Source organism: Lactuca serriola, chromosome 7 (assembly GCF_051521515.1).
Source record: "Lactuca serriola cultivar US96UC23 chromosome 7, Lser_US96UC23_V15, whole genome shotgun sequence".
NCBI lineage: Eukaryota > Viridiplantae > Streptophyta > Magnoliopsida > Asterales > Asteraceae > Lactuca > Lactuca serriola.
In genome coordinates, this window is record NC_136414.1 from 165935200 (window position 1) to 166007288 (window position 72089).

General features: G+C 37.9%; 5 protein-coding genes and 1 pseudogene across 5 annotated transcripts; 4 read left to right on the forward strand and 2 right to left on the reverse strand.

Moving 5' to 3' along the window:
- The first annotated feature begins 18656 nt into the window (after nucleotides 1-18656).
- LOC145063126 (uncharacterized) lies at nucleotides 18657-20233 on the forward strand. The gene is made up of 2 exons (XM_079010720.1): nucleotides 18657-19074; nucleotides 19635-20233. The coding sequence occupies exons 1-2, from the start codon at nucleotides 18798-18800 to the stop codon at nucleotides 20015-20017; spliced, it is 660 nt and encodes a 219-aa protein (XP_078866846.1). The 5' UTR covers nucleotides 18657-18797; the 3' UTR covers nucleotides 20018-20233.
- A 176-nt stretch (nucleotides 20234-20409) lies between these two features.
- Nucleotides 20410-20952, forward strand: LOC145064519 (dirigent protein 22-like). The gene has a single exon (XM_079011956.1). It carries the CDS (start codon nucleotides 20410-20412, stop codon nucleotides 20950-20952), a length of 543 nt encoding a protein of 180 aa, XP_078868082.1.
- A 22885-nt stretch (nucleotides 20953-43837) lies between these two features.
- LOC145064520 (uncharacterized) lies at nucleotides 43838-44407 on the forward strand. The gene is made up of 2 exons (XM_079011957.1): nucleotides 43838-43970; nucleotides 44040-44407. Exons 1-2 carry the CDS (start codon nucleotides 43838-43840, stop codon nucleotides 44405-44407), a joined length of 501 nt encoding a protein of 166 aa, XP_078868083.1.
- Nucleotides 44408-59705: 15298 nt separating this feature from the next.
- On the forward strand, nucleotides 59706-61194 carry LOC145063060 (mitogen-activated protein kinase kinase kinase 18-like). Its single transcript, XM_079010655.1, has one exon. The coding sequence runs from the start codon at nucleotides 59966-59968 to the stop codon at nucleotides 61055-61057; it is 1092 nt and encodes a 363-aa protein (XP_078866781.1). The 5' UTR covers nucleotides 59706-59965; the 3' UTR covers nucleotides 61058-61194.
- A 1935-nt stretch (nucleotides 61195-63129) lies between these two features.
- LOC145064521 (secreted RxLR effector protein 161 pseudogene) lies at nucleotides 63130-63597 on the reverse strand (annotated as a pseudogene).
- Nucleotides 63598-64158: 561 nt separating this feature from the next.
- LOC145064523 (uncharacterized) lies at nucleotides 64159-66531 on the reverse strand. The gene is made up of 5 exons (XM_079011958.1): nucleotides 66180-66531; nucleotides 65977-66065; nucleotides 65636-65922; nucleotides 65388-65479; nucleotides 64159-64814 (listed from the first exon to the last, which is right to left on the reverse strand). Exons 1-5 carry the CDS (start codon nucleotides 66529-66531, stop codon nucleotides 64159-64161), a joined length of 1476 nt encoding a protein of 491 aa, XP_078868084.1.
- Nucleotides 66532-72089: the final 5558 nt, after the last annotated feature.

Consider the following 72089-nt stretch of genomic DNA (forward strand, 5'->3'; position numbering starts at 1 on the left):
GAGATCACCAAGATGTTCACGGAGAGGGCCATGTTTTATCCTGAGTTTGCTGCTTCTGAACAAGCTCAGATGACCCATTACTTGATCATGCTCAAGACATACATAAGGAAGTTTGTATCTACTCAGCTTTATAGTTCATTGTTTGAGTTGTAGGAGGACGCTAGGTAGCGTAAGATTAAGATGGAGCTCCAGACGAGGGATCAAAGACCCGCCCCGACACAGTCACAGTCTGCGCCGAATTGGTTCAGGACCGTTGATACTATATTTGGGATTCAGAGGGGCTATACTTGTTGGAAGTGCGGAAAGGTTCATGATGGAGCTTGTCGATCTTCTTCGGGATGCCACAAATATGGCAAACAGGGCTACATTACTAGGGACTGCCGATATCAGGGTCCAACATCCGACATCAAGCTTTATTATTATTGTGATCAGGTGGTCCATGTGAAGGCCTAGTGCCCCTTGCTTGCTGCCAGGCCGGCATAGGCTCCAACATCGGCTACTCTAAGGATCACGGATGGGAGTCAGGGCAGGGCGGATCCCCCAAGGGCTCGGGGTCACGCTTTCCAACTCACTGTATAGGAGGCCAGGTCGGCACCAAATGTTGTGACCGATATGTTTCTATTTATTATTTTGTTGATTATGCTTTATGTTATGTTGATGTTTATTCTCCTAATAGGTACGTTCTTAGTGAACTCTTTTCCTAATCTTGTGTTATTTGACTCGGAAGCGATTCGGTCCTTTATATCTCAAACATTCATTAAGGAGTTTGATATGCCTATTGGGGAGTTAGAGTGTCCGTTGTAGGCTTCCATCGCCAACGAACACAGGTTTTATGCATCCGCACTGTATAAGGGTTGTATATTGGAGATCTTCAGAGTGCCTTATCTAATTGATCTGATCCTTATCCCCATGGGGGATGTATGCGTGATAGTAGGTATGGACTAGCTGAGCAGGTTTGATGCAATGATTGATTGTGAGGGCCAACGAGTGATAGTTCAAACCCCAAGTGGGGGAGAACTAGTTATCTTTGGAGAAGGCACCAGGGTTGGTTCAGGGTTTTGTTTGGCATCCAGGGCTCGGCAGTATATTCAGCACGGGTGTGCATGTTATTTGGCTTATGTGGTTGATACTCGGTATAGGGAGAAGACTTCATTTTTAGAGGTTCCAGTTGTCAGGGACTTTGCTGATGTTTTCCTAGAGGAGTTACCTGATGTGCCTCTTGAGAGGCAGGTTGAGTTCATGATTGATCTTGTGCTAGGTGCGTCCCCGATTTCCAAGGTGTTGTACCACCTGGCACCATCTGACATGCATGAGTTGTCATCTTAGCTTCAGGAGCTTCTAGGCAAGCAGTTCATCAGACCTAGCAGTTCTCTGGGGGGGAGCGCCGGTACTGTTTGTCAAGAAGAAGGATGGTTCACACCGAATGTGCATTGATTATTGGGAGTTGAACAAGTTAACGGTGAAGAATCGTCATCCCCTCCCGTAGATTGATGACCTCTTTGATCAGTTGGAGAGTGCATCTTGGTTCTCAAAGATAGATCTGAGGTCTGGGTATCATCAGGTGAAAGTGAGAGAGGATCACGTGGAGAAGACCACATTCTAGAATCGTTATGGGCATTACGAGTACGTGACGATGCCATTTGGGCTCACCCATGCGCCTGCGGTGTTTATGGATTTGATGAATCGGGTATGCAGGCCGATGCTCGACCAATCTGTCATTGTGTTTATTGATGATATCTTGGTGTATTCCAAGACCAGAGAGTAGCATGAGGAGCACCTTCGAGAGCTTCTGGGGGTTTTGATGCGAGAAGAACTTTACACTAGACTTGGCAATCCGTGTCTGCATGTCATGTATTCGTGTCAGACATGAATTTACACGACACGAATTTGGTAAACACGAACACGAATTATAAAACGTGTTTGGGGTATCAAACACGAACACGACACGTAAAAAATTCGTGTGACACGTGGCACGACACGAATAGACATGTTTTTTAGCCGTGTTACACGTAAACACGAATAGACACGTTTTTAATGGCTTTTTTAAGCTATGGCTATAAACTAATGATTGACTTTTACGAAATTGATCCCTAATATATTATAAATACAAAATTTAACCCTAAAGTATATATGTGTATATACGTGTCACGTGTCAACATGAATTTGTATCGTGTCTTATACGTGTCTAAACAGGTAAATTCGTGTTTGACACGTGTAAGACACGCAACACGGATTTAAAATACGTGTCAGACACGAATAAACACAAAACACATACACGGAAAATTCGTATCGTGTTCGTGTCGTATTAATCGTGTCGTGTATCAAATTGCCAGGTCTACTTTACACCAAGTTCTCGAAGTGTGAGTTTTGGTTACGAGAGGTACAGTTCCTAGGGCACCTTGTTAATTAGGATGAGATTTTGGTCGATTCAGCTAAGATCGAGGCTGTGATGCAATGGGAGGTTTCAAAATCTCCCTCAGAGATTAGGAATTTCTTGGGTTTGGCAGGGTAGTATCGGAGATCTATGTAGGACTTCTCCAAGATTACGGTACCCCTCACTCGTCTGAAAAGGATGGGGGTGGATTTTTAATGGGGCCCTGAGCAGCAGTCGACATTTGAGACTCTTCGGCAGAGGTTATGTGAGGCCCCGGTATTGACCCTCCGGGGGGTCGAGGATTTTGTGGTATTCTATGATGCATCCATCACTGGTTTGGGGGCAGCCCTCATACAGAGAGGGCGAGTGATTACTTATGCTTTACGGTAGCTGAAGACGCATGCGATGTGATATCCCACACATGACCAATTTGGGGGCAGTGGTGTTTTCCCTTAAGATTTAGAGACATTATCTATATGGGGTCCATGGTACTGTCTACACGGATCATAGTTTGATATATTTGATGGATCATCCGAACCTGAACATGAGGCAGCGCAGGTGGATAGACGTGGTCAAGGATTATGACTCTGAGATCCTTTACCATCTGGGTAAAGTGAATGTGGTAGCGGATACTTTGAGCCGCAATTTGGCTAGATCTTCGGTTGAGGATATGTGTATGAGGATATCCGTTGATTCTCAGCTTTTGGGATTGATCAGAGAGGCTCAGATAAAGGGAGGAAAGAGAACTGGAAATAAGAAAGGATCGAGGGTGAGATTAACAGATTTGTCACGAATAGTCGTGGGTTATTGACCTGGTGTGGTCAGGTTTAGGTTCCAGTTTCTCGTGGGATCAGGCAAATTGTGTTAGAGGAGGCTCATAAGTCTCACTTTTCTATACACCCGGGAGCAACCAATATGTATCAAGATTTGAGATTGAGTTACTAGTGGCAGTGTATGAAGAGGAGATAGTATGGTATGTCGAGAGATGCTTGACCTGCAGGATGGTCAAGGTAAAGCATTAGAGGTGTAAGCTACAGTCTCTGGATGTTCCTATGTGGAAATGGGAGCAGATCACCATGGATTTTATCACTAAGTTGCTGAAGACGGCAAAGGGATTTGATGCTATATGGGTCACCGTTGATTGATTGACCAAGAGGGCCCACTTTTTGGCCATCCGGTAAAGCTTTTCGGCCGAAAGTTGGTCAATGTTTATGTATGGGAGATCGTTGCTACCCATGGGGTTCCGAGTTCCATTATTTCTAATCGAGATGTTCGGTTCACTTCCCGATTCTGGCAGAAGTTCCACGAGGAACTGGGCATGAGGTTACATTTCAGCACTGCATAACATCCGAAGACTGGTAAATAGAGTGAATGGACTATACAGACCCTTGAGGATATGTTGTGAGCATGTTTTATTGATTTTGGTGGGAGTTGGAATTCCTACCTACCTCTTGTGAAGTTCTCCTACAATAATTGTTATCACTCCAACATTGGTGCTCCGCCATTTGAGCTCTTGTATGGTCGTAGATGTCGTACCCCATTTTGTTGGGGATTGGTTGGTCATAGGATCTTGGGAAGGACCGAGTTAGTCCTTCAGACCACAGAGCTTATCCAACAGATTAGGAAGAGACTACAGAGTAAGAGATACGGGAGCATTACCCGGAGTTGACTTCGAGGACAGAGTGATTCAAGTAGGGAAGAGTTTTAACACTTGGTTCTAGGTATGAAATTATATTCGATTGTGTATGGTATTTTTATTTGAAGGCCACGATGTGGTGAAGCCTCACCACGACGTAGCAATGAGTTTTGGGTCGTGGGGTTTAATGAACCACCACAAGGTGGTGATTGTGCCATGATATGGTGGTGGCTGTTGGGGAAAGCCCTAAATTTTAAGGGTTGAGCCCTATTTAAAGATCCTTAACCACTCCTAGCCTCCCTCCCATCATCCTCCATCTCTCCAAATCGTCCCTTGCAAACCCTAGAGTCCTTGTGTGTGTTTTTAGCCTTAAAGTGTGGGTATTTGGTGTTTGTGAATGAAGAATATGATGGAAGATCTCATTAGGAATCCGAAGCAAAGAAGATCCAGGAGTTTTCTAGCATCTCAAGGAGGTATAAAGTCTTCATCTTGTCGATTCAATGGATAGATTTATGGATTTTGCCCCTTTTCTCTATGGCTTGTTGCCTTGGTGGTTGAACTTTATAAAGCTTGCAACTTTATGATTTTCCAGGCTATTTGGAGCATTTGGTAGAATTGAGTTTTGAGGCCATGCATGGAATCTTGGTCTTTTTTCCCTATTTTGACTTAATAAGAGTTTAAGACATGCATTGGACATGCATTTCTGAAAAGCACCGATTTTTAGGGTGTGTTTGGTGTTAGAGATCCTTTTGAAGCTTTTGTTCAAGTAACCTTAAGGATTGGATGATTATTTCTTAAGCCATTAAGTATTTTGGATCTTAAAGTTGAGATTTATGCATTTTGGAGGGTTCTATTGGATAAAGTTGGAAACTTTATCCATCTAGACCATATTCTGGACCAGATATGAGTTGGAGACCCTTTAGAATATAAGAAAGTGACCGAACGCATTAAGCTACTAAAAACCTTGTTACTAGGACATGATACAAGGGTACCACGACGTGACGGTTAGCTGAGTTGACTTTTCTCGAACTTTCTGACCGTTTGACTAAGTTTTACCCTAAGGGTATTTTAGGTATTTTATAATTTTGATTGAGATTGGTCATTTAGTTGGAATAGGTGACAATTAGAGTTGAGATTCAAAGTCAAGACCTCATCAGCTTTTGTCAAGATTTCGAGGTAAGTTTCCTCACTGTACTTGCGGGTCGAAGGCACCAAGACCGACCATTTGGATTTGATATCATGTTATGTGATAGTATGTTATCGTGTCGTAGTGATCTGTTAAATCGGCATCATGGTATATAATATAATGTTATGCTTAGTGATCTATAGATCTGCTTGATTGTCTGTAGACTGTTTATATGTTTATCTGTTATATGTGCACATATTTGGTTGGTGGTTAATGCTTTAATGTTTTGTGGGTAAGCCAACAGGTCGGGGGCATACCTACATGATGGTTGATTGGGCCCGTGGGTATTCCATCTAGAGGATGACAAGACCCATTATAGATTGGCATTCCAACCCGATGGTTGATGGGTCTGGGATATTCCAACCTGATGGTTGAGTGGACCCATAATATATTGGCATTCTAACCTGATGGTTGATCAGGCTTGGCGGTATTCCAACCCGATGGTTGATTGGACCCAACATGTTGTTATATGTTTATGTGTTTGTACTTTGAGGGATATCACTAAGCGTTGCCTTACAGTTTTGGGTTATATTCCAGGTACTTCGGATGACCGCGGAAAAGAGAAAGCGTGACCGTACACATCCTCTCGTTTATAACTATGATTTTGGGAGACTCTGATGTCCAAAATGTTTTGAAAATTATGTTTGTAAACAATTTGTAAATTTGGGTTGGTTTTAAAAATTTTAAATTTCTTGTGATTTTTTATAGGTGTTACAATATATATATATATATATATATATATATATATATATATATATATATATATATATATGGTTAGGTTCAAATGTTCCTAATATCTATTGTGTATTCGTAAGCACAAATATGGACCAATGGATAGAATAGAATCAATGGTCATGATCTGAGGGTCTATGATATCACAAAAGGGTAACATATACCATATAATCACACAAATTTCAGCATAAGGGCATTTTGGTCAATTAACCTATGTTAAAATAGGAAATTTTCGGATTTTAAGGGATAATTAATTCCCTTATTTAAAAAATTAATTCAAATTTAAAAATCCGATTTTATTCTGTCAGAATGACAGAATGCCAACCATAAACTAGTAAATATATTTTCGATTTTATTTTTGCAGAATATATTTCCAATGCAAATATTTTTGATAATAAACATGATTTAAGTATTCTACTTCTATTTATTATTCATATACATCTAAGTTCGAATGATGGTATATGATTTTATTCTTAATATATATATATATATATATATATATATATATATATATATATATCCGAAATTAAATACAAATTCATACATATTCTTACATAATAACAACCTTATACATTTTAACATAGGTATACATATTCTAACGGAATATCATCAAAAATGAATAAAATACTTAAAAAATAGAATTATAAATATACAATTATTGAACAAATACACTTAATCTTTTTCAGTGGTCCATATAATCTACTTGATTCAGACTATTCTTACGAAAATGTGATGTACTATCGTAAGAATGTAATGCTTCGCAAATATACTTGTTGAACTCGATTCCAAATCTTTATCTAGTATGAACAACATTGAATTCCTTCTCCATGCCATTTTGAAAGAATAAGATGCATTACTCGTTAGTGTTATCAGTTAAGCAAATATATTTGTTGTTAACAAACATTCTTAAAAATATTCTGACAGAATGCATTTATACATTCTATGTTTTAGAATATTTATACATAAAATACATTCTATTAGAATATATTATTTTTCGCCATGTTTTCTTTCTTTTCCATATTAGAATGCAAAAATCTGTTCATTCTATGCGAATATAAATATTACATAAAACATGTATTGCTAGTAATTCACAAAATGCACATCATATGGTTAGATTCTTTTTTAGGCATTTCAACAAACATTTGTTAGGCATTATTATAATACATTCTATAATACCAAAATACACTTTTGCAATGTGAAATTTGGGATTTGCAAAACATGAAAGTTGTCTAAGGAACTTACTAATATGCAAATTTTCAAAACACTAAACTTTTATGATTATTTATAAAACCATTTAATATTAATATTACAACAAAACATTGACTCAATTTACCTCAAAAAAGTAATGGAGATTTGGTGGTTGTGGTTCGAAGGATATTCAATTTTAATAATAAAGTTATTAGTTTATGATTGTAGTGGAAGAATTTGATACTAACCTATCACAAATAGTGCTTCATTACACACTTACAAGCGTCGATACAAATAACATAAAACTAATTCAAGTGACATCACATGTAGAAATGAATTTTGAAATCACTATGAATCGAATTATCAATTGTCAAATATGGACACTGAATTACAGAATTACATAATTAGTGATGTGAATCAAATAAATTAGGATATAAGATATATGAATCGTGAGAAGGGTATATACAAAGAAGATATCAATTTTTATTTAATGAAATTGTAAGAACTGAGGAAAGGAAAAGAAATTTACCTTTGTATTGGAATTGAAACCCCCAATCGATTGAACAAGGTACGATCGTCGTGATTACATGAAGAACGAAAGTCACAAAATATGGGTTAATTATTAGGTTACCTGTATTAGGTTAAGTATGCCTTCTCATGTACTTGTGATTCATGCTCAAAATATGGGCCTATATATTATATATGTAAACTGGACCAAACTTGGATGAGAGTATTTGACGAAGAAGAAAATAATGGGAACACGACGATGGTGTATTTGATGAAGAAGAAAATAATTGATGTTTGTGAGGCGAAAATTTGACGTGTGTTGATGGTGATGAGGATTCGGTGTTTTTGTAGGGTTAAGAAACTAATTCCCGTAATTTAAAAGATATTAAATGTTTTAAATATTTACCATAATTAGATGTAGCCAAGATTACTATTATACCTTTTTTATTATTTATTATTGAATTTACTTTTTTTTAATTCTGATTGGTTGTTAGAGGCACATAATACTTATTGGGAATATAAGAACCTAACTCTCTCTCTCTATGTGTGTGTGTGTGTATATATATATATATATATATATATATATATATATAGGCTTAGGTTATTTTGCTTTTACTAACTATTATGTGCCAGAATGTACAGATCTAAACCAACGGATGAAATTAATCAATAAACATAATTTGAGAGTGTATGATATTACAATGGGATAACATGTACTATATAATCACAAAATTTTTAGCAAAAGGGTATTTTGGACAATTAACTAAAATTATAAAAGGAAATTTTCGGATTTTTAGGGATAATTAATTCTCCTAATTTTAAAATTTTTAATTTTTTTTAATTAATTCAATTTTAATTCTAACGTAATTTGTAAACATAACCGATTTTATTTTGTCAGAATTTTTTTTGTTAGAATGATGCTCTTTCAGAATTTTATTCTTTTAGAATATTATTGAAGAATAACAAAATTTCTTGAATCCGAAGTTGAAAAATAACAACGTTCTAATATATTCTTATACATCCGAACTTAAATACAAATTCATACATATTACAGACTAAAAGTCTTATACATTTTCATATACTTATACATATTCTAAAAGAATATCAACAAAAATGAATAAAATTCTTAAAAAATAACAACATTATTAAAATGTGATTATGATCAAACTTTATTCATTATTCAACATTATTAAAATAACAACATTATTAGGTCTTCAACTCGTTCTTCCAGCCATTCCTATTACAAATACAACAAAAAGTAATAATGGTTAAAAACATGTTACTTGCAATTAACTATCGCTTTATATATTCTGGTAGAATACATTGAATGTGAGAGAATACATAGAATATATTCTGGCAGATCTAAGTTGTGAGAAGAATGAAATTTGAAACCCTAGATTTACCTGCACTCGCTGGCCAAAATCTCAACATTCTATTGTATATTATTCTACCAGAATAATACATTCTTTGTTTAATATTCTAACAAAATAATTCTTTGTTGAATTTGTAATCAAGATACTGAAAAAAAAAAAACAATTATTTGTCATATCATGGAGTTTAATCATTAATAAAAAATTCACAAATAACAAGGAAGACCATCCAACATAAATCATTCTTAAAGAATCATTAAACTAAAAGCACCGTTACAATGTAAAATTCTAACAGAATGTGTATATGATATAGAATGTATATATTCTTGAAACCAACAAACACCTTCTGGTTCCTAAATTGTATGAACAAACACTTTCACTTGTATGTTATGGAATATTAAGATTCTTGAATACTAGAGTGCAATAATATACATATACAATGAAAACAACCAAATCTAAAGAAAATATATGTGAAGTGATTGCTTTTGTTACCTTTGACTTTGGAGACAAACTTTATAGGTTCATATTTTCGTCGAAGACATCATGTATCTTCAGATTGTTAGGTCTTCAAAATTATTCTGCCAATTGATCGGGAAGAGGAACACGATCTGAACAGTCAATCGGATAGCACCGGTGGCGGCTAAGAAATCGCGACCAGTGGATGCTGATCTCCGATGAACATTTCATAAATAAATAAATTGAAGATTATTAACTAATTTCACCAAATTGTGAATAAATAAAATCAATAAATATTACAGATTACTTCCGATGTGAACAATCAATTCTTCTAACTAAATATTTTGTCTTAGTTTTGCACTAAATTCAGTAACCAAAAGTGTTACGCAGAAGTGTTAAATTGTATGTTTAAGAATAAAATACATGAAAAAAAGGAAAACTTATTCAGGTAAAGATAAGATGTTCTTTAAATATTATAGTTCCAATGAGTAATTGTTGCAGACATTTGGGAGTATTAGCAGTAACAGTGTCGAATCAATGAGTTGCTTGCTTCATCTCTTTTTATTCCTTTAGAGCCTGTACCCAAATTTAAACACCACCATCATCCCCAAATTATACCATTTATGCACATCCTTCAAATTCTCCTTCTTCAAGAACTGTTCACCGGAAACCAAGCACCCACCATCAGATCGCTGGATACACCTCCATCTTCCCTTCGACCACCCAAACGCGTTTAACATCAAACACTCAAAACGGGTGTTAGATGCGAGATTCGAATGCGAAAAACCCAATTTGTATAGAGCAAATACCTTGGATGCGAAAAACCCAATTTGAGTTTGGGTGTGAGATAGGTTAATGTCTCTGAAGAGTATCCCAGATAAAAGCCCTACTAACAAACCTTAGAGAATACTCTCGATGAAAAGTTGTTTCATTCATTCGGATGAAAGTATCGGAGGTGGGTATAACAGTGTAGGGCGTTGATTGAGAGGGAGGAGGATGTGTTGGTGTTTGGGTGGTTCAGTTGACAGAATGGGGGGTTTTAGGTTAGGGATGTTGGTTTGTAGGGTTTAACTAATTAAGGAGAGATTAAATGAATTATTTTTTACCATAATTAGATATACTAATTACCATTATACCATTTTTTTTAATTTATTTAATGATTTATTATTTCCTCAATTCTCATTAGTGCATACATGTACATAATAGTTGCTAAAAACATTTAAATCCAGCTCTCTCTCTATTTCTCTCTCTCTCTTTCTCTCTCTCTCCCTCTCTCTCTCTCTCTCTGATTAGTTGAGAATTATTCCCTCATTCTTAACATTTTTCGTTTTGTCAAATGAACTTACCTCTCTCTCTCTCTCTCTCTATATATATATATATATATATATATATATATATATATATATATATAGAGAGAGAGAGAGAGAGAGAGGTAAGTTCATTTGACAAAACGAAAAATGTTAAGAATGAGGGAATAATTCTCAACTAATCATTTATTTTTGTCACAAAACCCTCCATTGTACCAACAGAAAGAGGAAAAGAATATACACGTGTTTTCAAACAAAATATGTTTTTTTAAACTATGTTAATCATTACCTAAATATATACAAAAACATAGTTTTTTTTCGTTTTTTTTTAATATTAAGGAGCTATTTTTATCGAAAAACAATTTTAAATATATCAAAATTATAATTTTTTATTCTCTATAAAGAAAAATTCATATTGACATAGTTTTAAGATAAAATATTTTTTATAGTTTCAATTGTCATTATTCATAACTGAATAAAAATGTATCACATTTGTTTTACAGTACATTCGTTAGTCACTTATAAGTAAAAAATATGTTTAATTTTTTATATATATTTTAAATATAATTCATATATATAAATATATAATGTAGTAAACTTTGTTTCAATGATACTGTGAGTATAACCCCATAAACATTATTTTATTTTAGTTGTTGTATGTTATAAGTTATTTTGTGCTTTTAATTTAACCATTCTTTTGTTGTTATTATTTTCTTTTATTTCTTACACGGTGATTGCATGAAAGATGAGTCATAAAATATTCTTAGTTGAATAGGTGTTCATGTATTTGTTATTCAAATTTCCAAAACCAAATCTATTAAACCGAAAATGATCAAACCAAACTTTATTCGGGTCGGTTTCGGTTGATATTTTGGAAGTCAAAAAACTTACCAATTATAACCATACAGTTATGCCTTCATCATCTATAATAGGATGTAATTTATTTTTAACATTAGTCATATAATAGGGTCTAATTTATTTTTTTATATTAGTCATACGTCTAATTATTAGTAAATCATTATCCCTAATACACACGGCTACGACTTCTTCCTCCTTCGGCGACGACAATCTTCATCCGACAAGCCGCTGCTTCTTCGGCGTTGTAATCTTCAGCCAACAAACAATAAATGATCATCAATTCTTTTTTCCTGTGTATGTGTTTGGTTCTACGTTTGCTTATGATCTCTTCACAACATTTGATCCCTTGGGTACGATTTCATGTTAATTCTAAATATCAAACTTAACAGTGACCACTATGATTATGTCAATTCCGAATACCAAAATAAATATAATAATTCCTTAATTTTAATTAGGGATGTTATTCGTTCAGTTTAATTGGTTATTAGTTTTCGGTTCCATTTAATCGGTTTTTGACTTCCAAAATAATAACCAAAACCAACCAGAATAAAGTTTGGTTTAATTGTTCTCGAGTTAATTGGTTTGGTTTTCAGCTAAAGCTAAATAACAGACGCATGAGCAACTAGTCAATTGAGAATTTTTATGGCTCATCTAACTACAAATCCTAAACCTCTGTCTCACAAAAAGAACAAAAAACTATTTTTTATTTTTATTTTTAGCTTTTTAGCTTATTTTTTGGGTTTAAAAAAATTAGTGTTTGGATTAGCTTATAAGCTTACTTTATCAAAAAATAAACTAATTTTTATAAGTCAAGTGAAAATAATTTTTTTTTCAAATGATTAGCTTATTTGTTTAAATTTACCTATTTACCCTCAAACCTAAATAATTCTTTTTTCCTAACACTACATAATTCTCCTTTTTAGTAATTTTACAAAAATAAACTAATTCAAACATTATTTTTTAAAAAGCTTATTAGCTAATAAGTCATAAGCTAATCAAAACATTTTTTTTATGTTATAAACTCATAAGTTCTTCAGCTTATAAGTTTAAGCCCAAAAAAATAAGATTACGCAAACACCATCTAAGTATCATAATCACGAGGACAAAAATTAAATACTCTTGCATAGTTAAAATTCAATGGACAAAAAATTAAAACCTCTATGAAAATGAAGTATCAAAAATGATTTATGAACAAAAAAGTTAAAAGCGAAAACCCAAAGGTATTCAGTGTTGTTCTTTCTTTTTGAGGCTAATGGTTCAAGTCCTAACGCGGACATTTGTGGATTTAAAAGTAATTTAGGAGTGGATTAAATTTGTTGTTTAAAACAAATACTAATAATGAACATGTGCCTAAAATGAAAATTAAATTGCAGTATAAATATATAAATATAGATGAAGGCATAATTGTCAACTAAGTTTAAAAATAAATGGATTATCAAAAAAATGCTGTGCATTTATCTTCTCCCATTTGTATTTAGGTTGAAGAAATAATAAACAATGAGGAAGCCGTTTATTGCTTTACGATGCACAAACTTAAAATTGAAACGAATGCATCATACGGAAATGTTTTTTACCACCAACATCACATTATATATATATATATATATATATATATATATATATATATATATATATATATATATATATATATATATATATATATATATATATATATATATGGAAAAGTGAACATACCATTAAGGATATATAAGCTTAGGTACCCAAACACATCATAATATATCGTTTTGTTTGATATATTCATTATAATGTTCTTAAACTTCAACCCTTAACTTGATTTACTTTCAAAATTTTCCAAATTTCACTATTATCTTTCTCTTATATCACCTCTATTTGCCGAACATCTACTAGGCTATACATATTGTACTTGAAAATGAAAACTATATAAGAGAAAGATAAATGTGTAATTTATAAAAATCATGAAAGTAAATCAAGTTAGAAGTTAAATTATAAGAACATTGGACAATTAAAATGTATTATATGATACAAAACGACGTAGTATAATGAGTATGGGTACCTAAGCTTATATACCCTTAAGGGTATATTCACTTTTCCCATATATATATATATATATATATATATATATATATATATATATATATATATATATATATATATATATATATATATATATATAAAAGGTTAGATTATTTTGTTTCTTACATTTATTGTGTGCTAAAATGTACCAATAGGAATTGAGTAAATTAGATAATTATTTAATTAAATAAATATAGATATTAAATAATTTCCATAATTATATGTATATTAAATGATATCCATAATTATAATTCTTTTTTTATGGAAACTAATTAAATCCGTCATTAATGTTATCAATAACATTATTTCAGAATGAATTCGCGTCTAGGTTTTTATATATGAGTTCGTATTTTGTTTCAGGACTCACTCACTTAAAATACAATAAATTCGCATGAAATATGAAAAACGATAGTGTATTCTACTAGAATACACTCTCATTGAATACACTTTTATTTTTCTAGATATGAATTCATTCTGAAAGATTATTATTGTTAACATTAATGATGAATTTAATTAGTTTCCATAAAAATGAGTTATAAGTATGGATAAAATTTTATATATATATATATATATATATATATATATATATATATATATATAATACTAAATTCTTATTGGTGCATTCTAGCACACAATAAATATGAGAAACATTTGAACCTACCTCTCTCTCTCTCTATCTCTCTCTCTCTCTCTCTCTATATATATATATATATATATATATATATATATATATATATATATAGGGACCGATTCAAATGAGAACCAAAAAAAGTTAAGAACCGTAAGAACCTCTAACTTTAGATGTTTATAAAGGGTTTAAGGTAACCCTAAACCCTAAACCCGTTACAAACACCCTAAACCTAGTTACTTTAATAAAGACAAAATTACATAAATGGTCATGTGGTTGACAAAATCGACCAATTATGGTCCTTATGACGAATTCTTTACACAGATGGTCTCAATGGTTTCAAAATCTTATAAACACGATTCTTTTGACTAATGGTGTTAACTTTTTCAGTTAAGTCCTATGTGAAATGACATATTTACCCTTCCAACATAAGGACGATTTATGTAATTTGATCATACCACCAGGACCATTTATGTAATTTTCTCTACTATTTATTATTGTTTTTATTTAATTTAATTATATATTTAAGGATTTATATTTTTTAAAGATTTGTTTAAATATATTGTTTAATGTTATATATATATATATATATATATATATATATATATATATATATATATATATATCCTAACATTTTTTTAACGTTTTGCTCAAATTATTTTTTCTAGTCTTTTTGGTGTTTTCTTCAAGTATATTTATTAATGTTTTTTATTTTGGTGTTTTATTGGATTTTTTTCTTTTGTCGTTATGTTCGAATATATTTTTCATCATTTAGTATGTTTATATTTGTTAAAGGATCACATGACTATTGTAATTATAATTCATAATTTAATTTACTTTCAATCATGTTTTATTTTTCTTTTTTCTTTTATTAGGTTTTATAATTATTATTTTTTAATTCAAATATTTAACTATATAAGGTTGTATAATTATTATTTTTCTAAACTTTTTTTATAAATATTAATTATAAAAAAGTGTAAAATATTTGTTAAACGTAAATATGATTAATATTGATTAGGTAGACATAGACTAAGTTGAGACCGACTCACAACATTGCAATAAACGACCAGGTCGTTTCATATTGGATTTAAAGATAATGTTTTCGAGTTATTTATTTATTTATTTATTTTTTGTTTTAGACATTTTGTGTGTTTTTAAGTTATACAGATTTCGATTAGCCTTTGTATAACCAGACATCCGTTTTGAATTATGATTATCATATGTATTCCAATTAGCCTATCTATATTAATCCTATTCATGTTTAACAAACCTTTTTACATTTTTTTTACAAAAAATGTTCATAAAAAACTTTACAAAAATAATACTCATACAACATTTTATGTTTTATATAGTTAAATATATGAATTAAAAAATAATAAGTATATAACCTTATCTATATTTTAAAAAAAAAGACATGATTGTAAGTGAAGTAAGTTATGAATTATGATTATGGTGATTATAAATTCTATAAAAAATATTTAAAAAAAAAACAAAACTTAATAAAAACATTAAAAAATATATTATAACAAAAAGTAAAAGAATTAGAAAAAATTATTCCAATAGAACATCATAAAACATCAATAAATATATTTGACAAAACGTCAAAAAATAAGAAAAAAAATAAAAATTTGAACAAAACGTTAAACAATATTGGCGAAAGAAATATAAAAGAAAAACATTAAACAATATATTCAAAAAAACCTTAAAAATATCTAAATCCTAAAATATATAAATAAATTAAGTAAGAACAATAATAAATAATAAAGAAAATTACATAAATGGTCCCTATGACCGGAACAAATTACATAAATGGTCCCTATGCTGGAAGGACAAATATGTCATTTCATATGTAACTTAACTACAAAAGTTAACGACGTTAGCCTAAAAGGACCGTCTCTGTAAGATTCAGAAACCATAGGGATCGTCTGTGTAAAGAATTCGTCATAAGGACCATAATTTGTCGATTTTGTCAACCACGATGACCATTTATGTAATTTTGTCCTTTAATAAATATATTTTACTTTGATTTAACATTAAAAATCTATATTATATTACTTTAATATCTTTTTAATAATTCAAATAAATGCAAAAATAATATTTTTTTCCTTTATACTTTTTATCAATTAAATTTAATTTAATGGTATTATAGTTTATAAACTTTTTGTCAATTAAATTTTATTTAATGGTTTTAAAGTATATATAGTGATGATGACATTATCAAAATTTATAAGTCAATATTTTGGACATGTTTAATATGTTCTATTTAAAATTTTATATAGTTATTATATGATTTAGAAAATAATAAATATCACTATGATATAAAAAGTATGTTTAATGAAACTTCTTAAAAACTCTAGTTAATTTTTTTATTTTTAAAATAATATAACATTCATTTTCAATAAGGTTGCATTCAAAATAAATCAGTTGTTCATAAACCATTATTCAAAAATCAGAGTTTTAATGAAGACAATGCGGAATCTCGAATCATAAAATTTTTGACGCCTTCACAATCCGACAACTACTTGAAAAATGTTTAATCAACAAATCTAAGCACAAAGTTTAGTGAGTTCTCAAATATCTTATACATCACAACATATAACTATAGCCCTAAAGCTATCAACAATTCTGAATATCGCATACATCACACAAAATAACATCTGTGGGTTTTTAGCAATTTTAGGGACTATTAACATTCCCTGTGGGCTTACAACATGCCCTGTAGATTAACAACACACCTCACAGGTTATCAACAACCCAATTCATATATAATAACAATCAACAGATAAGACCCAAGTGGTCAGCATATACTACCACACAGGCAAGTATAGTGAAAGGACTCACCTTTCAAGTAGCAACTAAACACCACAACTCTCACCCGGCGAAGACTAATCCTACATGGCACCTAACGGCAATAAAGAGTACCTTATCAGTCTACACTTCAAAGCCCTCAAATTGACCACAAGTCAACCCATGCCAAAAGTCAATAGTCAAATTCAAAGTCAACAACATATAATGCCAACTAACCATCCACGTGACCAAACCTTGGTCACGTCTTGAGAGTCCACTCGGTCTGATTCCAACTCGTCTAGACCCAACCTATTCAACCTAGTCAAGGGAAATCATCTGAGTTGACCTTACAACGTGAGCATCCTTCTTTCACGTCGTGAGCCCCAAAAAGCTCAGCAGAAAGGGGGCCATTCAATCCTCATGTTGCAAGACCCTATGTCTCACGTCATGAGCACAATCTGAAGCTAAAAATCAAACACTTAAAGTCCTTAATACATAAGCCTTTTGCTCTAACTTTGTAGAAGGTCTTATACCTCCATAATACACTTAAAAGTCTATGCTTTATGGACATGTATGTCCAATACATGTCTAGATGTCCTTTAGGACCATAAATGTAGAAAATGCCATCCAACTTTCATGCAAAGATTTAAAACCCAGCCATTCATTAGATCTAAACTTCATGACGCCCTAACGACCCTTACAACCCATAAAGTTGTCAACTTTATGGTTTCCATTTATTCAAACTTGCTTAACAAAGAGAGAAGTGGGACAAAACTTAGATCTAGCCATATGCAACCATAAAGGTGGAAGCTTTTACACTTACAAGTGTCCAAATACAATATGAGGTGATGATAATGTTGATTTATTGCAAGCTCCACCAAAAGATAACTTCCTTATTCTTCTTCTCTTCTTCTTCAAGCCAAAAAAAGCTCCAAAAAGCTCAAGAATCAAGCAAGGAATGAAGATTAGGGTTTTCTCAGGTGAAAGGGAGTTAGAGGCTGAAAATAAACCCTAGCAATGACTTAGAGAGGCTTAAATACGAAAGAAACCTTAAAAGATCATGGGCTTGGGCTGCAGTGTTCTCACGTCGTAAGCCTCTATTCCTCACGTCATGAGATCAATCCTGAACTCAATTTACATTTTAACCCATGTCACGTCGTGACCACTCAAAAGGTCACATTGTAAGACTCCATATATTCAAAAAAATTGACATTTTAACTAATTGAAACCCTAAATCGATGCATCCAGGAAAATGCATGTTACATTTTATAAAAAAATTATTCACATTTAGACAATTTTTTTATACATTTAAACATTTAATTTGTTAAATATATTCATATATTACGATTAATCACGTAACCAAAAAATACTTCAATCTACCGCTATAAATAACTTTTTAAAAAACTAACCTACAAACTATCTACAAACTATCTTCTCTTAAAGGAAAGAAAAAAAAAACAGATTATAAAATAGTTGTTTTTCAACATAGCTTAAAGTTACAAATATTTTATACAAATAATATTTCGTATATTTTAATAACATGGTATATGTATTAGGAAACATGAGTCAAAAACAGGCCTCTTTTGGTTCGTTCGCTAGTCGGCATAACAAAAATCAACCCTTCTTGAAACGCCCTACACTTTCTCTCTTCATCATCCTTGTCGGCGATCGTTCCATCCATCTGGGTTTTCCGTACATTCTTGATCTACAACGATGATTTACCTGTTCTTCGCGGTTTTATTCATCGAAATGTTGACGATTCTGTTACTTTTGTTCAAAACCCCACTCCGAAAGCTTTTGATTATCGGGTTAGATCGTGCGAAACGGGGAAGAGCTCCATTGGTTGTAAAATCCGTCGCCGCCACCTTCTTCATCATGATGATGTACAACGTTTACACCGTAATGGAAATCCAGAGGCGCCCCGCCGACGTCAATAATCCCACCGATCAAATCATCCTCGCTTACCACATGCTCGAAGCTGCTCTCATGGGTAATTTCCTTTTCCTGTGTCGTCGTTCCATCCCTTTATGTTCTCAATTTTTCACCCCTTTGGGTGATTTTGTGGATCAATTTTGGCGTTCTTTTAGTTTCAATTGCTTTAAACTATTGTAATTCTCGAGAAAATATATTCGTATCTCACTTAATTTAGAATTAGGTTTCGAAATCAATTGGGGGTGTTTTTATTTGTGGTTTCAAAGTGATCAAATTGGGATAATAGATAAACTTTTGATCGAACTTCTCAAAATGATCAGTACCATGTTCTACAAATAATTAAAAAAGAGTGATTACATTTGCTTTCTTGAAATTCAGTTTTCTTGCAACACATTTATATCGCTTCTCCAAATATTCTGATTACTTTACACTCAAATATCATAATCAAGTTCAAAAATAGTTAAGGGAGTTTACATTTAGCCTTAAAAATTAATCTTGATTCATACATTTTACACACTGCATATCCCAAGTTTTGCATCTAAAAGTTTTTGACTTAATTTGCAAAAGACGTAAATGCCCTTCTATTTTACCTTTTACTTTATACATTCTTGAATGCAGGATTCTCGCTTTTCCTATCACTAATGATAGATCGACTCCACCATTACATTCGTGAGCTTCGAATACTGAGAAAAACAATGGAAACCACAAAGAAGCAAAATCGAGCAGCTGAAGAGTTTAAGAACAAAGGAGCAGATGAAGTCAGACATCTGAATGAAGAAATGATAAGAATGAGGGGAGAAATGAAGAAACTGGAAACGAAATATTCAGCAATGGAAAAAGAAGTGAAATCTGCAGAAGCCAATTCTCTTGCACTTAAGCATCAATCTGAAGGATTCCTTCTTGAATATGATCGCTTGTTGGCTGAAAACCAGAATCTTAGAGATCAACTTCGTGCCATTGATGATAGCTTGTCTCATGCCAATGGAAAGAAGGATACATGAGTTGGAAAAAAGGAGAATATGAATATTATTAATTATTATTATTATGCTGCTTTTTAAGCTTCTTCATGTCATATGCAACAAATTTTCTCCTCTATGTTTGGGTTTTTGTCTTGGTTTTAACAATATTATGATTATTATTATTATTAGGGTTGCATCTACCTTTTCTTTTTGTATTTACCTATTAGTGAAATAAAGATACTTTGACTCTTGTATTGATTTGCTTGTTTTAACTTTTAACTATTTCATTTATGTAAGATAAATATATAGGGGAAATCGAATTATATGTCTTCAAACTACAAATTCCAAATCTTGGCATATTCTCTTGTTTTAAATTAAACAACATAATATAAATTCTACTCATCTCATTCTACTAAACAAGCAACACAACATAAATGGCAGCCTTTATCATAGAAATGACCAAACTACCCTTCGTCATCGTCTTGGTCATATCCATTCTTACATTTTTGAAAGCCGATGAATTAGGCGAGCTCAAACGGTCCTCAATGACGCTTTACTTCCAAGACTATTTTGGTGGAAATAATGCCACCATGAAACCTGTCACGTTCTCTGGCGATGCATGGTCTTTCAAGCAATTTGGGACGATATTTTGTACTGATGATCCAATAACTGTAACAATGGACCAGGGTTCGGCTCAAGTGGGCCGAGCCCAAGGTATCTATGTGACATCTGCGTTGGATGGGTCCAACACACACGTCCTGATATCTGTTGTGTTCACTAATGATGAGTTTGGTGGTAGCACGTTGGAGGTGCAAGGGACTAGCAAGCAGTTTGAGAGGGTGAGAGAGGTGGCGGTGGTTGGTGGTACTGGAAGATTTCGGTTGGCTAGAGGTTATGTCACTTTTGAGACTGTTCATATTGATTTGTCATTATCGTACTCGATCATTGAGGGCAATTTTACTATTTGGCATTACTAAAGGAATGTGGATTTTCTTTATAAAAGTGGTCTTAAGAAGATAAAATTGTGTCGAATTGATGGAAGACACTAAGAAATTTCTTCAAATATGGTATTGGGATGTTTGTAAAATTGTGTCGAATTGATGGGCTTTTTGGACTTTCGTAATGTAGGATTAATTGGGTTGGTTGATTTTACAATTTAATATTGTTTTTTTTTTCTAGTATTGTGATAGACTTGATAAAATTTGTTGTTCAAAAAAAGGGATTGGAATATGCTAAAAGATTACCAATAAACTTCCGATTACGTGTTTTTGATCTAATAATAACGTGTTCTAGTGACCTTAATAAATCTTGATATTGATTTACAAAAAGTACATTTTTTAAAGGACAATATAAAAATGGGCAATTTTCGCTTTTGACCCACGAGAAAAATGCCAAAAGACTTCACATCCAATTTGCTAACTCTTTAATCAATTTTGTGTAGTTGCCATCTCTTTAACTCTTATGGGTCTATCTTGGACCCCGTTCTATGATTGCAATATTTCATGTTATGGTAAACAAACAAATAAATATCAATTTATAGAACTCACAGCATTGATAACACTTTTTAAACGACATGCTAACTTAAGATTAAAGCATGTAGGATTCAAACTTATGATTTATTTTATTTTGGATTGTTTTGGGTGTACATACTAGAGGTTATTAATGAGACTTATTTGTTTTACCACTTCTGGAGGCATTTAGTTACACACCATTCCAATGAGATTTTTAGGGTTTGTAGTTGTTATAAGGAATAATGATTTAAAAGAGTAGTGTAGTTTCGATTTGTACACATTTGCTCATTGAATTTTTTTTCGTACACATTTATCTCTTCAACTAATTTAAAATGTATACATTTAGTCCTTATGATCCGTTACTCTAGGTAAGCCGGAAAATATGACTTAATAGGATAATATATTTCTCGCTTTGTACACATTTAGTCTTTAATATTTTTTTGTACATTTAGTCCTTCATATTTTTTGTGTTGCAAAATAAGTTATTGTTGTTTTTGTACATATTTAATACTTATGATCGGGTTCTTTAGTTTTTTCACACAACATCTTACATGTGACAATCATTATTAAAGTGTTCGGGGTTGTAGATGCTTATGACCACCGCGGTCTTGGATGCTTGGTTGCTTATGTGTTGTGGTTTGACTTAAGTCTTATATTCTGAACATCATAACTTCCTCATACGTTCTCAGATTTTAATGATCTTTATATCCACACGTTCGTATTTGAGTCCACTACAATTTTCTTTTATATTACTCCCATTAAAATGTAATATATTTGTACTTATGATTTCATAAAAAATGGTTCATACACACAATCATAAAGAACGCATGGATATAAAGACCGTAAGTAAAAATATGTTACTTTTTAACGAGAGTAAGCTAAATGAAAGTTGTAGTAGGCTCAAATACAAACGGATGAATATAAAGATCGTTAAAATCCGAGATTGTATGAAGAAGTTACAACATTCAAAACTGAGAGAACAAAATAGATCTGATGCACAGGGACAAGGTTTGAGAACTCAAACCTTGAGTGAATGCTTAAGACCAATGTTTGCTTGCTAATAAATGTTCTAGTCAAGTCTAGAAAGATCAGTCAAGTCTTAGTAAATATATTTAACAAATGATCAAGTCATAAATGAAGAATAAGAATAAATGATCAAGGTAAAGTTAATAAATGAAGAACAAGAAAAATGTTTGAAAAGAATTTGTAATAACTTAGTAAATGACAAAAGTTGAGTGAATGATCCGTCTCATAGTATTGCTTTGAAAGCTCCTTTAAATAGGAGTAAGTGAAACATAATACAAACCACTAAACATACATAGGACCGGATAAAAGGAACAATTCTTACATTCTAATTGTCCAAGTTGACTAACATACTAAGTCCTATGAAATGTCTAATCATGCTACGAGACAAAAGTAATTAATGCAGAAAGAGACAAAACATCTTCTCCGGATCACCACACATTCCGGACATGAAGTCCATTCTGGAATGTCTTCACTCCTGAGCTTCTGATCAACTTCTCTCCACTTCGGAACTTGGCACTGACTTCAAAATAATCACCTTGAATTAGGATTGCTAGAGGTTCACTTTTAGGTTCCAACAAAAACACAGGACCTAAACCAAACCATAAGACCTAAACAACCAAACAACCGATGCGACGGTAGCTATAAGTATCAACAACCCCTAACACCTTATTAATGATTGTCCTACGTAGGATATCGTGAGAATAACCTAAGGAAACTAGTAATAAGTACTAAATGTGTTCAAAAACAAAAATTACTTATTTTGCAACAAAAAAATATATGTTGACTAAATGTATAAAAATATTAAGGAATAAATGTGTATAAAATGAGAAATATATTACATTATTAAGGCATTTTTTCTGGCTTATCTAAAGTAGTCAGTCATAATGTAGCACATGGTTCTTGGTATGTATTCTGTTATTAAATCTTCATTTATTTTTGCATTTTTGGCCTTGGACTCGGCGAGTCGAAGGACTGACTCGCCGAGTAGAAGCGGGATGAGGCGCGGGGTTTAAGCTGCGGACTCGGCGAGTCGAGTCCTGGACTCGGCAAGTAGCCGCTGTTTGGACAAAAACCCTAATCCAAGGGTTTGCACCCTATTTAAACGACCTTATGCAGCCTCCTTTCCCCCTTTATGCTCCCAAAACACTCCTCATAGCAAACCCTAGCCGTTTTTGAGAAGATCTAAGGCTTTTAGAGTGATTCTTGTGATTTTTGACCTCAAGGAAGAAGGAAGAGCATAGAAGGGTCAAGAAGGGACTGAAGGATTCGAGTTTGGTTCATCATTTGCAGTCTTTGGAAGGTATAAAGTCTGAACCTTGCTCATTCATTTGTTAGATCCCTCTTTGAGGTGATTTAGGGCTTTTATAAGCCATTTTTGGTGGCCAACCATGTTTGCAAACATGGTTGGGGGTTTGGGCTTCTGTATCGTGTCATTTTATGAGCCACAAGTCAGATCTAGGTTGCTTTTTGCACCAAGGAAGGCCCCATGAAACAAAAGAACCATTTTAGAGCCTTTTAAGCTCTAATGTCCCATGCATGCACGTAAAGTTTGTAACTTTACGTGCTAGATCGAGTTTAGGGGCCTGGATCTATCATTTGGTTAAGTGTTGTACATCAGAAATCGAAGTTCTTAGTAAGGGATGTGATAGACTCGGCGAGTCTATTCCTGGACTCGGTGAGTCCAAGGGTTTTGGTCCCATATCAGTGAGGGTCTTAAGGGCCAGTTGAGTGTGGAAGGGTTTTAGGAGTCCCGGGGAGTGACCCAACGTTCTGGACTAAGCAAAGTGTTCTGGGAATTCATGGCACTCGGTGAGTGCATGAGCGGACTCAGCGAGTCCAAGACAACCTTCATGATACTCAGCGAGTTGTTCATCAACTCGGCGAGTCGAGGACAGAACGTGTTCATAGGATAAAGAGTAACCTGACGAGTTGTTCATACAACTCGGCGAGTCAGGACAGGACATGAGTATCAGTTGATGATGAACTTGACGAGTTGTTCATACAACTCGGCGAGTCGGATGTGGATTCAGTCGATGTTCTTTTAAAAGGAAAACTCGTCGAGTCGTCGCCTAACTCGACGAGTAGAGACGGGTATGAGGTCTGATGGAAGGATAGGGACTCGGCGAGTCAGGTCAACTGGAAGTTGACTTTGACTTTGACTTGGTCAAGGGGTAAAATGGTCATTTTACCCTAAGGTTAGATGTCAGTTTCTGACTAAGTGTTTTGTGGGAATTATAGTCGGAGGATTTCCGGAGCCGCAGCGGCAGCAGTCAGAGGATTCCCGCACAGTTCAGCAGCTACGAGGTGAGTTACCTTCCAGTAGGGGTGGGTCTAAGGCCACAATGCCGGCCGACCATTGGGGAGTATTTAGAAGATAATTGTCTTTGTGATGATTTTATCTTGGCCTGGTATGCGTTTGGTTAACAGTTATATCTGTATGATATGTTACATGATAGGGATAGTTTCCCTGATAGTGGTCCTTAGGACCAAGGGGTAGGTTAGTACCCGGATATGTCTGAATGTGTGCTTATATATTGATATTGTATTACTAGTGGTAGGGGGTGGAATAGTCCCCAGTTACCGGTTGAAAGATACCGATGACGGTTACCGGTTGAAAGATACCGATGATGATTACCGGTTGAAAGATACCGATGATATTGTAGGATATGTGGTATGATGGGGGAACTCACTAATCTTTGTGCTTACGGTTTCAATTTTTGGTTGTAGGTACCTCTTCATCCAAGGGGAAGGAGCCGGCGGCGTAGCATGGCATCACACACACTCACATATGATTTCCGCACGGTGTTTTCTGGGATTGTACTCTGATATGACATTTGTTCATGGTTGTGGGTTTCAGATATGATAATTGGTTTTGAGATGATGTGTTTATACAATATTTTCTAATGAATGTTTTATGAATTAATTAATCAAAAATGAAATTTTTAGGCTTGAATTTTGGGATGTTACAAGTTGGTATCAGAGCCCTGGTTTGAGGGATTCGGACACGCCCTCGGGGGTGTCTGGACTCAAAATGAAGGGCTAAAAGATTTTTTTTTCAATAAAATGGTTTTCTAAAAATCTAAGCGAAAGGATTTTACGAAAGACAAGGTGTGTGATGCATTCGACCGGCCGGGCTCAAGTAAGTTTTCCCCAAGATACCCATACATGTTATGTTATGCTATATGGCTTGATTCAGAATTGCATGCTACAATAGGACTAAGGATCTAGGAAGATGCCTTGTGTACCTGATATATGATTCTGATAATCGCATGCTAGTTAGGGCCAAGGATCTAGGAGGATGCCTTATATGCCTATTGTATGAGCTGTATGCTAGGGCTGTTTAGTCAGCAGTAGGATGGCCTGTATAGGTTATGCCTGATTTGGTTACTCGATGCACGAATGCTGCTTGCTTTGTGCTATGGGGGTTCTGGATATTTCCAACTAACTAAGGAGCGGATATGTAACAGTACCTGCAAGTTAGTTAGGGGGGAATGGTAGGGGCTCCTGTGCAGCTGATGGAGAAGAGTAGGTCGGAGAGTGCCCTAGGGAAGCCTAGGATGAGGTTAGTGGAAAGGGGTATCGGTAAAGGGACCTGGTGAAGTTGAAGCAATCCTTGAGGAAAGCATGGGTAGATGTGGAAGGTAGTACGGGCTCGTACTACTGAAAGCAGATGACTCGTACTCAAATCAAGGAGGGCCTAGACAAAATCGGGAACCTTGGGAAGTGTGTTAGATCTCTCGAGTATATGTATGATCCTGACCTTTATGTGTGTATTTTCAGTATGGTGACCACACGACTTGGAGCAGGAGGTTCCGGATCAGGATCAGGATCGGGCTCGGGTTCGGGATCCAAGCAGGTTGATGACGGGCTACACAAGTTCATCGAGTCTGAGATCACGAGAGGCATCCTTGAGTGGACCCCTATCATCTTCGGGTCGATCAAGGAGGGGATTGTTGAGCTGATGGAGGATCGTCTCCGATCATTCAGGAGTGATATGGCATCTAGCCAGATGGGTACGTGCACACTGTCCTTTAAGGACTTTCGTGGGAGTGGTGCGCCGGATTTCCATGGGGTGAAAGACCCCATTGCTGTTAGGAGATGGATCGCAGACATTGAGTCTGCGTAGCTAACGAGCTTCTGCCCAGAGGGGTCGAAGGTGAGATATGTAGCAGGATGCTTGCAAGACAGGGCTAGAGATTGGTGGGAATCTGTTAGTGACTCATTGGGAGCCTCGACTGTCGAGGCTATGACTTGGTCGGATTTTGTGACCAGATTCAGGGCGTAGTTTGCGCCAGTTGTGGAGCTTCAGCGGCTGGCCAGGGAGTTTTTGGATATGAGGCAGACTATGGAGACTGTGGCGGAGATCACCGCCAAGTTCTGGGAGAGGGCATTGCTGGTGCCCCAGTATGCGGGTGATGAGGATATGAAGAGGACCCGCTACCATGACATGCTACGAGCTGACATTCGGGAGCATGTTAGTTTTTCGGCTTGCCCTATCTTGGATGCCATGATTGCCAGGGCTAGGGAGAGGGAGATTGATCTGGAGCACGTCCAGAAGAGGAAGGCAGTGGAGGGGCTGACGACTGGGGCTTCGAGGAAAAAGCCCAAGGGATCTGATGGTAGGCCGAAAGGCCAGGCAGGATAGGACCGCTGTGAGTAATGCGGTCGGTCACACGAGGGAGCTTGTTGCACTAGGTCGGGTTCGGGATGCTATAAGTGTGGCAAGGTGGGGCATTTTGGCAGGGATTGTACTGCCCCCGCCTATGCAGTACAGATGACAGACCTGATTTGCTTCCATTGCAATCAGAGGGGCCACAAAAGGGCCAATTGCCCGAGATTGACAACAGCGTCAGCAGCAGTGCCAGCGGCAGCACCGGTCTCAGCGACGACGTGGGTTACAGATGGCCGGAAGGTCAAGACAGAGGTTCCAGTGGTGCGGAGCCGATCATTTCAGCTGAAAGCCGAGGAGGCACGTGCTGCACCTGATGTGGTGACGGGTATGATTCTTTCCCTCTGATCTCTTTTTGTTGTGATTGTGTTATTGATATGTGCTTTGTTTAGGATCGTTCGATGTGAACGACATCCCAGTTCTGGTGTTGTTTGACTCGAGCGCTACCCGATCATTTGTGTCTCTTGCGCTTAGCAAGAGATTTTCCGAGTCTTCGGGCATGTTGGATTGCCCTCTAGAGGTAGAGATTACAGACGACCGTTCGGTGCGGGCATCAACAGTATTTCGAGATTGTGTGCTGAGGTTATTTGAGGAGCGATACTTGGTAGACTTGGTTCCCATTCCATTGCGTGGGAGCAAGGTGATTATAGGCATGGATTGGCTCAGCCCTAATGGGGCAGTGATCGACTGTGCGCAGCAGTTGGTGTGGGTCAGGACCCCAAGTGGGGGAGAGTTGGTGATTCAGGGCGAGAGGCCACAGCGAGGACCAGCTTTATGTTCAGCAGCGAGAGCTAGGTGCTACCTCCAGCAGGGTTGCACAGGTTATGTCGCGTATGTTATGGATACCCGGGAAACGGGTAGGGTGACGGTGGACGATGTACCTTTGGTGCGGGAGTTTGCGGACGTATTCCCCGAGGAGTTGCCTGGGATACCTCCGGAACGACAGGTGGAATTCAGGATCACCTAGTTCATGGTGCGGCTCCGATAGCCAAGGCACCGTATCGGTTGGCTCCTCCTGAGATGCATGAATTGTCTACACAGCTGTAGGAGCTGTTAGACAAGGGTTTCATTAGACCGAGCAGTTCACCCTGGGGAGCTCCGATTCTGTTTGTGAGAAAAAGGACGGGTTGCATCGGATGTGTATAGATTATCGGGAGCTGAACAAGGTAACGGTGAAGAACCGCTACCCATTCCCGAGGATTGATGACCTCTTTGACCAGCTACATGGAGCATCTTGGTTCTCCAAGATTGATTTGCGTTCAGGGTATCATCAGATGAGGGTCAGAGAGGAGGATGTGCAGAAGACTGCGTTTCAGACGCGTTATGGCCATTATGAGTTTGTGGTGATGCCTTTCGGGCTCACCAATGCTCCTGCCGCATTCATGGATCTCATGAACCGCGTGTGTAGACCGATGTTAGATCGGTCTATGATAGTATTTATTGATGACATCTTGGTTTACTCCAAGACGCGGGAGCAGCATGAGGAGCATCTGCGGGAGGTTTTGGAGACTTTGAGGAGGGAGAACTTGTATGCTAAGTTCTCCAAGTGTGAATTCTGGTTGCGGGAGGTGCAGTTTCTTGGGCACCTTGTCAACCAGAACGGGATTTCGGTGGATCCGGCCAAGGTAGAGGCCGTGATGAATTAGGAGGTTCCGAGGTCTCTATCTGAGATCCGGAGCTTTCTAGGATTGGCAGGCTACTATCGGAGATTCATTCAGGACTTCTCCAAGATAGCGGTTCTGCTCACCTGACTGACTAAGAAGTCGGTGGTGTATCACTGGGGGCCTGAGCAGCAGGCCGCATTTGAGATGCTGAGACAGAGATTGTGCGAGGCGCCAATCTTAGCCCTGCCTGAGGGCATGGAGGATTTTGTTGTGTACTGCGATGCATCCATCGCAAGTTTGGGAGCGATATTGATGCAGAGAGGGCATGTCATCGCCTACGCGTCGAGGCAGCTGAAGCCTCACGAGGCGAACTACCCGACGCATGATTTGGAGTTGGGGGCTGTTGTGTTCGTCCTCAAGATTTGACGTCATTACCTTTATGGGGTTTGTTGTACGATTTACACGGACCACAAGAGTTTGAGGTATCTTATGGACCAGCCAAATCTGAATATGAGGCAGCGTCGGTGGCTTGATGTGGTGAAGGATTATGATTGTGAGATCCTCTACCATCCAGGAAAGGCCAATGTCGTGGCCGATGCGTTTAGCCGCAAGGCAACACCGATCAGGGATATATGTTTGAGGATGACAGTGATGACTCCGCTTCTGGAGCGGATCCTGGAGGCTTAGCAGGAGGCCATGAAGGAGGAACATCGGAAGAGTGAGCGGATTGTGGGGCAGGTTTCCTCTTTCGACTATGATAGTCGAGGGTTATTGACTCTTCACCGTAGGGTATGGGTCCCTTATCATAGGGGATTACGCCAGGTCCTGATGGAGGAGGCGCATAAATCCCGATTCTCCATCCATCCCGGGGCGACGAAGATGTATAGGGATCTTCGTTTGGACTACTGGTGGCTATGCATGAAGCGGGATGTGGCTTGGTATGTGGAGCGGTGCTTGACCTGCAGGAAGGTCAAGACCGAGCATCAGAGACCACACGGCAAGATGCAGCCGTTGGATATTCCGCTGTGGAAATGGGAGGACATTACGATGGATTTTATCACGAAGCTTCCCAGGACCGCGCGGGGGATGGATTCAATATGGGTCATCGTGGATCGATTGACCAAGAGCGCCCACTTTATTCCGATTCAGGAGAGCATCTCGGCTGAGAAATTGGCCGATATCTATATCAGGGAGGTGGTGGCGCGGCACGGAGTGCCAGTTTCGGTGATTTCAGACAGAGACATGCGGTTTACTTCCAGGTTTTGGAAGAGGTTTCATGACGAGCTGGGTACTCGTCTGCATTTTAGCACCGCTTTTCACCCGCAGACGGATGACCAGAGTGAGCGGACCATCCAGACTCTGGAGGATATGCTGCAGGCATGCGTTTTAGATTTCATAGGTAGTTGGGATACCTACCTCCCGTTGGCGGAGTTCTCGTATAATAACAACTATCATGCGAGTATCGATTGTCCTCCCTTTGAGATGTTGTATGGGAGGAGGTGAAACCCCGATATGTTGGGGCGAGGTTGGCTAGAGAGTCATGGGGAGCACCGAAGTAGTGCTCGCGGCGACAGAGAAGATTCAGTAGGTCCGGAGCAGGCTTTAGACTGCTCAGAGTCGGCAGAAAAATGTTACGCCGATAAGCGTCGATCAGACCTGGAATTCCAGGTCGGGGATATGGTTCTCCTGAAGGTGTCGCCATGGAAGGGCGTCATCCGATTCAGGAAGCGAGACAAGTTGGTCCCAAGGTATATCAGACCGTTTAGGGCTGTAGCCCGGGTGGGCAAGGTGGCGTATCGGCTGGATCTACCACCCGAACTCAGTTAGATCCACAACACCTTCCATGTCTCTCATCTGCGGAAGTGCCTAGTGGACGATACAGCGGAGGTACCCTTGGAGGACATTCAGGTTGATGGCAGCCTGAATTACATCGAGCGGCTTGTAGCGATCCTTGACCGGAAGTCGACGGATCTGAGGAACAAAAGAGTAGAACTCGTGAAGGTGCAATGGCAGCACCGGAAGGGGTCGGAGTGGACTTTACGTGCTAGATCGAGTTTAGGGGCCTGGATCTATCATTTGGTTAAGTGTTGTACATCACAAATCGAAGTTCTTAGTAAGGGATGTGATAGACTCGGCGAGTCCAAGGGTTTTGGTCCCATATCAGTGAGGGTCTTAAGGGCCAGTTGAGTGTGGAAGGGTTTTAGGAGTCCCGGGGAGTGACCCAACGTTCTGGACTAAGCAAAGTGTTCTGGGAATTCATGGCACTCGGCGAGTCCAAGACAATCTTCATGATACTCGGCGAGTTGTTCATCAACTCGGCGAGTCGAGGACAGAACGTGTTCATAGGATAAAGAGTAACCCGACGAGTTGTTCATACAACTCGGCGAGTCAGGACAGGACATGAGTATCAGTTGATGATGAACTCGACGAGTTGTTCATACAACTCGGCGAGTCGGATGTGGATTAATTCGACGTTCTTTTAAAAGGAAAACTCGTCGAGTCGTCGCCTAACTCGACGAGTAGAGACGGGTATGAGGTCTGATGGAAGGATTGGGACTCGGCGAGTTGGCGAGTTAACTCGGCGAGTCAGGTCAACTGGAAGTTAACTTTAACTTTGACTTGGTCAAGGGGTAAAATGGTCATTTTACCCTAAGGGTAGATGTTAGTTTCTGACTAAGTGTTTTGTGGGAATTATAGCCGGAGGATTTCCGGAGCCGCAACGGCAGCAGTCAGAGGATTCCCGCACAGTTCAGTAGCTACGACGTGAGTTACCTTCCAGTAGGGGTGGGTCTAAGGCTACAATGCCGACCGATCATTGGGGAGTATTTAGAAGATAATTGTCTTTGTGATGATTTATCTTGGCCTGGTATGCGTTTGGTTATAAGTTATATCTGTATGATATGTTACATGATAGGGATAGTTTCCCTGATAGTGGTCCTTAGGACCAAGGGGTAGGTTAGTACCCGGATATGTCTGAATGTGTGCTTATAACTTGATATTGTATTGCTAGTGGTAGGGGGTGGAATAGTCCCCAGTTACCGGTTGAAAGATACCGATGACGGTTACCGGTTGAAAGATACCGATGACGATTACCGGTTGAAAGATACCGATGATGATTACCAGTTGAAAGATACCGATGATATTGTAGGATATGTGGTATGATGGGGGAACTCACTAAGCTTTGAGCTTAAGGTTTCAGTTTTTGGTTTCAGGTACCTCTTCATCCAAGGGGAAGGAGCCGTCGGCGTAGCATGGCATCACACACACTCACATATGATTTCCGCACGGTGTTTTCTGGGATTGTACTCTGATATGAAATTTGTTCATGGTCGTGGGTTTCAGATATGATAATTGGTTTTGAGATAACGTGTTTATACAATATTTTCTAATGAATGTTTTATGAATTAATTAATCAAAAATGAAATTTTTGGGCTTGAATTTTGGGATGTTACACATAAGTACCAAAGGTGTACAATTTAAACAAGTTGAAGGGTAATTATGGACAAAAAAAAATTACACTACAAGAATATGAATCTACAGAGACGAAAGCTATCGAGACGAAAAATGTCATAGCTATAGAGGATCATATAGGGCGACAAGTCGTCACTATAGAGTTGACAAATTAAGTTTGACTTCCGAACCTAAAGCGATGATAAATCGACTCTATAGGTTGAGTTGGAACAAAAAAGTATTTCATGGGTATCCGAAAAGCTCTAGGGATGACATATCATCCTAAACATAAATTGATGCTCCTATCACAGAGGATGATAATTTCATTGATGATGATGAAGAACACAGTTATTACTACCCTTCAGAAGATGAAATTGTTGATGACAAGAATGATAGTGATGATGAGTCTATAGATGCATATTATTCCAGTGATGATTATGATTAAATGTATTATAGTGTTTTTGTATCTTTAATAGATGATTGTTACATGTTAAAATTCTTGCTTATAATGTTTTTTTAAAATTATATTTATTATTTATTTCAACAGAATGTCAATACATGTTGCTAAAGGACACAATGGAGACGGTGGGGGTGAACCTCCAAGACAGCCACATAAGATCCCTAGAGCTTGTGAGTCATGTAAGTAACTTGTTCTAGTTAAATGTGTCTTTATATTCAATAACTTTTTAACTTACTAACTTTTTAATTACATGTATCAATGTAGCAAAACCAAAGAGAAGTTTTGGAAGAAATTTGAATTTGTATGAACAGTTAAGACTTAACAAGAAGAAGCTACTTGCCTTGGAGTTTGATATCACGGGAAGACTATATAAGGTCGTTGGAGATAAATATCAGGTTTATATACGATTGGTCTCGAATGAGGTTGCAAATAATGTCCCCTTCCACTATCCGAGTTGGGATGATGTCCCAGAAGAATATAAAAGAAAAATCTATACCACCTTCCATGTAAGTATAAAATTTAATGGTTTTATTTGTATTAAAACTTTATATTTTTGAGATGTTTTATAATCCTTTCGTTTTCTTTTGTAGAATTATTTATTATATATTCTCCGTGACACGCCTCATTGGAATGGCGTTGTGTAAGGAATTGACGCAGATTTCAAAGAAAGTTACAGGCGCCGCAAATTGAAGGTGAAAAAGCATTTTATCAGAGTTGGAGGCTACAATGATGTGGCAAGGGCAAAGAAACGTCCCCACCTAGAATGAATGAAAAAGCATGGAGGAAAGTTACTGAAAAGTTATTCATAAACGAAAAGTATCAAAACCGTTCTGTAAAAAATAAAGATAACAGTGGAAAACAGGTGTATAGAAGTTCCCATGGTGCTGAATCCTATGCCTAAAAGCGGCATAAGGAAATACGATTTTTTTTAGTGTTATTTAAGGGATTTTGATATTTTCTGTGAAATATTAGTAATAGTTTTTGTGGCTTTTTGTAGAAAAAAAGAATCTGGAAGGGCAAACCACATTGATGGATGGAAAAAAAGTCACTTTAAGGGAGTAAAAGGATGGTGTCACCTACAGGGGCAACAAGATTGGGTAAGTAAAAGTGGTATTTACATACTTTTAGTATGATGCTAGTTTGTGTAAATTATTCATATGAAATTTAGAGTAAATTGCTTATACTGTTATTTTAAATAGATTGCATATATTACAAGTAGATTTATTCAAAATTTTGAATTGTTATTCTTATTATTTATATACTTTGAACAGGTTGGTTTTTTTTTCTTTTTATAGTTGTTATGCTGCCAAATTTTAGTAAAAATAACTAATATATGTTAATTGTAGGGTAAAATTATGGAAGATTATAGGAAAATGTTGGAAGAGGTTAATGGTGATGATTCATTGGTTGATAAGAAAAAATGCCTCTAGTGTGCACTTGGAGAAAGAAGCGGTCATACAAAAGGTGTTGGAAGAAAAATGAAAAATATAGCACCATATTATGTGCCAAGTACATCAACCAATGACCAAAACTTCAATGCATTTGCTCAAGAGTTGACTCAACAAATGAGTCAACAATTTACCGAACAGATGCAACAAATGTTCTTATCTCAAAATCCAAACGCCCAACCACCACAATTTCAATTTAATTTTGATCGAAGCGACTACAAGTTCCAAACGGTCATGATGTTAATGAAGAAGATGAAGTAAGTCGAGGATATGAAAATAAAGATGATGAAAATGAAGAAGGTGATGAAAATGAAGAAAGTGATGAAAATGAAGAATGGGAAAGTACTTCTAGTGGATCTGATAATTAGGCTGTTTGTTTTAGTTTGATTTGTATGAAACATCTAAACAAATTCAAATTTGGTTCTTCGTTTTTGGTAAACCGAACATGTAAGATATTTTAAAACTTTGGATGGTATGGTATTTGGAATGATTTAGATTTAAGTTAATTGTTTTTGGTTTTATTTTATATGAAAATGTTATTGTATATAAATTTTTTGGGAATTTAACACAAGGGTGGTAAAAAAATGTGTAAAACTTGTGAATCACCTGTAGGGATGACTTATCGTCGCTATAGGTTTACTTACGGCGACAATATGTCGTCGTTATAGGTGTGGCTATGGCGACAAAGTGATGTCGCTATATGGGTAACTATGGCGACAACATATCGTCTCTATTGGTCGCTATATAGGGATGATTTGTCGTCTCTATAAGGGAGGCTACAGAGAAGAAGGTTATCGTGACGACAATACAAGCTATAGCGATGAACCTACAACAATGAAGTCTATGGCGATGATAATTCGACATTGAGGTCTATAGCGACGACTTTGCACTCTATAGAGACGATTTTTGTCGTCCCTATAGGTTCAAAATCTTGTAGTCTCAGTGACCAAATTTATACAAATCGAAGAATGTATTACCATTTTAAGTCATTATCCTTTGTTGTAAATATCACCATTTCACTATCATGATTTGGGTCCAAAACAAGTATTATTTTTGAAGCATACGTTTAATAAAATGGTAATCTATTTTGCAATTTGTACACATTTGGTTACTGATTTTTTTCGTACACATTTACCTCTTCAACTTGTTTAAACTATACACATTAAGTCCTTATGATCGGCTACTTAAGTTAAATCGGAAAATATGACTTAATAGGGTAATATTTCTCACTTTGTATACATTTAATCATTAATATTTTTTTTGCACATTTAATCCTTAATGATTTTTTGTTGCAAAATAAGTTGTTGTTTTTGTACACATTCAGTACTTCTAACCGGTTTCTTTAGGTTTTTCTCACAACATTTTACGTGGGAAAATCATTAAAAAGATGTTCGGGGTTGCTGATGCTTTTGGTCACCGCGGCCTCGACTGTTTGGTTTCTTATGTCTTATGGTTTGACTTAAGTCTTGTGTTCTAAACGTCGTAACTCTTCATACAATCTTAGATTTTAACGATCTTTATATCCACGTGTTTGTATTTGAGTCTATTACAATTTTCGTTTAAATTACTTCCGTTAAAATGTAACATACTTTTACTTATGATTTTATAAAAAACGTTCATACATACATTCATAAAGAAACATGTATATAAAAGGTCTTAAGTAAAAATATATTAGTTTTTAACAGAAGTAATCTAAATGAAAGTTGTAGTAGGCTCAAATACGAAAATGTGGATATAAAGATCGTTAAACTCCGATATCATTTGACGAAGTTACGACATTCAGAAAACAAGACCTAAGCAACCAAGCAACCGAGGCCGAGGTGACCATAAGCTATGACAACCCCGAACACCTTATTAATGGTTGTTCCACATAGGATGTCCTGAGAAAAACCTAAAAACTGGTCATAAGTACTGAATGTGTAGAAAAACAACACAGACTTATTTTGCAACAAGAAAAATATTAAGGACTAAATATGCAATATATATATATATATATATATATATATATATATATATATATATATATATTAAGGACTAAATGTGTACAAAGTGAGAAATATATTACCCTATTAAGTAACTTTTTATCCGGTCATAAAAACTGAATGTACACAATTTAAACAATTTAAAGGAGTAAATATAGACGAAAAAAATCTATGACAAAATATGTATAAATCAAAAAGTATATTATTTTTTAAGTCATTATCCTTGTTGCAAATATCAAGTGGCCATCGTTTCAGTATCTTGATTTGGGTCCAAAACAAGTATTCTTTTTTCGAAACATATGACATTTATGATTTCTTATTCAAAAAATTCATGTTTTTGTCACAAATTTAAAATAATAAGAATCCAGATATTTTCATGTTAAAAGTTAAAAGAGAGAAACTGATGATCGTCATATAAGATTGGTATATTAAAAGCTTCTCCAACCATATAACATTAAAATAGCGATCATTTAACACCAAAATGAGGATTCAACTCCAAACAACCTCTAAAATAGTATTTTTTAAAGACATCTATATTTGACCTTCATATTTAATGTTAAAAAGAAGTCAACAAAAAACTGGTGTTAGATTTGAAGGTCAAGAGGATTCTTGGCCTCCAAATCACAAAAATAATGATTTTTGCTTGATGGTTGGAGTTTCTCTAAATATAAAAACAGAGCCGGTCCAAACGTATATGGGGCCCAGGACAAAACGAAAAAAGGGCCCCTTAAAGACAAATATAATAAAGTTTAAAAAATTGTCATTTATTCTTCACTATAAATGCGTTCAATTAGCAATAACAAGAAGTCAAATTTTTATCTTTTGAGCTAGTTTGAGTTTGAACCAATTTTAGGCCATAAAAATCATTTATGTAATAATTTTTTATATATATATACACACTAAATAGCCTAGAAATTTTGGGCCCCTTGGAGATGTGGACCCTAGACGGTCGCCCGGGTTGCCTACCGTCTGGACCGGCTCTGTATAAAAAATACATCTATATTAAGTAACATTTAAATAACTATCGATTATATTTTATATATTGTTATGAATATTCTATATTTTGTCATTTGGTATGATGGAGGTACCTATGTTATAATTATCCAAAAACAACAAACGCATGGATCTGTGGTTACCATATAAAAGAGCACCTCCACTTTGATTTTACCAGTCAAACCAACATCACTCAATGGCACCAAATACACTACTACTCTTTATACCCTTTATTTTGTGCTCTCAATTTCAAGCCACTCATTCTCCGCAAACAAACACCACTTTTCACCTTCAAGATTGGTCCCACCATGGAAACTCAACCATGGTCCCAATACCGGTTCTTGTTACCCGTTTAGGTGAAGTAGATATGAAAGAACCCATTGTAAAACCAAAACGTATGAAACGTAAGCGAGTACCAAATTTATTTCAAAACCGGTCTAAATCCAGATTAGGGTCAAGGTCAAGATCGAGGCGTGTGTCTGATAAGGTAAGTTTGTCGTACCAAGCGGCACTATATCAGATCCCGATGGGTGTACGTTTGTTTTTTATGTATTTTCTAAAGTTATTATTCTGGCCTTCAAGAAAGTCAGTACAAAAAAGTGATGAAAAAGATATTGGTGTAATTGGAACAAATTACTCGATTGAAAAGACGAAAAAAGAATAATATTATAGTTTGTATTGTTGTTTCGTCGTATAATAATTTAGAAAAGCTTCGTAGAATGATAAATAAATAGTATATTGTGTAGTCATATTGTCATTTTTGGTAAAAGATGACTGCTTTGACATTTATAATGTTTGTAAGTTCAATTGACAAGTTGTGACTCCATTGCTTTCGTCCAAAATGATGGCATTAATGTTCTTATATGCATGGATCGACATTTCCAAAAACTTAGCGTATGTGTACTTACATATATGTGTATTGCTTGTTTTAGACGTTTGTGTCTTAATACATCAGATACCATTATACATGTTTCCCTATTATTAAATGACATCTTCCCTTTTAATTGCCTCAAAGAATTCGATGGCGATTTTGTTTGTTGTATTCCACTTTGTTATAAATATGACGATCACATAAGCAAAATAAGAAATACGGAGAACAGAAATATAGATGGATCCATTGTGGGGAAAAACCACAAGACACAACTTTGTATATTAATGAAGCTCAACAATAAATTGAAAAAGTTACATAGTGAAAATCTCCAAGGGGAGGAGAGACAAAGATGTAAAGGAATAAATAAAATATGATATTTAAATGATTTTATATAATAGTCTTAAAAAGAGTTCCAATGAAACTCAAAATCCCTAGATAAAATTTCTAATAAATAATTAATTTGAGAGCCAAGAAAATAACCTCATACTAGATGATATTTTCGAAATCCGTATTAGAAATAAATATGTTACACCAATTGAGCATCAATTTTCGTGAATGGTTCCCCTACTTTGTCTAAGGCAGACAAAATTTGAATGACTCGTTTTTGTTAAGTGAAGTCATTTCTTGGTATAAGGCCAAGAGATAGCAACTCATGATTCTCTAAGGTTGATTTTGAGAAAGTGTATGATTCGTTTTCTTGAGATTATCTTCTTGAGATCATGTCTATCATGGGTGTTGGAGATACTTGGTATGGGTGGATTAGATCGGTGTTGTCCTCTTCTAGAGCATCAGTTCTCGTTCATGGTTCCCATACTTTGGAGTTTTCTGTTAGGAGAGGTTTGAGCTAGGGAGATCCTTTATCCCCATTCTTATTTATTTTGGCTATGGAGGGTCTACACATAGCATTGGTTCAAGCTTAGTGTGAGGGTATTATTCGTGGTTCTAGGATTTCAGGGATGGAAGAGGATATTTCCCATTTGTTTTATGTTGATGATGTTGTCCTGTTATGCCCCTGGGATGCGGAGTATGCGAGATCTTTAGTTAGAATTCTTAACTGTCTTTTCTTGCATAAGGGTTGAAGATTAACTTATTAAAAAGTAAGTTGACAGGTGTAGGTGTTATTTTATCTGTAGTTCAGGAGACGGTTGTTGATAGTGGTTGTGATTCTTCCTCCTTAGCTTTCATGCATTTGGTGTTCATGCTCACCGTCATATGTCTCGTGCTACTTCTTGGTCTGGTCTTTTGGAAAGGTTGATGCACATGCTTTCGACTTGGAAATCCAAATCCCTTTCTATAGGTGGTCGTCTTACCTTGTTGAAGTCGGTCCTTGGGTTGACTGGGATGTTTCACATGTCTTTGTTCCCAGTTCCTATTTCAGTTATCAGATCTCTGGAGGCTCTTAGAGCTCTTAGAGCTAGATTTTTTTTGGGGTGGTGATTTAGGAGAGCGATGTATGCATTGTGTTAGTTGGGATAGAGTCTTGGCCAGTAAGAAGGAAGGTGGGTTAGGAGCAGGAAATCTTTTTTTTTTTCTTTCTATAATAGAGTTTTGTTGTTTAAATAGAAGTCGAGATATTTTCATTGTCTTGGTGTCTTGGTGTCTTGTTGTAACACTTGAATTTAGTATGTGCCATATTTAACCCTTCTTAATTGAAAACCTTGTATTTTGGTCATTAAGCTAGTATGTGGGGCGTACTAAGTGATACGCTCAGCGTACTAGCCCGATGTTGGTCACAGAGCTCATCCACGTACACTAGGCTTACATGGAGTACGCATGTCGTACGTGAACATTGAGAAAGCCCTAATTTTAAGACTTTCACCTTATATAAACCATATGATAGCCTCATTTGACCTTGTTTAACCAACCTCCACCCTTTGAAAACCCTAATTCGTCCCTTTTTCCTTGTGTGGTGCTCTTGTGCTCTTGTTTTGAACTTTGGTGGGTTTTGTGCATCTTGAAGTGGTAGAAGAAGAAGATTGAAGACTCATCCTTTGGAGGGGAGCTTAGAGATCCAACTTTAGCACCTTCATTTCATGGTTTTTTGAGGTATTAAGTTCAAAGCTTGTCAACTCATTTCATAGATATATTCCTTGGCTTGTTTTTGGCTATTTTGGTCCCTTTTGGTTGGTTTTGTGAGCTAAAGCAGTTTTAGAAGCTAAACCTTGTAGATCTGGACATTTTAAGGGCCCCTTAAGCATAAAATGTAATATTTATGGTATTCATAGACTCATGCATGTGTTAAGTAAATTGTTAAGCTCTTTTGAGCTCCAAGAGCCTCATTAAGCCATGCATGCACATAAAGTTGCAAAATTTACGTGATAAACCACCTTAAGGAAGTCAGATTTGAGTTTTGGGTGAAGTCTTAATCGATTAAGAGCTGAATAATGGAAGTTGGCCAAGATAGGGGAGTACATTGGGTGTACAAGCAGGTATGCTACGCGTATAAGCCCCAAAGACAGTACGCTAAATGTACGAGCTGAGTACGCTCCGCGTACTCAGCAAATGGGCTTCGAACTCTTAGGCACTCGGTTTTGGGCCATGTTTGGACTTAATTGTTTTGGGCCATGCAAACTTTATGGTATTTATAGACTCATGCATGTGTAAGTCATTTGTTAAGCTCTTTTGAGCTCCAAGAGTCTCATTAAGCCATGCATGCACATAAAGTTGCAAAATTTACATGATAAACCACCTTAAGGAAGTCAGATCTGAGTTTTGGGTGAAGTCTTAATCAATTAAGAGCCGAATAATGGAAGTTGGCCAAGCTGGGGGAGTACGCTGGGCGTACAAGCAGGTACGCTGCATGTATAAGCCCCAAAGGAAGTACACTAACTGTACAAGCTGAGGCTCCGCGTACTCAGCATATGGGATTTGAACTCTTAGGCTCTCGGTTTTGGGCAATGTTTGGACTTAGGTGTTTAGGGCCTTTTTGGGCCATCAGGTTTTAGTTGGGCTACTGGTTTTATTTTGGGATCACTTAGATGAAGGCCCAAAAAGGGACTTGGGCCCAATTTGGAAAATTGGGCCATATTTTGGATTTGGGGTGACCATTTTAGAATTGGGCCTTCTAGAATAGTTGGTTGGGCCTTAGCCTTGGACCAAGCTAGGTAAAGGGTAAATTGGTCTTTTTACCCTAATTTAGACTGATGGTTATGGATTGGAATCCAATTATTAATTGGATGTTATTGGTATTGATAGCTCGAGGATTTGTCGGACCAGCAGCCAGAGATTTATTAGTATGATTCAACAGTTTGAGGTGAGTCATCCTCACTGTGTTTAGTGGGTCGAAGGCACCAATGCCGACCCATGGTTTGATATGCTAGGGTGCTAGATGCCTGCGTGACTCTTGCGTTTGTATGTACGCTTATTGGTTAGGGCCCAATGGTTAATCTGCATGTCATTACTTTTTTTACTTGTATGTTTGTATGATGGGTGAGGCCCAATGTGAGAGTTAGGATGGAGCCTGTTATACTTAGTGTTCGGGGCCCGTTATGCGAGTTAGGATGGAGCCTGTTATACTTAATGGGCGGGCCCGTTACACTCATCGGGAGGGGCCCATTATATGTTTGATATGTGTGGTATGTGGTATACGGGGGAAACTCACTAAGCTTCGTGCTTACAATTTTCACTTTATGTTCCGGGTACTTCTAGTGCAAAAGGGAAGAGCTCAGGGTGATTGCAGTGCACACACGATATAGTTCAACATTTTCATGATAACTTTGATAATTTTTGATGTTTTGATAAATTTGTTCTTTTGAGAATTATGTTGATGTTTTGGGATAATGTTTTATTAATTGAAAAAAAATGAAATTTTTGGGTCTTATTTTTGGGATGTTGCAAGTTGTATCAGAGCCTTGGTTTGAGGGATTCAGACATACTCTCGGGTGTGTCTGAACTCAAACTGAGGATTTGGTAAAGTTTTTCAAAAAGAATTTTTTTAAAGAAAATGGTTTTCTAATACAAGAAAGGGTGCGGTGCATGCAATCAACCGAGCTCAAGTAAGTTTTCCCAAAATACCCATACATGTTATCTAATATGATTTGATTTGTGGATTTGTGAATCACATGCTAGTTAGGTCTACATATCTACTCAATATTGCATGATAGAATGCTAGGAGATATGCCTTTGTATTCCTATTGAATGACCTTGTAGACTTGCATGCTAGTACTAATCATTCAGTGATAGGATGACCTGATTAGGTTATGTTTGGTTCTGATTACTTGATACTCAAATGCTGCTTGCTTTGTGCTTTTTAGGAGTTCTCACTAGTTTCGGCTAACTAGTAAGCGAATATGTTACGTTACATAATATTGAGACTAGATAATTTTAGAAGGTTAGGTTTTAAGTCTATTACACAGCTCTTGTTTGAAGTCCAACCATTATAGTGTGAGACCTCTCATTCGAAGAATTATCTGGTTTTGGTGATATGTAATTGTATTTGTGAGCTAGTTAGAGGAAGTTAGCGGGAGTTCCTTCTGCAACTGATGGCTGAGAGTGGTGTGGAGTTTGCCCTAGGAAAACCTAGGAAGAGATTTAGTGCTGGGAGCATTATATTGATGAAGGTTAATTGTATAGATATAAAGGGACTTGGAGGATTCAAGGCAATCCTTGAGAAAAGTAAGGATAGATATGGAAGGTAGTATGGGCCCATACTACTGGAAGCAGAGGATCCGTACTTAAGTCAAGAAGAGTTGCAATGAAACCAGGAAGCTTATAGAGTTTTGTGATCCCTTGGTATATTTTGATGCGTATTCTGAGGGTTTATATGGTGTATTTTCAGTATGGTGACTTTGCGAGACAGACCGGTTGGCAGTTCTAGCGCTGGGGAGGGCTCGGGCTCAGGTTCTAGAGCCGGACAGTTGGATGATCAGACGAGGGAGTTCATTTCATCTGATATTACACATAGAATACTCGAGCAGACTCATGTAATCTTTGGTACAATCAAGGAGGGTATTGTGCACCTGTTAGAGGAGCAATTGAGCTTTTTCCGTTATGAGATGGTGGCCTTGATTGGGGCGTGTTCCTTGACCTTCAGGTAGTTCTAGGCATGTGGAGCTCCAGACTATCACGGGGCGAATGACCCGATAACAAGCAGGAGGTGGTTAGCAGATTTTGCTAACACATTCCGCACTAATAGTTGTCCCGAGGGGGAAAAGGTCAGACTTGCATCCTGTCTTCTGTAGGACAGGGAATAAGATTGGTGGGAGGAGTTTGGGTGCGCAGTTAGTGATGAGTCTATTGATACGATGACATGGTATGCTTTTACGATGAGATCCAGGGCTGAGTTTGCACCAGTGATTGAGGTGCAGTAGTTGGCGCGAGAGTTTCAAGATCTCCGTCAGACTACTGAGATTGTGACTAAGACCACTGCGATGTTTCTTGAGAGGTCATTGTTGGTTCCGTAGTATTTGGCGAATGGGGAGATGAAGAAGGCGAGGTATCATGGGATGTTGAGGAGTGATATTCGCTAGTTTGTGAGCTGATCCAGCTGCAGGACGTTGGAGAATATGATAGAGAGGACTAGAGAGAGAGATTGATTTGGAGATGGAGAAGAAATGGAAGCCAGATTATGTGTTGAGTGCAGAGGGTTCGAGCAAGAGGCCCAAGGTTGTTGATACGAGAGGGAAGGGCCAGCAGGGTCGGGGCCACTATGGCAAGTGTGGCAGGTCGCACGATGGGGCGTGTAGGGTAGGTGGTTCTGGATGCTTCAAGTGCGGCCAAAATAGGTCATATCAACAGGGATTATACTGCTACTACCACCACCACCCCGTTATCTGATCTGATTTTCTTTCATTGCAATAAGAGGGGCCACAAGAAGACCCATTGTCCGAGTTTGACTGCAACAGGACTGATGTCAGCACCTGCTCCTGCAATTCTACAGATTACTAACGACCGTCTGGGCAAGGTGGATGCACATGTGGCGAAGAGCAGGGCTTTCCAGTTGACAGCCGAGGAGGATCGTGCAGCTCCTGACGTGGTGATAGGTATGTATCTTATCCTTATCTCTTTATTTATATTGACTTGATTCCTTATATTTATATGTTTTATTTTAGGATCGTTCCTTGTGAACAATATTCATGCATTGGTATTGTTTGATTCGGGGGCTACTCGATCCTTTGTGTCGCTTGTGCTTAGCAATAGGTTTGTCGGAGCTCCAGGGGAGCTGGATTGTCCTTTAGATATTGATATTGCAGACGATCGATCTGTCCGGGTAGCGAGGGTTCATCGGGGTTGTATTCTCCAGCTGTTCAGCGAACAATATCTGGTTGATTTGGTTCTCATTCCTTTGTCTAGGAACAATGTTATTGTGGGTATGGATTGGCTGAGACCCAATGGGGTGGTGATCGAGTGTGAGCAGCGGTTAGTTCGGATTCGAACCCCAAGTGGGGGAGAGTTAGTGGTTCCGGGAGAGAGAGCTTAGAGTGGAACAATCTTGTGTTCAATAGCGAGGGCCAGGCGCTATATTCAGCAGGTTTGCTCCTGATTTGTCGCCTATGTTATGGATACCCGTGATAAGGGTAAGGCGACTACGTATGATGTGCCTGTTGTGCGGGATTTTCCGAATTTGTTTCCAGAGGATTTTCTTGGGGTGCCTCTGTAGAGGCAGGTTGAGTTCAAGATTGATCTGGTTCCAGGTGCAGCTCTGGTAGCCAAAGCTCCGTATCGGTTGGCTCCTCCTGGGATGGAGTTATCTACATAGCTGCAGGAGCTGTTAGACAAGGGATTCATTCGACCGGGAAGTTTACCATGGGGAGCACCCATCTTATTTGTGAAGAAGAAGGATGGGGTCCCATCGTATGTGCATTGACTACCGGGAACTGAATAAAGTAACGGTAAAGAACCGTTATCCACTGCCGATGATTGATGATCTATTTGACCAGCTTCAAGGTGCATCTTGGTTCTCCAACATTGATTTGCGATCGGGTTATCATCAGATGAGGGTTAGAGATGAGGATGTGCACAAGACAACTTTCCGGACTCATTATGGTCGTTACGAGTTCATGGTGATGTCTTTCGGGCTCGCCAATGCTCCAGCTGCATTCATGGATCTCATGAACCGCGTGTGCAATCCGATGCTGGAACGGCATGTGATTGCATTTATCGATGATATCCATGTCTATTCCAAGACCCAGGAGCAGCATGAGGAGCACTTGAGGGAAGCGCCAGAGACTTTGAGGAGGGATAGACTTTTCGCGAGGCATACTCCAGAGGTATGTTGAGCGTACTCCAAACCATCATAGTTGACCACCATCGGGGTGGTTGACCTTGTACGTAGGGCATACACCGAGTATGCGGGGCGTACTCTCGCATCCTTCAAAACCTAATAAGTGCTTAATGGCTTAAGCACTTACGTCCATATTACAGATCCAAGGCTAAAATACACTCTAGAGTCATAAAGTTTCCAACTTTATGACTTTACATGCCCATTAAGTGCTTAACTCATGGTATTAATCCATTAAGACCTTCTATAAGATGGATGGAGCAAAACTGACCATTAGGACTTCATTTTTATGACTTAGGACCCCTCTTAGGGTCTGAAAGGACAACTCAAATCGTCAAGAACATGCCATGCTCAAGATAAGACATTTCTGACCAAAAAGTATCACGAAAACACCCATTTCAAGATCTACATGATTGAAAAATCAAGTTGCAAGCTTTATAGCTTTAAAGGGTTGCAAATGAAGAATAAATCCCAGTTCCAAAGTGCTTCACTCTCCAAAGATGATCTTGGCTTCCTTCCTTCTTCTTCTAAGCACACAAACACACACTTTTAGGCTAAAAATGGCTTCTCAAGGAGAACTAGGGCTTCAAACACGATGAGAGGGTGGAAGCTGATAAGGTGAAGGGAAGGGAGGCCATAAGGATGCTTAAATACCAGTCAAACCCTAACAATTAAGGTTTCTTCATTTAGCAAGTATGCCCAACGTACAATGATGTACGCCTAGCGTACACCACGTACGCATGGCGTACTCCGAAGCCTTAATTTACCAAAATGTCATTAAGGCCCTTTTTGCATACATTTCCTGAAATTTGGGACCAAATGCAATATAAATGAATTAAACGGTTCAAATTGAAAGTACCTTATCATTAGGATGTTACATTGTGTCACAAACTGTTGTTCTATGTCATACTGAAACTTAGAAAAATCATAACTTCCTCATACGAAGTCATATTTAAACATTCTTTATATGCACTCTTTCGTAATTTCGATTACTACGATTTTCATTTAGATTAATTAGGCTAATAAGGAACCTATCACCGATTCATATTTAATGACACACTTAGCCATATAGATTTAAACACAAAACATTGAAAAATCATAATTTCCTCATACGAAGTCACATTTAAGCATTCATTATATCCATGTGCTCATGGTTACAGTCTCTACGATTTTTGTTTAGATAATTTATCCTAAGTAATCTTTTATTTTTATTTTATCGCTTCAACGATAAATTTTATATTAAGATTTTCAACAAATATTATATAATCCTAATATTTGTCCACATAACATGTATACGATAAATATTTATCATCCCGTAACATATATGAAAAACAATTAGTCCAATCAACGATTTTAATTGTTCGATAAAATGTATAATTATTACTATTATACTCCAAACGTCTAGTCTGAAATTGCACACGTTACATCCGACGTAAGGAGACAAAAGGTTTTAAACATAAAAAGGTATAAACATATGTTTATTTTTCCATGCATGTTTTTCATGCTTTGTAATTTTGCATGAGACAGTTTTTAAAAATTTGCTTCACAGTGAAATTGTCATTAATTAATCCTTTGAGAGGGGAAACCCTTGTAAGTTCTACATGCATGTGTTTCCTTCTATCCATCCAAAATTCAAAACAACCAGCTAGTCTAAATGTTGACTTTCCTTCCAATAGGTCGGTTAAGAAGTTCACATGTGTGCATATTTTTGGCAGAAACCAGATGCCTCTAAATACCTAATAAATAACGTGCCTTATCATATCGTGTGTTTTTTGGTGGAAATTCAGTTGCCACTAAACACCCAATAAATAACGTCCTTTATCATATTGTATGAGTACTTGAATTCCGAGAGCTCTCTAAAATATAATGTATATTCCTCAAAGGAATCTAAACATATCTTATGACAAACAAAAACATAAATACATTTTACATTTTCAATGCATTTAAGATAAATTACATCTCTCAATTGTATGTATATTTATTTTACATTTTCAATGCATTTAAGATAAATTACTTCTCTCAATTGTATGTGATGGCCATAGACTTTCTATAATTACCGGTCAAATAAAAAAGCAAGGCAAAATTTTGCTTACCGTGTCTTGATGACAAGTCATTGCACGAGGTCGAAAATATTAAATTTTGAAAGATTAATGATTCCTTTTAACCAATTGAGATTGTTATGTCCATCTTTCAATACATTATTTTTAATTGATTAGGTAATACTCTATAGTAAAATACTAATTTATTAGAAGACTCCTTTTAACCAATTGAAATTGTTCTTTTTCCATCTAATGATAATGTTAATTAATCAGGTAATACTTCACGATGAAATACAATATTTTTACTTTTATATATTTGCATTCTTCATTCAGCCAAAACTAATAATGGTTTTACTTATTAAAAATCAATTCAGAATCTTGGTTTAAAAAACCATTTCTTTTGAATTTTGGATAAAATTCAAGAGTCAAGACGTTAAGTGAAATGCTTAGGTGACCGTTAAATATTAATAATCTTGATTTAGAAGTTATAACCACCCATCTACTAACAAAATCATTTCACCCAACACTTCATTCACAAGTTACAAATATCAAAGTTTTCTAGAAGATGTTGAGTGATATGCAATTGAACCATAACACCACACAAACATGTTACATTAAAAAATTGCCAACGAAATTTATCATATTCAATTGATGTCAATGTCGTGTTTACAATCTATCCACACAAACGAACATAGCCTTTTCTACTGATAACCGTGTTTAATAACAGTCACACGATTTTTTACAAACAAAATGTTTTAAATGACAAAAAATCATTTTAATGACAATAATTATTTTTGATGTACAATTTTGCGGTATGAGGTCGAAATAGAGACAAGAATCCTATGATACACCTACTCATAGATGCAAAAGCTATATATTTATTAAAGAAATTGATTGATTGAAAAAAAAACTAATCTTTATTGACATCTCACGATGGGTATAAATAACATCAAGAAAAAAAAATAACAAACTACCCTTAACAATTGGAATAGACAGCTAATAAACTAAAGATAAGATAAGACGGGAATAATTTAAAAATCCTTTACTCCCCCTCAAGCTGGAGCATGCAGATTTCGAATGCCTAGCTTGCCCGATAGAATACAAAGTCGTTCTGCACCTAGAGCCTTGGTAAAAAGATCAGCAACCTGAAGTTTAGTATCAACACGAACCGGTTGAATTTCTTTGGTTTCAACTCTTTCTTTAACAAAATAACAATCCATCTCGACATGTTTTGTTCGTTCATGGAAGACGGAATTGTTTGCTATGTCTCGTGCAACTTGGTTGTCACAATATAGAGGCGTGGGATGATCTTGAGGGACTTGCAACACTTTTAATAACCAACGTACCCACAAAACTTCACTGATTGTGGCCATAGCCCTATACTCTGCTTCGGCTGAAGAACGTGACACAACTGTTTGCTTTTTGGTTTTCCGTGAAATAGGTGCACCTCCCAAAAGTAATAAATAACCAGTACGTGACCGCCTAGTGTAAGCACATCCCAACCAGTCAGAATCACAATAAGATTGTAATTCCAAACCGCCATCTCGTGGCAACAGAATACCTTGCCCTGGTGTTGCCTTCAAGTACCTTAGGACCCGAAAGGCAGCATCCATGTGTGGTTTTCTGGGGTCTGCAACAAGCTGACTAAGCATATTAACTGAATATGCGATGTCAGGTCGTGTAGCTTGCAAATAAAGTAATCGCCTTACCAAACGTCTATACTGGCTGGCATCAACCGACTCACTGTTAGTACAAAGATCAAGTTATAAGTTTTGTTCCATAGGAAAGGAACTAGGTCTACAACCAAGCATCCCACTGTCTTCTAAAATATCCAGTGTATATTTTCTCTGACTCAACACTATCCCATCAGCAACTTTAGCTACTTCTATTCCAAGGAAGTACTTCAATGAGCCCAAATCTTTAATACTAAATTGCTTGTCTAAGTAATCTTTTGTTGCTTGAATTTTGTCTGAATCATTTCCAGCAATGATAACATCATCCACGTAAATTAAAGCCACAACAAAAGAGTTGTTTCTCTTGTACACAAAAAGAGAAGCATCTACATGGGATTGCACAAATTGTAAACGAGTGAGACTTACAGTGAATTTTTGGTACCAATTTCTGGAGGCTTGCCTCAGTCCATAGAGCGATTTTATCAACCTACACACTCTATGATCTCCTTCCTTTGAAAATCCTTTGGGAATACGCATGTATACTTCTTCATCAAGGTCGCCATGTAGAAAGGCGTTGTTCATATCTAATTGATGAACAACCCAGTCCCTCTTAGTTGCAACAGCAAGAAGAGTTCTTACTGTTACAAGTTTTGCCACTGCTGCAAAGGTATCATGGAAGTCAACCCATTCCATTTGTGTAAAACCCCTTGCCACCAATCTTGCTTTATAGCGTTCTATCTCACCATTCGGCTTATACTTGATTTTATAAACCCATTTGGAACCTATCACTCGCTTTCCTGGTGGTAAGTGTTCAAGCGTCCAAGTACCATTTTTCTCTAAGGCTCGAATTTCATTCTGCATGGCTTCCCTCCACTTTGGATCCTTTGAAGCTTGTTTAAAATATTTGGGCTCTTCGTGACTACTCACAGCAGACAAGAAAGCCTTGTGTTTTGAAGAAAAATTCTCGTACGAAAGGTAATTCGCCATTGGGTGGTCCGTAGAAGATGACTGTGTGGGTGTTGAGTTGTCTATTGAGGGAGGGAGTGTGATGACAAAGTCATTGAATTTCTTAGGCATAGTTCTGATTCTTGGTTCTTTTCTGAAAGACTATTCAGGAGCTTTTGGTTCTTCAACATGAGGTCGCGGTTGTTCGTCTTGACTTTGAGATTCTTGATTAACAGGAATAGTGTTGCCCTTGACATGCGTCTGATCCAGGCCAACAACATCTGGAACTTCTTGTATTGTCTCTTTGGATTTATCTTTCGCTTGGTACATGCTTTCTTGTTCAGGTGGGTCACCTAGATTGAGATTGTGTTCTGTGTTGCATGGTTGTATTTTTTCTCTGTTTTCCCTAAATGGAAAACTATTCTCAACAAACTTGACATCTCTCGATATTATGATCTTGTTGTCATCAAGATCATAAACACGATATCCCTTTTTACCATGTAGATAACCCACAAAAACTCCAGGCCTCCCCCTCACTTTGAATTTATCTCCTCTTGTTTCCGTATTTCTAGTATACACCAAACAGCCAAAGACCCTCATATGATCATAATTGGGTTTCTACTTGAATAAGATTTCAAATGGTGTTTTATAACCAATCACCTTCGATGGTAATCGGTTGATAATATATGTGGCTGCAAGAACACATTCGCCCCAAAACATTGGTAACAAGGCTTCAAAACGAAGAGAACGGGCAACTTCAAGAAGGTGACGATGCTTGCGCTCAACCACACCATTCTGTTGTGGTGTCTTGATGCAAGATGTTTCAAGAGTTATCCCTTCTGTTGAATAGAATTCTCTCATGATTGTGGAAACAAACTCACCACCATTATCACTCCTTATTCTTTTGATTTTCTTTTCGAATTGTGTCTTTACCATTTTACAAAAATCTATTAAGTAAACACTACCCTCATACTTGTGCTTAAGGAGGAAGACCCAAACTGCCCTGCTATAATCATCCACTATGGTCAAGAAATAATGTGCACCAGAAATAGAAGGGGTACGATACCCACCCCATATGTCACAATGGATTAACTCAAAACAATCATTTGTCTTAATAGAAGAAAAGGAAAATGGTAATCTAGTAAACTTTGCCTTTACACATGAGTCACACGTTTTATTTCTTAAATCAAAAGTAAAATTCTTCAAAAAATCAATCCTATGAAGCTTGGATTCTGAAGCATGTCCAAGTATTCTATGCCATGCCTCGACATTAGTGGAAACCAACATAGCCTTCCTCTTCCTTACTTCCGAATCCATCTGGTATAGCCCCTTCTCCCGACTACCCACACCAATCAAGTTCCTCGTTTCTAAGTCCTGAGCAACACAGAAACCACGAAAGAAAGTTACAACACAATTTAGATCATCTGTTAAGCGACCTACTGAGAGTAGATTGCACTGAAACTTAGGTATATACAAAACATATTTGATCTGAATCCCATTGGGAAGTGTCGATTTTCCCTTTCCCTCAACAGGTACCAGGGCACCATTTGGTATTTTGACTGGGTTCTCATGACCACAGTTCACTTTGTTTTCAAGTAAATCAATGTTTCCTGTCATGTGTTCAGTTGCACCTGTATCAATAATCCAAGGCTTATTTTTCTGATTATTACCTGCCATATTAGCACTTAAATCCTCTGTGTCTCCAGCCTTGGGTGTGTTAATAGAGAGATGGTTCAAAACCAATTGATATTGTTCACCTGTTAGCCCTTGTATTGGGCTTGAACTGGATTCTGCGAAAGCTGCCTTTGGAGCTTCCTTTTTCACTTTTCCTAGCCACCAATCCGGGTACCCTATCCTTTTAAAACACCCCTCCTTGTTATGCCCAATTTTGCCACAATGAACACACTTCTCCACCTCCTGTGTTTTGCAGTTCGCCTCCTTGCTGGATGAATTGATTTTCTGTGATGTGCCTTGTTGGTGGTCTCTCGTTTGTAAGAAAAACTTTGGAAGGAGGTAGCTTCGTGGGAGGGCTTTCTTGTTGCTGAGATCGCTCGTTGCTGCTCGTCCTCAGCGACCAAATGATAAGCAGCTCCCAAGGTGCGTGTAGGTTTTGAGGTCAGAATTTGCGTTCTGACTGTAGAGTACACATCATCGAGGCCCAACAAGAACTCATAAAGCCTTTCCTTTTCCTTACCTTCATTCAGCCTTTTTCCGATTTCACAGGTGCAAAGTCCACATGTACAGTGGGGTAATGGAGTCACCGATTGGATCTCATCCCAAACAGTACGCATCTTAGTGTAATAGGATGAGAACGAGGCTCCGTATTGATGTGTGATAGTCAGCGTCCGCTTCAATTCATAGGCACGTGAAACATACCAAAATACGACCCGAAAATTTCATTTTTAATATAACCAAAAATCATAAAACTGAGTATCATATAATAAAACCATATGCTGCGTATCTCAAACCATACTAAAATACTATGATAAAACTGTGTCACAACTCTTGTGATCCATGTAGATGGTACAGCGAACCCCATAAAGGTAATGTCTCCAAATCTTGAGGGCAAACACAACCGCCCCCAGCTCTAAATCATGAGTAGGATAGTTAGCCTCGTGAGGCTTCAACTGTCTCGAGGCGTAATCTATCACATGGCCTCGCTGCATCAATACTGCTCCCATACCTGTGATTGAGGCATCACAGTAGACTACAAAATCCTCTACTCCCTCTGGCAGGGTAAGGATCGGAGCCTCGCACAACCTCCACTTGAGGGTCTCAAATGCTGCCTGTTGCTCAGGCCCCCAACGAAACACCACCGACTTTTTGGTCAGTCGGGTGAGTGGCACTGCTATCTTGGAGAAATCCTGAATGAATCTCCGGTAATACCCTGACAAACCTAGGAAGCTTCGAATCTCGGATGGAGACTTCGGGACCTCCCACTGCATCACGGCCTCTATCTTGGCCAGATCTACTAAAATGCCTCTCTGGTTGACGAGGTGTCCAAGGAACCGCACCTCGCGCAACCAGAACTCGCACTTGGAGAACTTTGCGAAAAGTCTCTCCCTCCTCAGAACTTCTAGCACCTCTCTCAGGTGCTCCTCATGCTGCTCATGCGTCTTGGAATACACCAAGATATCATCTATGAATACTATCATAGATCGGTCCAGCATCGGCCTGCACACACGGTTCATGAGGTCCATGAACGCGGCTGCAGCATTGGTGAGCCCAAATGGCATCACCACAAACTCATAATGACCATACCTGGTCCTGAAAGCAGTCTTCTGCACATCCTCATCTCTGACTCGCATCTGATGATACCCGGAACGTAAATCGATCTTGGAAAACCAAGACGCTCCCTGAAGCTGGTCAAACAAATCATCTATCCTCGGAAGTGGGTAATGGTTCTTCACCGTTACCTTATTCAACTCCCGGTAATCTATACACATACGATGCGACCCGTCCTTTTTCTTCACAAACAAAATCGGAGCTCCCCAAGGCGAACTACTCAGTCTGATGAAACCTTTGTCTAGCAGCTCCTGCAACTGCGTAGGCAACTCCTGCATCTCAGGGGGAGCTAACTGATACGGTGCCTTAGCTATCGGCGTCGCACCCGGAATTTGATCAATCCCGAACTCGACCTGTCTCTCTGGAGGTATCCCAGGCAAATCCTCTGGGAATACATCAGGGTAGTCTCGCACTACCGGAACATCATCTACTGCCACCTTACCCTTCTCCCGGGCATCCAAAACATAAGCTACATATTCGGCGCAACCCTGCTGAAAATAGCGCCTCGCTCTCGCGGCTGAACAAAAAGCTGGTCCGCGCTGTGGCCTCTCGCCTTGAATCACTAACTCTCCCCCACTGGGAGTGCGAACTCTCACTAGCTGCAGCTCACAATCAATCACCGCCCCATTGGGACTCAACCAATCCATGCCTACTATGACCTTATTCCCACGCAGGGGAATAGGGACCAAGTCCACCGAAAACTGCTCGTCGAACAACTGAAAAGAACATCCTCTATGCACTATGGCGACCCTCACGGTCCTGCCATCTGCTATCTCGACCTCTAGTGGACAATCTAGCTCCCCTGGAGCTCTACTAAATCTCTTGCTAAGCGCTAGCGATACAAATGATCAGGTAGCCCCCGAATCAAATAATACTGTAGCAGAAATGCCGTTCACCGAGAACGACCCCGTCACCACATCAGGAGTCGCTCGTGCCTCCTCTACTATCATTTGAAAAGATCTACTCTTCGCCATTGGCGCCTCAGCTCGGCCCTGCCGGCCATCTGTAATCCTCAAAGTAGCAGGGGCAGGTGCAGCTACCTTCCCTGCTGCAGCTAAACTCGGACACTGGGACTTTTTATGTCCCCTCTGATTGCACTGAAAACAAATCAGATCTGATGCTGCAATGGCGGTAGCAGGGGCCGTACAATCCCTGCTCAAATGCCCAGTCCAACCGCACTTGTAGCAGCCGAAACTCCCTGCCTTGCACACCCCATTGTGCAATCTCCCACACTTGCCACATCGTCCGTGGCTCTGCTGACTCCTGGATCTGTGATCTGAAACCTTGGGCTTTTTGCCCGAACTACCTGTACCCGAAACCGCCTCCGGTTTCCTCTTCTTCTTCATCTCAAGGTCAATCTCCCTCTCCCGAGCCCTAGCAATCATGTCATCCAGCGTTTTACAGTTGGACCGGCTCACAAACTGGTGGATATCGCTCCGCAACATCTCATGATAACGGGCCTTCTTCATTTCCTCATCGGCTGCATACTGAGGAACGAGAAGAGCCTTCTCCCTGAACTTGGCGGTAATCTCCGCCACGGTCTCTGTAGTCTGGGTGAGGTCCTGAAACTCTCTGGCTAACTGCTGCACCTCAATAACCGGTGCAAACTCCGCCCGGAACCTGGTAGAGAAATCAGCCCAGGTCATGGCATCTAGCGTTGCATCATCTCCAATGGTATGTCCGACATCTTCCCACCAATCCCGTGCCCTGTCCTTCAGAAGACAGGACGCCAATCTAACCTTGTCCCCCTCGGGACACCTGCTCGTGCGGAAAGCGTTGGCTACATCCGCCAACCATCTAGTACTCGCTATGGGGTCCCGCTCCCTGTGGTAATCTGGAGCTCCACATGCCCTGAACTCCCTGAAAGTAAGTGTGCGCGACCCCATCATGGCCGCCACCTCGGCACGGAAGGTGCCCAACCTCTCATCCATCAGCTCTAGGATACCCTCCTTGATCGAACCGAAGATCACAGGAGTCTGATCTAGTATGATACGAGTAATCTCTGAAGAAAGAAACTCTCTGGTCTGCTCATCCATATGCTCGGCCCCCGAGCCTGATCCTGATCCCTCCCCGGCACCGGTACTGCCGTCTGCTAGCCTCGAACGCAAAACCACCATTCTGAAACACATCATGGCAACATCAGAAAACTGAAATATCTCAAGGGATCATTGATACTACTACTAGCTTCCTGGTCTTGCCTCAGCCTTCCTTGATTCGAGTACAGATCCTCTGCTTTCAGTAGTACGGGCCCATACTACCTTCCACATCTATTCGTACTTTCCTCAAGAACTGCCTTGACTCCACCAAGTCACTACTACTACTACTGATCTCTGCTACTCTCATCCTAGGCTTGCCCTAGGGAAATCTCTGACTCCACTCAAACCAGTCCTCAGCTGCTGAAGGCCTCCTTATAATGCTAATTAGCCATCACTTGAATACCATCACATGTGATGAGGCTCAGATAATCCTTCGAGTAAAAAGCTTGTCCCTACAACGGTTGGACTCAAACAAGAGCTGCGCAATAGGGCCAAATCCAACACTCTAAGATTATTCAACCCTGATCACATGTGACGTGACGTATTCACCTATTGGCTAACTCCCATCACTCGGAGTCCCACAAAGCACAAAGCAAGCAGCATTCGGACACAAGAAACTACTCAAGCAATTCTATCCTCATAACGAGAAAATTGTACTAGCATACAATGCTAAACTCATACTATCAGGCATAACCTAAACAGGCTATCCTACTGCTGTCTACTCAATACTAGCATGCAATTCTCATAAAGCTGAAACACATATAGCAGGCACATAAGGCATCCTCCTAGATCCTTAGTCCTATACTAGCATGTTGTTTTACTGAAACTGAAACTGGAACTAAAACTGAAACTGAACTAATAAACTTGTATGGGTAATTTGGGAGTACTTACTTGAGCTCGGCTGATCTCATGCACCACACCCTTATCTCGTTTAAAAATTCTTTTCTTTCTAAGTGCTTTTCAAAATTCTTTCGAAAACATTTTCCTTTTGAAAATCTTTTTATTTTTCCCTTAGTTTGAGTTCAGATACACCCGGAAGTGTATCCGAATCCCTCAAACCAAGGCTCTGATACCAACTTGAAACATCCCAAAATACGACCCGCAAATTTCATTTTTAATATAACCAAAAATCATAAAACTGAGTATCATATAATAAAACCATATGCTGCGTATCTCAAACCATACTAAAATACTGTTATAAAACTGTGTCACAACTGTATCAAAACATATCTAAGTAAACTGAATCAACTCCCAGGACAAAAACTGAAGCTGTGGTGTGTGCGATGCCATCATCCTGAGCTCTTCCCTTTGCTTGCGGAAGTACTTGAAACCAAAAACTGAAACTGTAAGCACGAAGCTTAGTGAGCTCCCCCAAACTACCACATACCACACAAATACAAATAAGGCACATACTGGGCCTTGCCCACTGCATCAGACCGAAGTCTGGAACTAGCTGCATCGGACCGAAGTCCGGAACTGACTGCATCGGACCGAAGTCCGGAACTAACTGCATCAGATCGAAATCCGGAACTGACTGCATCAAACCGAAGTCCGGAACTGACTGCATCGGACCGAAGTCCGGAACTAGCTGCATCGGACCGAAGTCCGGAACTGACTGGGACCTTGTCCCCTGCATCGGACCGGAATCCGAAACTAACTGCATCGGACCGAAGTCCGAAACTGTCTGAACATAGTATAACATAAACACGTATTTGCTAACATAACACATATACTGCATCAGACCGAAGTCCGGAACACATAACACAAAACATGCTTGAATCACAAAGACATCAAGCACTCTAACTACTGCATCTGACTGAAGTTCGGAACTACTGCTAACTAAACGGGCCGGCATTATGGCCGTAGACCCGTTCCTACTGGAAGGAAACTCACCTCGTGATCTGGCTGCTGTGTGTATGGCTCTGGAAGCTATCTGGTGCTGCTCCGGTATCTCCCCGGCTACAATTCCATAAACACACTCAATCAAATACTAATCACTGCATTGGGGTAAAATGACTCTTTTACCCCTAGTCAAAGTCAACTCTCCCGGTCAAAGTCAACCTACAGTTGACCTGACTCGCCGAGTTAGGCCGCCAACTCGCCGAGTCTCTATTGTCACTTCTCAACCCTACTCGTGGCTACTCGTCGAGTATGGCATCAACTCGACGAGTTCCCTTTTGATTAAAAAACTTAGGCAATCTGCATCCGACTCGCCGAGTCTTATGAACAACTCGACGAGTTGTTCTTCGAGCTAAGAAGATTGCCTTGGACTCGCCGAGTTGTATGAACAACTCGTTGAGTCCCTCCATTACTGAGTCTGACCTCCAACTCACTGATTCCACTCTACTACTCACTGGTCCCCACTCGGCATCACTCAAAAAGGGGAAAATCGGGGACTCACGACTCGATTTGCCGAGTCGTTCTTCCGACTCGCCGAGTCGCTTGCATGCAGCTACTCTAAACTCGATTCTGCTTGAATCCAGCGTATAAAACTTATAGATCTGGGCTCCCTTAGCTCGATTAGCACGTAAAGATTCTATCTTTACGTGCCCATAAGCATCCATGAAGATTATAAGGCTCAAAAAGCATAATAAAGGCTAGATCTAGGGTTCTCATGCAAAGCATCTTCAAAAAGGCAATAGATCCGGGCTCTACAACTCCTAAATGAACAGATCTAGGGATATCTCGACCTATTAAGGCATCCATACAACTATACGGTTTGGAAACGACATCAAACTAGCCCTAGAAGTGTTCTAATGGAGGTTTAAAGCATAAAACAGAAGGAATTCGAGAAATACCTCAATGAACTCTGATTTTGACCTTGGATCTTTGCTCTACACCTCTTCTCTTTGGTTCTTCCTTCTTTTTCTTCTTCAAATCTCCAAGATTCCACACAAAAACACTTTAATCAATCAAGGGATGGATTAGGGTTTCTCACAAATCTCTGAGGGTGAAGGAGGCGAGTTTGGGGCACATAACGTTGCTTAAATAGTGAGCAACCCGGGGATTTAGGGTTTCTTCCTGGCAGGCAGACTCGCCGAGTCCCGAATATGGACTCGCCGAGTCGCCGACTTACACGTGCTCGAAATCCCGTCCCTACTCGACAAGTTGGGCTATAGACTAGCCGAGTCCCTCTTGAAAACTTCTAAATAAATATCATGGAAACAACATACCAGAGACGGGTCGTTACAGCACGTGGGGCACTTTCCTTCCCAAAACGCTCTTTGAGATCGTCCCACATCTCCGCTGATGTAGTTGCATATTTTACGCTGGATCTAATGTTCTTCTCCATGGCTGTGGTGAGCCAGCCCTTAATCATGGCGTCACATCTCATCCACATCATGTAATTATCTGCGTGTTCTTCCGGTTTCTTGATGGATTTGTTTACAAAACCCATTTTGTTTTTCGCAAACAGGAAATTAGCCATCTCCTGTGACCAATCCCCATAATTGCTGTCTGTCAACACTTCGTTCGCATCTGTCTCGGTGAATCTGATGCGTGTAGATAGAATGGCGAATTGGAGTCGATTATGTTGCCTCCATCTCCGCCGGAACTCCCTGCCTTGTCCTTCTCCTTATCATCAGTACCCATCGCTAATGGGTTTCAAGTTCAGGCCAGATCGTAGGCTCTGATACCATAAAGAAATTGATTGATTGAAAAAAAAAAACTAATCTTTATTGACATCCCACGATGGGTATAAATAACATCAAGAAAAAAGAAATAACAAACTACCCTTAACAATTGGAATAGACAGCTAATAAACTAAAGATAAGATAAGACGGGAATAATTTAAAAATCCTTTATTTATTAAACTTGAAATATAACCCATAAATTTGAAGAGTAAATTCCCTCTAAGAGTCGAGACTTTACTCTTGGACAAAAGTATATGCCAAATTACTCAAGTTTGAGAGGATATTCTACCAAAAAGTGGAATACTTGATACCAACCACTATAGTGGTTCAACTCTTTGCCTCTAACCCTCTCCTACCTTACCATAAACCCCCAAAAAAATCTTTGGTTTTCAAAGTCAACAAACACAATTACAAAATAAGGCATCCAACCTAAGTTTTGGATTTGATTTCAAACTTTATCTTTCAAGATTTACATATATATCCTTATCTAATGACCCTTCAAGCTCACATCTTGAAATGATACCTTATCCCATTTTTTTTGTCACAATGCTACAAATCATATAATTGTTTACTAAATATGTCGATAGAACTTGCATGAATTCACGTAACAAGTATAAATATGTATGTAGGTGATTTGAAATACTCTCATTTATGTCAATATAAGGAATAAAGGGTCTCTATTATCTTTCTCATTTTAACCACTCATCAATAACAACTGAAATTGACTTAACCATAAAATCAAAACGTCATATAATGATTATTTCCCAGAAATTATGGAACAACATCCCACAAGCAAGAGATTGATTAAGTTTCTAATTACAAGCAAACCCTTCATGACACGTGTCCCTGCCACGTAGCTGCCGTCTTGGCCTGCCCAAAAAGTTGTCACTCGCTACCCACAATTTGCCACGCTGTCAAACTCCAGTTAAAGCAATCGTCAACTCTAGAAAGAACAAATGCCACCTACAGACTTCCCACCCAACCAAATAACTACACCTTTTCAACAAAAAAGCTACAAAAACCTTTTCCCATTTATGAATTTACAACCCACTATATATATAAACCACAAACCCTTCAAAATCAACCAACCAAACTCAACCCTCAAAAAAATTCTTTCAACGACACGTATTTCTTCAAGAAAATCGACATGGGGTGGACTAGAGGTCCTGTTCTTGGCCGTGGCTCCTCCGCCACCGTCTCCACCGCCACCTCCACCTCCGGTGAGGTTTTTGCAGTCAAGTCTATGGAGTTGTCGCAAGCTCAAAGCTTGCGAAAGGAACAATATTTCTTGTCTACTTTGAGTAGTCCTTATGTCGTGAGCTACAAAGGATGTGATGTTACTAAAGAAGATAACAAGATGATGTACAATCTTTTGATGCAGTACATGCCTTTTGGTTCCATTGTCGACGGAATAAATGGAAGAAATGGTGGCGGGTTGAAGAGTTCGGAGATTTTAAGGTATACAAGGGAGATAGTTCGAGGGTTAGAGTACCTTCATTCGAGAGGTGTAGTGCATTGTGATATTAAAGGTGGGAATGTTTTGATTGACGAAAGTGGTGCGAAGATTGGTGATTTTGGTTGTGCGAAATGGGTTGATGAGGTGGCGCCGATTTGTGGGACGCCGATGTTTATGGCGCCGGAGGTGGCGCGAGGTGAAGAACAGGGGTTTCCGGCGGATGTATGGGCGCTTGGATGTACAGTGATTGAAATGGCCACCGGTGGTTCACCATGGTCAAACGTTGCTGACGCGGTGTCGGTTCTTTATAGAATTGCATTCTCCGGGGAAATCCCTGAAATCCCAGATGAATTTTCCGATCAAGCGAAGGATTTCGTTAGAAAGTGTTTGAATCGGGATCCAAGAGAGAGATGGACGGCGAAAGAGCTTCTGAAACACCCGTTTCTCCACCAATTTGACGACAATTCAAAGCAAATGATATGTGAAAAAATCTATACGGATTCACCGACGAGTATACTTGATCAAGACGTGTGGGATTCAATGGAGGAACCGTCGACGTCGTCGTCGTTGGGAACTGATTTTGCTCCATCCACGTGTTCATCGAACTCTTTGAGGCAAAGAATCAAACAGTTGGCGGACAAGTCAGAGATACCAAAGTGGAGATGTGAAAAGGAGGAAACCGAATGGATCACGATCAGAATCAATGAAGATAGTGACGGAAAAGCAAACAGCGGAGCAGTGACAGGTGCGGTAGGTAACGAGATGGAGGTGGGTGCACCATGAGTGGCGGTGAAGATGATGAGTTGTTCATTAGTTTCGTAGATACTAGATAGTAGATACCCCCAAAATTGGTTGTAGACAAATATTGTAAATGGAGATAAACACGTTTTAGAATTTATTTCATCCAACTTTTTATTTTATTTATTATTATTTTTTTTCCTTCGACCTCATAGAAGAAAGAGAATATTCAATTCGATAACTAGAAGCCATTTGGTTCATTCAACTTCTAACAAGTGAATAATCTATTACACCATTAAGCTAAGTTTTAAAATTGTTTAAAAAATATCATTCAAGTTTAGCCAATATAAAAAAATATCAATAAATTAAGGTTTTTGTACATAAAATATCATCTAAATACATGTTTTGTTTAAGTTACACCTTACGATAAATAGTTGTTTAATTTGATATTACCTGATCGACACAATGTCTTAACAAGGTAACTAAGAGACAGTTTGACAAAATCTAAATTATTAAAATCTGAAATTCTAAAATGACGTGAACTTTAATTGATGTTTGATTGGAACCTTTAAATCGATATGTTGAATGATAAAAATGATCATTTTACACTTCTATAATTTTTTTTGTTGAATTTAAGACTTCCGTTTTATAAAATAACCAAAAAAAAAAAAAAAAACAAAACACCATACAAAATTCAAATTACACATACATACAAATTAAACACAATTCCAAGTCAAATATAAATATTTTCAAATTCACGATTTGCGCCTATGAATGTTCTTCAAGAGATACATATTGTTGGGGAAAAACAAAATAGGGTTATTGGAAATCTGGATCACAAACAGGAATCGTGTTAACACTTTCCTTGTTTGATATTTCGACCCTGTATGCCTTGGGTATCACAAAATCCAAACTGGGATAATTCCTGATGTTACAATTCTGATTTTAGGCACAAAATCAGAATCAATTTTGAGAGAAGATGAAGAAGAAAGCGTTTCCCGTTTTTCTGTGTTCCAAAGGAGTCGTTATTTTCCTGGATTTATCCACTCAACGGATAAATGAGAACAATTTGCATATTTCAGAAAAAACAGATTAGTCCATGTATTTGCATTTTTCAAGAATGACAGATTAGTCGTTGTACTGTTCTAAATGAGAACAGCACCCCGAACCCCGACTTGACACAGTAGATTAGGGTTCGGTACTAACAATGTTTAGTAAATACAAGTGTGCACTCCCACACCTCCTAACTTGTATTATAACTAAAACATTATTCTTGAAACACTTGTTAAATCCATTACACTAAAATATATTTGGTGATATAAAATCACCAAAATCCTCCCCTATTTTAGTGTAACCTTGAATTAACAAACTTAAAAACAAAAGATACAAAACTAATGCATAAATGAAAATATCGATACGATTGAATTTTCATGTTAGTATATTACACATTTCAAACATTCGAGAAATCAAGGTATCTCAAAGATTGAACCCATCAACTCTTTTGAATATCTGAAGATAATATACACATTAGTTTTACAATCATCTCAACAAAATAACTTGACACTAATTATAAAGTTGTGTGTCCCAATCCATTCTTGATCGTATAAAAGCCAAGTCCCAAGCTCTTTAAAGTGCGGCTACACTTCACGATCATATACGTGATTCTTTTATTCATGTACCTGTATACATTTTATCAAAAGAATCATTAAGAAATCAAATTCATCCCGGTCTCTACAGGGTCAAACACACGTACCTTGGGATAGTTATAATGTATGTTCCAATTCATATAAATAAGCTTTCCTCATTGAATTCAACCTCTAACATTGTATTAGAGGGGAATTGGGTGTCTCATTCATAAGAATTTACAAGGACTTTAAACCCATCCCTATAACAGACTTGTGCACTAAGTCTCACGCCAAACTCTTAATGAGATGGTCCGCCAAATTTTGTTGTGATTTTACAAACTCAATCGAAATCACACCATCCATGATTAGATTTCTAATCATCCCATGTCTAACATTAATGTGTCTCGATTTACCATTATAAACTTGACTATAAGCTTTACTCAAAGTAGAAACACTATCACAGCGAATAGATAATGGTGATATCGGTTTCCTCTACAATGGAATCTCATAAATCAAATTCTTTAACCATTCTGCTTCCTTACTTGCAGCAACCAATGCAATAAACTCAGATTCCATTGTTGAACTTGTTATACAAGATTGCTTCTTAGGTGCCCATGAGATAGCACCTCCACCAAGGAAAAATACCCAACCAGTTATAGAAGAATGATCTTCTCTATTGGATATCCAACTCGCATCAGAATATCCTTCCAAAACCGAAGGAAATCCTGAATAACATAAACAATAATCCTTGGTTCCTTTCAAATACTTGAAAACACGATGAACCGCTTGCCAATGTTGAGTACTCGGATTATGAGTAAATCTACCCAATCTTCCCACTGCGAAAGCTATATCGGGACGAGTGCTAGTCATAGCATACATCAAAGAACCAATAGCCTGTGAGTACTCATGTTGAGAAACTGATTTGCCTCTATTAGGCATCAACTTCATGCTTGAATCCATAGGGGTGCTAACGGGTGTTCAATCACTGTAATTGAACCATTTGAGAATTTTCTCAATGTAATGTGACTGTGTAATAGCAAGTCCCTTGTTCACCCGTTTAATCCTTATACAAAGGATTACATCCGCCTCCCCCATATCCTTCATGGAAAACTTTGAAGATAATAAATTCTTTGTTGCATTAATTTAATTCTGATCAGTGCCAAAAATCAACATATCATCTACATACAAGCAAATGATCACACCAGATCCAGATGAATCAAAACAACAGTAAACACATTTGTTAGATTGGTTTAAAGAAAAACCATTAGACAAAATAACTTCATCAAACTTCAAATGCCATTGTTTTGGAGCTTATTTAAGTCCATACAATGATTTTACAAGTTTACACACTTTTTGCTCATTTCCAGGCAGAACAAAACCTTCTGGTTGTTTCATATAAACTTCCTCGTCAAGATCACCATTCAAAAAAGCTGTTTTTACATCTATTTGATGAATAACTAGATTGTGTATAGCTGCCAAAGCAAGCAACAATCTAATGGTAGAAATCCGTGCTACCAGTGCTTATGTATCAAAATAATCGATACCGACTTTTTGTCTAAAACCTTGTATGACCAGACGAGCCTTGAATTTATCAATGGTTCCATCTACCTTCATTTTAATTTTGAAAATCCATTTACATCCCAAAGGCTTAGAACCAGGAGGTAAATCAGATAACACCCAAACATTATTCTCCATAATGGATGACATCTCTTCATCAACCGCTTCTTTCCAAAACGCAACATCTCGAGACTCCATAACTTCCTTAAAAGTCTTTGGATCAGTCTCAATATGAGAGGAATATGAGTATTGTTTCTCCACTTTATCCCTTGAACCTTCAACTAAAAATAGTTGAAAGTCATCGCCAAAATTTTTCGCGACTTGACCTCGTTTGCTTTTATGAAGTTGTTGTGTTTCTGGAATTGAAACAACTTCCTTAACATCTGATTTAAATACCTCACTTATGCTTGGAATCATATCCTTTGGTCTTTGAATTGAAAAATACCGCAAATCATCAAAAATAGCATCTCGCGATTCTGTAATGGTATGAACGGAATATGCCTCGTTAGGTTCTATAACATAAAATCTATAAGCTTTGGAATGTTCTGCATATCCAATAAATATGCAGTCAATTCCTCTTTCACCCAAAATTTTCTTTTTAGGTTCGGGTAATTTCACAACTGCTCGACATCCCCAAATTCAAAAATAATTCAAATTTGGTGCTTTCTTGTGCCAAAGTTCATAAGGAGTAACTTTGTTCCATTTATTAGGAACCCGATTTAGCACATAATTAGTTGTGAGCATATCTTCACCCCAAAATCCTTCACTTAAACCCGGAAAAGCAAGCATCGAGTTTACCATTTCTTTTAAAACTCGTTTTTTCCTTTCAACAACACCATTTTGTTGTGGATTGTAAGGAGCTGTGGTTTCATGAATGATTCCAACCTATTGGAAGTATTCAGAATCCATGTACTCTCCTCCCATATCTGTCCTAAGTCATTTTATAGAAATACCCAACTATAATTCGACTTCGGTTTTATATACTTTAAACTTTTCCAAAGCTTCATTTTTGGAATGTAACAAGTATACATAACAAAACCGACTTGAATCATCAATAAAAGTAACAATGTACTCTTTATTTCCCAAGGAAGGTGTAGCATGGAAATCACATAGATCACTATGAATCAATTCCAACACTTCTGATTTTCTATTAACATTTGGAAACGGTTGTTTCGTGATTTTAGTTAACATACAAGTTTTGTATTTTTCAGAATTAATTTCAAAAGCTGGAATTAATCCGGATTTTGACATTTCAACCATTCTTTTAATATGAACATGTCCTAATCTATTATGCCATAACATAGAATTATCAAGATTACATGCAGAAGTCATACAAGTAGATTTGATATGTGATGCAAAACAATTTATAACATTTAACTTAAAAACACGTTCACAATAATAACCAAATCCCACAAATATTCCACATTTAGACAACACATACTTGTTCGACTCGATCACTTGTTTATAACCCATACAATTCAACAAACCACTAGACACAAGGTTCTTTCGAACCTTTGGAACATACAATACATTAAACAAATTAATTGTTTTTCTAGAAGTAAACGTAATACTAATAACACCAGATCCTAAAATTGGCTTTGATCCTTCATCCGCCATGTGTAAGATAGAACCTTTATTTACTATGTTCAACTTCGTGAACCACCGTTCATCATTACACACGTGATGTGTAGAACAGGTATCAAGCCACCATGAATCTGTATCAAACCCCTGTACAAAAGAAACTTCTGGAGTTAGTAGCATAACATTGAATACTGAACTTACAAGATCAATAGTAATTTGACCTTTGGTTGCAGATTGATCATGAAATCGACTGCCACCACCAGCACCATCTTTTCCACTACCACTTGCACCTTTATTTCCAAGTTTCACCCGACAGTCACGTTTCATATGCCCTTTCAGATGGCATCTCTAACACACAAGTTCCTTGGAATCCTTGTATTTTTTGTTGGAATTTTTGTTGTTACCCTCATACTTACGTTTTTTACCCTTTCCCTTGTGAGTAGAATTGTCTTCTTTATCACATTCAGCCATGTGAACTTGGGGTTGTCCAAAATTAGATTTGCCCTTTCCAGTTCCTTTTTCATTCTCTTGATCATGAAGTCCTTTGATTTTCAAATGACTCCCAAGTTGAATCAAACTTATCTCTTCCTTTCTATGTTTCAGATGGTGTTTGAAATCTTTCCATGAGGGTGGAAGTTTATCAATCACACTTGAAACAGCAAAGGATTCGTCCATGGACATGTTGTGTTGTTTGAATTGACCATAAATTCGTAGGATTTCATCATATTGTTCCATTACAGATCGAGAATCAACCATTTTCTAATTGTTGAAATCAGAAATAATGAACTTTTTACTTGAAGCATCTTCTGCAATATATTTTGCTTCAAGTGTGTTCCACAATTCACTTGCAGTTTCAATATTTTGATGAGTGTCAAAGAGGGAATCACACATACCATTCAGAATGTGACCAAGGCAGATGTAGTTGTCATTCTCCCATTTGCTTCTCCTTCTGATTTGTTCCAGACTTGCATCTTCAACCTCTTCTGGTTTTGGGGTAGAAAGAACATAGACAACTTTCAAAGTGGTCAACCAGAAGTGCATCTTCTTTTGCCAACGTCTGAAATCTTGGCCCTGGAATTTCTCCAATTTGCCAAAAGAAGTATTCATGTCTTTCAATGAATTGCCAACCATCTTTTCCAGAAAACGAAAATATCAAACAAGATTGTTGGGGAAAAACGAAATAGGGTTATTGGAAATCTGGATGACAAACAAGAATCGTGTTAACACTTTCCTTGTTTGAGATTTCGACCCTGTATGCCTTGGGTATCACGAAATCCAAACTGGGATAATTCCTGATGTTACAATTCTGATTTTAGGCACAAAATTAGAATCAATTTTGAGAGAAGATGAAGAAGAAAGCGTTTCCCATTTTTCTGTGTTCCAAAGGAGTCGTTATTTTCCCGGATTTATCCACTCAACGGATAAATGAGAACAGTTTGCATCTTTCAGAAAAAACAGATTAGTCCCTGTATTTGCATTTTTCAAGAATGACAGATTAGTCGTTGTACTGTTCTAAATGAGAACAGCGCCCCGAACCCCGACTAAACACAGTAGATTAGGGTTTGGTACTAACAATGTTTAGTAAATACAAGTGTGCACTCCCACACCTCCTAACTTGTATTATAACTAAAACATTATTCTTGAAACACTTGTTAAATCCATTACACTAAAATATATTTAGTGATATAAAATCACCAACACATATTTCCTTTCAAGAATCTTTTCACATGCGAAATCCCAAATATATCAATCTTGCAAAAACCATGAACTCATTTACCTAAATACATTTTAATAATGAAGATTCAAAAGGTTGAAAAAAAAACAAGAAAAATATGGATTATTAGACCGGAGGGTGTGGGAGCGAAGCTTCCCTCACTTTTGGTGGGCCATACCCTCTTTCCCTCACCTAAAAGCCAAGGAATGGGTGGGAAGTCCTTCCCTCACTTTTTTTTTAAATATATTTCATACATATATTATACTCATTTTGTAGGGAATTAAAAACCATGAATTTTGATATATTTTTTATATTTTTATAGTAGGTATATAATTTTATAAATATTAAAAAAGATAAAAAGAAAAAAGAAAAAAAAAACAAAACTGTCCAATAGCATGAAGATAGACAGTGCGGCACCCCCTCCCCCCAAATCGTTTCCCACGGTTCTTTCCCTCACCCACAGAGTGGTGTTCAAGAGTGAGGGAAGCTTCCCTCACCCCTTTCCCGCTCCCACTCCATCCTGCCTTAGAAAAATAGAATGTGAGCTTTTACATAAAAGCAAATCCAAAACCATAAATATGAAGAAGGTATCAACAAATCACATAAACAAGAAAGATATATGTATGTCCATGATATTACTATTTTTATACTAATTTCTACAGAGTAAAATCATCATCAATTTACAGTTTATTTAACCATTAGCTAGTAGTATATGTTACCAATGAAGCTATAAAAACGTGTGATACAATTCCCATAACAAGCTAGAATTCTAATATCAAAATTACACAAATTACCATCCAACAATTTGTATAACAATTTTCAATTCATTGATAACATCATATAACACCAATGAAAAGTAATTAAATTGCATTTTCCAGCTAGTAGGCTAGTAAACAAGAAAGAATGAACACAAATAGATGCTTAAGGGAAAAAGGTCCAACTTCAATAGCAAGAAATCATCACCAACACTACTTTACGTCGGATAGTTTACTGATTAAAGCTTATCACCTCTTGCAAGACAATACTATAGTCGAGTCCATGAGCAAAAAAGATTGAACATTCACCATCACTTTGATAGGGGAAATAACATTTGAAACACATCACATACCTAACATTGAGCAAAAAACATCAATTTGCACAATAAACAAATCCATAAAAAACAATTTTCAGATGGATGAAACGATTTCAACATGGATACACGATTTTAGATGGATAAAATTGATTTTAGGAAAAAAATGATTTCAACAGAATAGGAAAAATCAATTGCATGCAACATATTCAAATCTCAGAAGCACTTCGGATAAACAACACCATATAAATTTGATTTTAGCATACCCGATTACAACAAAAAGAATGGAATCAAAAGTCAATATGTCATTCGAATGTGAAAGGAGGTGGTGACAACGGTGGAGAAGTGAGGCGTGATATGTAGCACCCACGTTTTTTATTCCAAATGACATTTTCTTGTAGCAGAAGGTGCCCTTTTTGGTGTGGAAGGTAGTTTTTGCTTCGTCCTCTCGTTTCATCTGTACTTGATGGTAGCCCTTGTACGCGTCAAGGAACATTTGAGTTGAAAGACTTCAAGCGATTGGACCTTCTGATCAATATTCACGAGAGGATAATAGTCCTTTAGGCAGGCGTTGTTAAGGTCCAAGTAATCAAAACACATTCGCCATGACCAATTAGCTTTCTTTACCATAACGGGATTTGCGATCCTTGTTGGGAACATCACTTCCCTGAGGATGTCGGCGTTTACCAGATCGACCACCTTTGTGTTTATTGCCTTGTTCCATTTTGCCGCCTGACCTCTTTTTTTTTTTTAACCCGATTGCTTCCTAGCGTGACATTAAGGCTGTGTTCTATAACCTGTCAATCGACGCTTGTCAGATCTTTTGGTTTCCAGACGATAACGATGGAGTATTGCTTTAGGAGTGCTACCGGCCGTGCCATGGTCTCATCTGATAGGTGAGCGCCGATTCGCACAAGCTGTTCTGGATATTCCATGTTTATCTGGTGTTGTTAGGCGGAACATTCCTCCTTGGACTTCTTTGGTGCACGTACAAGCTCTGGGGCGGCTATGATCTGGTGGCAATGTTGTGCCCTAGTGAATTTGGCAATGACCATCATTGATCCCTGGCGTGTGCTAAATTTGATGATGCCATGGATCTTCGATGGTACGAGGTGCAGTAAGGAGATTGCCGATTGTCCGAGTAGAATATTGTGTTCCGTTAGGTAACAGATCAGAGAGTATTCGATTGTTCTTATGATTCGATCCTTCTCGTCAAGATTGACCAATGTTAAGGGCAACCGAATAACGCCCAATGGCAATAAGTTGTGCCCGATGAATCCTACCAATGGTCTACCGGTTGGGGGCTGTAGCCCCTCCTACCACGCATCTGGTAGTTGTCGAAAACAATGCTCATAGAGTATATCGGAGCAACTACCATTGTCAATGTATATTCGATGGACTTTCATGTTGAGAATGAATCCATATATAAGGAGTGGATCTCGCGAATCCCAATTCGATGGTCTGGGATCGCTGCTCGAGAAACTAATGTTGAGTAGGTTTCTCGAGAGTGCCTCAATCTCGTCTTCTACGTAGTGAGGTGTGTTCCTCTTATGAGAGTTAGAGATGGTGAGTACCTTTTTGTCGTCATATGGATTTGTCTGGAACAAATCGAGATGCGATATCGCTATCTGAGGCAATGGAACATCCGACAACAGTTGTCGGAAACTGCTCTAGAGTACTGGCTTTGCTACATTTGCCGTAATCGGCGGGACCTGTGCCATTAACACCTGTATTGGGGTCTGTGTTCTACACTCACGATGATGGTCGTTGTTTAACGTCATCGATATTTTGAACAGATCTTCTACTGCCGTCCCATATGCTATTAGGTTTAGATCCCTATTTTGCAGAGAACCAACTTCGTTTATTGGTTGTATCACTCTGAGGATACGTCCCACGGATGGCTCCAAATGTTGTGACATGTTGAACATGGGTTTGGATACCAGATGATGGATCCGCCTTAGGAGTTTTCTTGAGAAAACAACACAGAGAAGAATCGTTAAAGGACGTCCGGATGTTCTCTCGGGATCGTCGCTCTGACAATCAAGTTAGTTTTCTAAGGTAGGTAAGTTTAGGGTAATATTCGTGAGAGAGAAGATGGATCATTTCCTTGAGACGGAAGAGATCCTTTTATACCTGCTTCTAAAAGATCATGGGGACCTTATCCGATGAGCGTGAGACATGGCCTCCTCTGACTGGGAGGATCACACCCACGTTAACTAACTGCTTGGTGACGTCAGTTCTGAGCGTCACCTAAGCTTTCTGTCACATCTTGATTAGTCGTGAGTGAATTAGAAGATCGTGGTGGATATTCGTCCCTCATGGAGGGAAACGAACTGCCACCCTCGCGCTAGACTGCATTGGCCAAGACCAGGCCTTGGCCAAACCTTTGACGAGATAACGTCTCATTGATGATTTCCATTACATTTAACATGACTGTTCATGGTAACGTTAACAGAGACGATAGTATAGGAAGGAGGCTGCAATGGAAGTTTTGGGACCTGGAGGAGAAGTTGTGGTCTGAAATTTAGTGTATGAAGTGAAAAGACAGGTGCCAATGCTAAGGGTAAAGGGGTAATATGGGAATAAGTTTCATTCAAATACATACCCAAGTCTATTTCACTCAGATGATGGCTGATTTGGTTAGATGTGAAAAAAGAGTCAACTAAACGGTCTGAATCTTTTTAATTTAGACCTTGACTCTTAATTATCATATTCAGATGTTAAAAAAAATAGGCCCTAAGTATCAAATTTGTTCAAAAATCATCATTCAGGGTTGGTTTGTTCAAAATATAAAAGTGACGTAAGATCTTTGTACACATGATACCGTCTAAGTGTAAATTTTGTTCAAATCACACCTTATAGTAGCTGATTGCTTAGTTGGCATATTTAATGCTTATTTGACATATTAATTAACATCTAGGATAATAATCAACATATAATCCCCGCAAATGAAACAAATTAGTGCTATAACTCTCCTATACGATTTCCATCAGTTGAGGATGTAGATATGTCATCAAGAAATAAGGCCTAAAGAGCACACTAATACTCATTGCCATGTTCAATATAAATACAATCGGACTTTACAACTAATGTGAAGAAAAAGGGAAAAAGTACTGTAACACCCTATTTCTAGATCGGATCGACTTAAGGCTTCAAGGTGTCAAAGGCATGTTTTTTTTTTTGGGTAAAATCAGGATTTACGATGTGACCATTGAAGGGTCACGACGTGAGAATGGATTTAATGAATATTCTGATTTAAATGAGCTCACAACGTGAGCAATAATAGCTCATGATGTGAGGTACGCTATAGCCCAAGCCCACGATCTTTTAGGGATTCCATCGTATTTAAACCCCATAAACTTCATTTTAGGGTTCCAAACCAGCCTCTTTCGTCCCTAAACTCAGTAAAACCCTAACCCTAGCCTCCCCTTGTGCTTCTTGAGCTTTTTGTGGAGTTTTGGAGGTTTGAAGAAGAAGCGATTGCCATGGAAGCATAGTTGCAGCTTGGAAGCTTTATTTGCAACCTTTAGC

Coding starts and splice junctions, on each gene's coding strand:
- LOC145063126 (XM_079010720.1), top strand. CDS start 18,798: ATGATTTACCTGTTCTTCGCGGTTTTATTCATCGAAATGTTGACGATT. Junction 19,075..19,634: donor GCTCGAAGCTGCTCTCATGG/GTAATTTCCTTT, acceptor TCTTGAATGCAG/GATTCTCGCTTTTCCTATCA.
- LOC145064519 (XM_079011956.1), top strand. CDS start 20,410: ATGGCAGCCTTTATCATAGAAATGACCAAACTACCCTTCGTCATCGTC.
- LOC145064520 (XM_079011957.1), top strand. CDS start 43,838: ATGTCAGCACCTGCTCCTGCAATTCTACAGATTACTAACGACCGTCTG. Junction 43,971..44,039: donor AGCTCCTGACGTGGTGATAG/GTATGTATCTTA, acceptor GTTTTATTTTAG/GATCGTTCCTTGTGAACAAT.
- LOC145063060 (XM_079010655.1), top strand. CDS start 59,966: ATGGGGTGGACTAGAGGTCCTGTTCTTGGCCGTGGCTCCTCCGCCACC.
- LOC145064523 (XM_079011958.1), bottom strand. CDS start 66,531: ATGGTTGATTCTCGATCTGTAATGGAACAATATGATGAAATCCTACGA. Junction 65,480..65,635: donor CAAGTGATCGAGTCGAACAA/GTATGTGTTGTC, acceptor ATGGCATAATAG/ATTAGGACATGTTCATATTA. Junction 64,815..65,387: donor TTCTGAAAAATACAAAACTT/GTATGTTAACTA, acceptor GATGTCGAGCAG/TTGTGAAATTACCCGAACCT.